Source organism: Berghia stephanieae, chromosome 1 (genome assembly GCF_034508935.2).
Source record: "Berghia stephanieae isolate SIO BIC M18660-M18661 chromosome 1, UCSD_Bste_1.3, whole genome shotgun sequence".
Classification (NCBI taxonomy): domain Eukaryota; kingdom Metazoa; phylum Mollusca; class Gastropoda; order Nudibranchia; family Aeolidiidae; genus Berghia; species Berghia stephanieae.
The window spans coordinates 75,617,267-75,689,355 of NC_088360.1; the positions used below are offsets into that span (position 1 = coordinate 75,617,267).

Sequence of the window (72,089 nt, forward strand, 5' to 3'; positions counted from 1 at the left end):
GAATCAGTGGCTCTTTGAATGTAGGGAGGTGCAATGCCAGCCAGCCGATGGAGGACTGGAACTGCAGTCGGTTTCAAGTTACTCTAATGATCCGGCAGGTGTTATTTTGACATGGCAGGATCTTACTCAGACTGGTGAGACCTATTCGGCTGATGAATAGCAGAGGGCTACTATGGTTGTCCTGACTGTTTTCGGATCTGCTCCCCATGGCGTGTAAGTTTTTGCCTCTTTTCTTAGGAAGTTGTTTCTTGTGGCCACCTTTGCTTTTGTTTTCTTTGTGTTCTGAGAAAAGGACATTGTGCGGTCTACGGTAACACCGAAGTACATGGGAAATGTGTTTTTATCCAATATGTTCCCATTCCAGATGTTCAGTTTCCTGTTTTCTTTAGGCTTGGCGGTTCTTTAAATGGAAAGCACACACTTGAGTTTTTCCTGGGTTGGCAAGTGAGTTCTTTAAATGTGGCCTCAGAGAGTGGCTCCAGGACATCCGTTAGTCTCTCCTCAATGGTCTTGAAATCAGAGGCCTGGGACACAAGACACAGATCATATAGAAACCCCTGATGTTCTCAAAATGAGGTTGGTCGTTGGTATAAACGTTGAAAAGGATATGTGCAAGTACCGATCCTTGAGGGAGTCCGTTCTTTTGTGATCTGCTTTTCTTCCCATCCATTTCCACAAAAAAGTGACGGTTTGACATAAGGAATTTTATTATTGCAACTATTTTTGTGTTACGAGTTACCCTTGCAACCTTTAGGAGCAGTTTCCTATGATTTACTGTGTCATAGGCAGCTGCCAGGTCCACGAACACAGTTCATATAATTTGTTTGTTCTCGTAGAGATGACTGATCCTACCTCAATGGCGATAGGTCTGTATACTGATTTTGGAATGGGGTTGCCGACAGTTTTTGACATATCTGGAAGACACAAATGCAAGGTCTGGGTTGTAGCCTGTTATCCAGCAAGCGCTTGGAAAGGATGCTTCATGCGTCATAGAAGAGTGTCAGATTATATTGGTCAGCCCATTCCTCAACAGTATCTCCATCTTTGTTGTTCTCATTGTATCCCCATTTGGTGCTGTGGCAGTTAAAGTCACCTATCACAATCATTGGTTTCTCACTAATGGTGGATGTAACTGGCCACTTGAATGGCGTTGGTGGAGGTTTGTTGACAGTAATATCACATTGAAGTGTCTGCTTTCAATTCTGAGAATTTCCACCTCACTTACTGTCATGTCCTGGTTGTATGTCACTATAGTTAACGCTACCGTGAATGTTGCTTTCATGTTGTTTGACTAAATGCATGCCAGGGATGTTTAGTGCCACGGTCTTGTGCGTCTCTTGTAGTTGTAGACAGTACAGAGTTGCGTCGCTGGATTACTACAACACACACAACACCAACATCTTGCAAGTATCTTTAACACTTTTTTAAATCATTAATAAACGGTGATACTGACAACAATAATAATTGTTATTGTTATTATTATTATATTGTTATTATTATTAGTAGTAATAGTAGTAGTAGTAGTAGTAGTAGTAGTAGTAGTAGTAGTAGAGGTCTTGTAGTAGAAATAGTAATAGTATCCGTTGGACCAAGTACATAAATATGAATATTTATACAGCGCATTTCTACAGATAGCCGTGAGCAATGCGCTTCAAAATGTTTCATATTTATCCCCCCACTTCAACAAGCCGTGTGGAACCATATTTCTTTGTCATACAGCCTGTTAGGCGACCCTTGTGTACTTAAACTGTCACTACACTAACCGCCATTTCTGTAGCCAGAAACTCATTCAATCGAGTGGGGTAATGTGTGTATAATTTTTCACGATTAGTCACCCATCCTATTACTGATCACACTTAGCATTGGCATTGCTCGACTTTTGTGACAAGACGAAAACCGTACCGCTAAGCCATACGGTCCATTAGTTCTAGTAGATAGTATAAAAGTCTATAGTTTTGTGGTATCAGTGGTTATAATACAGTAGTGGTAGTGCAGTTATAGTTATAGTGTAGAAGTAGTAGTTGTCTTCTGTCAAAAGGGTCATCTGAGCGAAGAGATAGGAGATAGATTCGAATTTACTCTCTTCATTACATTGACCGTATGCTTTGACTTTGATCATTTGATACGCTGTAAAAAAAAAAAGTATGGTCCGCCTTAACCAAAGACAAGCAACCATCTTCGTTTCCCTGGACATAGATATGGTTTTGTTTACGGGAGGAGGGGGAACCATGATTATGGTTTTCCTATAAAATAAAAGAAGGGGTATTTTGGCGATAAAAAATATGATCGTGGCCTCCCTAGCTATCTCAGACTCGGAGTAAACAGCTTGAATTTATTCGCGCCAACTTCAGTTTTCTGCCTTAGCAAATGTAAACAAAAAGTTGGTTGGATGCGCATGACATTACTAAAGGTCAATTGCAGCATAGTTCGGGTCATTTATAAAAAAATCTGGGTCACGTTTAATGTCAAATATCCGGTCACGTGATGTTGTTTATTTTATTGCACCTAACTTTACTGCTCTTTAGAGATCATAACAGAGGACAGTCAAACAATCGACTACTTTAATTAGTATCGAAACTGGCTTTTGAAGAAAAAATCGAAAGTAGATATCAGTGAAGTCTGAAGGTTGAATTGATGCTGTAAGTGTTAGCTAAAATGGACACAATTAGATCATGGATATTCAGTGGTAGAGATAGAGTTTCTTTTGGAGACGGTGCTGACAATGAGAACAATAAATGTGACATCACAAATTCATTAGATGACAAACAACCCCCGCAGGAACAGATGAAAGTAGATCACCAGTATCAAGTTAAAATAGATCCAAAAGTTGCGGAGTATTTCAAAGATTTCCCAGAGCCATACAAATCCAAAGCCATTACTAGATTTGTACGTATGGTTTAACGATTTATGAAATGTCGGTGTCTCATCCAAACTTTCACCAAGGTTTTAATAACTACAGCGTAACCCCCGGACAAAGACATAGCCCGGGACGGATTTTTGTTGTTGTTGATTATCTAGGGGCGGGTTTGGCTATATATATGTGTGTGTAGGGGCAGGGGGAGGGGGGGGGGGGGTGAGATCCGTTATAATATTGATGCGATGTGTGAACCAGTGCTTGTGATAAGACCCGTTCAAAGAGGGTTAGAATGTGTAGTCCTGTTTGGTTGAGAAAAGGTTTACCAGATACGCTTTCACTCTCTGATTGTAGATAGATAGTGTTTGAATGCCATTTTCCCTCTCTCATTTATCTGGGCTTGGGACCAGTATGAGAGCAGCTGTTTTGGCTGAGGCTATTCGGCCTAATGTCCTGACTTCTGTTTCTATCAGTTCCTCCCTCTACCCACTGCCCACACTGTCCTTCCTGTGTTTGTGCAAGCACTTTGAAGATTAGTCAGAATAGCCACATGAGAATATTCAGAATCCAGTCCAAATTGCTGTGTTATTGAATGGCATTAAATAATACAACGGAACACATCTTGATTCTTGATTTGTTAGCGATTGGCAATTGGTAATGACAATGTCGATAGCACCAGAATTGCCAGATGGCCAGAGGTCCTTGTGGTCAATTTTGACTTTAAAATTGGCCAAATAGAATCTCTTTGAAAAACACAACAAACATTTTGACCCCTCTTAAAAACCTCTTCGATTTTGTTTTAAAAAAATAAAATCAACTTTACTACAAAAACATTTATTATTGAAAAAAGAATTTTTTTTAAATTAAAAAATTATAACTTATAATTGAAGCATGATTCTCTGTGTGGCCATGTTTTGCCAGTGGCCATCTGGCAGCCCTAGATAGGGCCATTTTTCCATGTGTACTCGATGGCAACAGCGATAGAGTGATTTATTTGGTAAGATTTTTTTTGTATCAAGCGACGGTGCCATCTGCCAATTATCTCGGCATTGATGTCGCTAAACAGGGGTTTTACTCAAATGTATGTCTTTATTTTGTTTTTTTATATTACTAATGATATATTATGGCTAAAAAGTTGGGACCTAAGGTCGATGTTGCCATCCAGGGGTTGTCAATATCTAGAGGTTGCACTGTAAGTTTGAGCATTCAGTGATTTTGGCAATAATGGCCAATTTCCTCTTTGCCCATGTCCTTCATCAAGATCTTGCTTTCTCCCCCTCTCTCTCTCTCTCTCTCTCTCTCTCTCTCTCTCTCTCTCTCTCTCTCTCTCTCTCTCTCTCTCTCTCTCTCTCTCTCTCTCTCTCTCTCTCTCTCTCTCTCTCTTGGAGAAGACTATCACTATCAGTAATAGAAAGCAACTAAAAAGAGCATACCTAACATTTTGATTTTTTAAAACTTTCCAAATATAGAAATGTAACGAAATTTCACATAAATTATTTTTGGATCAATTCCAATATTTTAAAATAGAAATTTTGAAATACTAGATGTCTCCTGTAGAATAATACAATTATTTAAGAATATAAACATAATATAACATAATGAGACTACACAATAAAATGCTTATCTATGTGTTACCCACAGAGCTCACGAGAAGGACTTTATCAGTGGGATTTTTATAGGGTAAGTGCTTTGGTCTGGGAGTTTTTTTATTCAAACTGTAAAATAACTGATTTATTCCTGCACCCCCGCACCCCATATATATATTAAGTCTGGATTTGGAAAAGGAAGGAATTCGGTTTTAACGTGAAATTGGTCAAAATGATCAAATTTCAGTTTTTGATAGTTTCAGAAACGACAACATTTTTCGACATAAAAACAATAATTCAACATAAATATTTGCGATAAGTTGTATAAATTTCAAGTTAAAAAATGCAACTATCAGTGACACATTCAAAACGAGAGCTGACTTTCCCTCAGATAGCCGCCCTTTCCAAGGCTTAATAATACTGAGTCCTTTCCTCCACCAATAGCATGTATCATAACAAAGGGTGTGTCTTTATCTTTCTCGGAGAATGCATTACTGAATAAAAGATTCTGATTGGTCAGAGCTGATCACAGGCGCCTTACGGCCATTAAGTTGCCTGGATTTTGTGTGGTCTGGTCATGAAGGTCGGCATGGTACCAGTGCTCTATGTATCAATGCATTCATACTTTGTTAGTTTGTGTGTGTGTGTGTGTGTGTGTGTGTTTGTGAATTTTGATACACACCATGTATTGCTTAATGTTTTAGGCGAAGTACCTATCTTTCTTAATTAATGAAATCATAGCACTAGCTAAGTCTTTACGTTATTTATATTACTTTAACAAAGCCTTCAATAATCAATGAATTACCAATGAAAATACATGTAACCAATAAATGACAAACAAAGAAAAAGATAAATGTATGGATAAATAAACTGACAGAGAGACAGAGATAGCTAGATTTATGAAAACGAGAGAGAGAGAGAGAGAGAGAGAGAGAGAGAGAGAGAGAGAGAGAGAGAGAGATAGAGAGAGAGAGAGAGAGAGATAAAGTCAAGGACAGAGGGTGAAAGAGATAGGTTGAGAGGGAGATATTTTTAATAAAGAGAAAAGAGATGTTCGTTTTATTGTGTTTTCATCGAATTGTGAGGGGGGGGGGGGGGTTAAAACAATCGTCAATGTGTGCGAACCTTAGTCTCTACTTTGCTATGGTACAAGCTATAGCAAACGAGAGAGGACATTGGTGCGAATGCTAAGAAAAAGGGGAGGAGAGTTATATAGCTGACAATTGACCACAAGGGGTGATGATAATTAGTGACATGCCCTAAACAACTGGAAGATGCAGCTCAAAGAAGAAGATTCAATTACGTACATGATTTCATACTGGTCATTACACAATAAGCCCTGCCCTTTCCTCCTCAAGTTGTCAACTGACTCAAAATGAAAACACTGTAATAAATGATTTGACCAATCCAATTTTTTTCAATGGCGATCTCATTGGCCAATATGTTACAATTGGTTGACTTTGACTTCTTTTGAAACAAAGGTCTTTCTAAAACTATTCCTACCAATGCTTTGATTGGGTACAAAAAAACCCAGATTTCAAAATCCTGACTTAATACAGTTTCGAGACGGGAAATCACATGTATATTAAGTTTACATTTTTTGAACTGCTGCTGCCTTGCTGGTATGAAAAAAAACTGTTGGTAAAATTCTTCCCTTCTTGGGGTCCTGCTGTAATGATTGTGATGTATATAGATATGTAAATGATGTTGCTTTTCTACTTCATATATGCATCCATGGGTGGTTCAATTTGTTCGCATTCATGGTTGTCAATTTAGTCAGTATATCATAATTCTATGTCTTATACTTATAAGGTATCCTATGAAATGGCCTCTTCCAGCTATTTTAGGTTTCTCATCTGTTGATTTATACTTTGCAGTAAAAACAGTTATGGTTCTAGGACTTTGACTTTATTATGCAGTTAAAAAATGACATTTATGATTATAACCTATCTTATCGTTTTTATAGCCATGATGCTGATTAACTGATGTCTCTACTTTAATCTAAGGATTCACTTACTTTACAAGCTTGTCATAATTTTTTTTTTCTGCAACAGGACTATGCAATGAACAGGGAATTCCAGGCAGCTTCAAGAGGTGAATTCTTAGAGGATAAACGTGAGAGAGGCAGACAAATAGAGGACCATCAACAGACTATTCAAAATGCATTAATACTGGAAAAGAAACAAGCATATCAGACCAGAGAACAATCAACCCTTGAAAAAGCCATAAGAAGGAGAATACCTGTTCATGAAGATGAAACTTTAGGACTTAAACTTTTTCAAACGGCCAATTTCTCACTACTAGGATTTGTTTTAGTTTGGTCTGCTATTACATTGAGAAGGAGGTGAGTCTGAAGTTTGTAATTATGTAACCTTTACCGCCACTCGCTATAACACACTTCTCCACTTGTGTGGTCTTTTTGACCCAGTAGCCTACATAGAGATTTATGACTAAAACTGCTAGAATCTGTGGAATGTAAAAAGTAATGTACAAATATGAATTTAATATACCTTTTAAAAAATAACAAAAAACCAAAACAAGGAACATTTTGGGCTCGGCTAATAACAAAAACAATAAGAACATTTTGTTTTTGACTGGTGGTAGCTCAAAAGGTGATACTTTCATGAAAAACTAATAAGGACTGGTGAGAGATGGTTTTTCTTCTTGAAGACAACAAAAAATAATGCCTACAAGAGTAAACTTCTGCATCTGGAGCTGTTGAGCAGGCCCATAATCTGTAAATAAAAAGTGGTCACAGATTATGCCCCTGCCAGACTGAAAATACATCTGAACAAGGTTGAGGACAGATGTTGCCTCAAAACTGTTTCCCAACTTTGAATGGGTCCTCTTGTCAATCAATATATCATAAGAAATAACATGGAAAGGTGTTAGTGGCATCGCACACCCAAAAGATTTTAATTCCATTTTAATCCAGTTTTGACAGTATATACTGGAAAAACAGGTAATGGCCACGAAAAGGACGAATTACTTGTCCACGGATAGGGCTTCTTCTGGAATGTCGTCTTGGAGAACAAACTGGAACTTGTCCAATATGTCCCTGATATGGGCTATCAAATCCAAATAACAACTAGGGACAATCCCCCCACAACGTCAAACAGGGTTTTGAGATCCGCCATGCTCTTCTTTTAGGAGCCTGCATACAGCAAGCATCCAATGACAGCAGAGAGTTCATCCTTTGTAGTTGAATGCTAATTCTGACCCTTCACTCTTCTCTCCTTTATGATAGTGCACTTCAAAACAAAGACAAAACTTGAGCTTCTATATAGAACAATATACACTAAAGAGCTAAAAGCACTTTAGAAGAGGTCTCTAGTCAACAGCAACACTTGAACATGTATGATGAGTCATGTTAGATGATATTACCTTTTAATCGACAGATATATTGCTGTTAATGGCCAGGTACTCATTTTACCTGAGACTACCCATGAGCACTGTGAGAGAATGCGAGTAAAGAGTCTTTTCCAAGGACTCAATGATGCACTGCTCAGAGCAGGACCTTCCGACACACTCATCCATCATATGTGAATGGAAAAAAATAAATACTCACCAAAACAAAAGCTAAAAACAATGCCTGCAGTGGTTGAGGTAGATTTAATAAAACAGAAGTAATTGGAACTGAGCAGAAGCAGATAACTATAAAATAATGACTATGTCATCTCTGAAAAGGTCAAAGTTACTTAACCACAGCCCCTCTCTTTTTCGCTATCGTATCAAAATGACACTGCCTGTAGTGATCAGTATAGTGAAATATTATCTGTCTTTGCAAGTCAGCAGGTCAGGGAGTGGCGAATGGGGTCATTTTCTGTTTGCAGGTGTCCGGGTCAAAAAGACAAATGAATGGCAGATCTCGCAAATTTCATTAGATTGTGAAAACAAATTCTTAAAAAATACAAAACTAATGAAAGTTTTAAAACAGCTTAAGACACAAGAGTTTCAAGAGTGTATTTATTTATTCAAAGACACAGACACACGTTTGTGGGCCTAAAAGATCATGAGTGGTGGTAAAGGTTAAAACTTAGGTTACTAAGTGGTAGTTCCATGGAAAAATCACCACCTTGTCTTGTGTCATATTTTGACACCTGTGCTCAGTTGATGAAATTTGGTGTCCCTCCCATTTTATGACAGCCTAGACAGACTGGCGCCAAAAGACCAAAAGTGACACAAGACAATTGTTAGTCTTGGATGAGTGGACCAATATGGTCCAAAAGGAAGGCGGTGTGGCAAATGGGTCTAGATTATTTTTTCTTCTCTGTATCTGTAGCATTTATAGTATAATACAGTTGGCTATCTTTTACTTTTACGTATCAAGTGTGTATTGTTTTTTGAAATTTTATTTTTAAAATGATGTAATTCATTATAACTACCTTCTAATTGCAATTAAAATTAATTCATAAAAAGTATTTCCTCAAGAGTTTCTCTTTCTCTGTGTCAGCCAGTTTTTTGGGTGTGCCAGGTTTGGCTCCCTGACACCCTATATTTTTATTCTCTGCTTTCATCTGGCACTTCTCCGATACAAGCATTGTCAATGGTCAAGGTGAAATGTATTTTTAACCTTTACAAACATGTTTTAACGATCTTTTTTTTTTTCCCTTAAGACGACCAGCAACTCCAAAGTGGCAACATTACATGACATTGGTAGGGTCATCATATGTATGTGTATGTAAGTAATATGCTTAAATATCATGCACTTCTTTAATCTACTTTAACTTAATGCTAATGCCTTGCATATTTTCATTCCAATATGAACCGGGAAGTATTTAAATAAAAAATCTTTGCTTAGTTTTTGTTAGGAAATTAGTAAGACAGTGTTGAAATCAATCATAAGGCAAACAATTGTAAAACTGTCCTAACATTTTCACAGGCACTGCCATGTGCCATGTAGGCATTGCAAGTTTGATTCCTCCTTACTGGATTTCTATTTATATTCCCCTGTAGCTCATTTTGTAGAGTTTGCCTACCACGGATGTTATCATCTCATATTTATTTATATATGCTAAGCGTGTTCTGTCAATGTGCGTGATTGACCAATCGTGCAGTGCCTTTGTGGATCCACAGAATAAGCAACAATCCATCGATTGTTGTGTATTCTGTAGAGGAATAGGTCGATAGGTCACGCCAAACGTATACATATACGGTATATTAATTATTGTTGTTGGACTTAAATTTCTTTAGCATTCTTTTTCTCACCATCTTGGTCCAATATGGAGGAAATTATTGCAGTATGAGTGTGTTTCAGTAATAATTTCCTCAAAAATTGTTGTCTTCATATTGATATTTATTTCCATCAATCCAGATTTACAGACTGCTGCTGTCTACAGACTCATGGACTGGGGCCCTTTTGATCGTAGTGTTGACAACAGAGACGTTTTGACAAAACAATTTGAGGACGTTAAAAACTATTTATTATCTTTAAAAAATGATTTTTCTGACTCCAAGACTAATGGAAATGATGGGTCCTAAAATTGTCATGAAGCAAGAGTATGTCACTTTTTAACTTTAATTATTTCAATTCTTGATTTGAATGATAATGAATAAAGATCATAATACATGAACATCTAGGATACGAGTTAGATAATCTATGTGTGATTTTGAAAAATAAGATTTAAGACATAATTTTAAATGTATATAACCATTGACTGAGCCAGCATACTTTACCACCATGGTATGGTCAATTGCTAGCACTGTGATATGAAAATAAATGGCTTTCGCCTGTGCTGCCAGCCATTTGGCTTGATGCCTAACGCACCACTTTTTGCACATCAGAATGATGAAGATTGTCCCATTTTATTGACTTGGTTTCTTTTACGTTTAGTACAGTGCAGCTGGGATATATTGACAATGCTTATATCCACATGACACTTAATTCCCAATTATTTTGCTATCTTACACTCCATTGTCATCGAGGTGCACTGTACAAGCAGACTTGATCTGAAAAACTTTTCAATGAGCTTATCTCAGTATTTTCTTCATCAGCATATGGATTTAAAGCTGGTGTTAGATGTAATAATAAAGTTGCCAACCCATAAAGAATGCCACTGAAAGAGGATTAGGTAAGGTCAAGGGAGAAAAAAAGCCCCAAAAGCTTGAGCATTTATCTAAAAATGTTCAATCCACTTTGCAAAGGGTCCCAAGCAAACAGCAACACTTAACATTTAAGACATCACATGATGCCTGCAAGGCGATATTGGAATTATTTTCAACAAAGGCAACACAATTAACAGCCAAGTACTCATTCTGACATGGCGGTTTTTTGAAAAAAAATATCCCAAATTTTGCAAGCTAAAAACAGCAAAATTTGCAAAACTTTTCGATTAATTTTCCTAAAAACCCATAATTCGTTCATGAAAGAGAAAGGTATTTATTTGTTTTTAAGGGTTTCACGGCGCTTGCAACAAATGTAAGGTCATAGCAACGCCAGAAAATGGGATCTAGTAAAAAGTTCTAGAGTTACAATTAAAGTACCCAAGAAAAAGGAAGAACACGCTATCAGTGTACTTATTTTGAGATTATCTAAATGTTTCATCCTGACACAAACAGGTCCCCAGTGATGATAATGAAAATTTGTCAAAAAGGAGGAAAATCTACCGGCCCGTCAGTCAAACCCAAATCCATATGCAAATATAACATAGCTATTCATAGTTATTTAATATATTGTTAGTCCTAAAGCACTTCTGATCATTAGATACATCCTGGCCTTTTGCAAATATAATTTAATGAATTGTCATTTCCAATTAAACATTTTAGAGGCCTATAATGTCGCCCACTACATCAAGTGATTATGATAAACGTTTGGCCAAAAGGCCAAGGAGGTATTTGTTTTTACATAACAAACCCGGTTAGTGTCTGTATTATTGCAACCCTGTGATGATGCAGCTTATAAATAAGAATCTTTAATTAATTGCAAAACATATTCCATCAACAAATCAAATTTAAATTAGCCTTTAAACAATCATTTCTTAAATCGATCACCCTAACTTATTATCTCTCTATTACCAAATGATATCTATAAACATAATATGAAGATTGAAGGGTGGCTGAGAGAGAAATATGGATATGAGAGAGAAAGAGAGAGAGAGAGAGAGAGGGGGGGGGGGGGGAGGAATTGATGAATTTATTTTTAAAAATTGTTTTATATTTAGACACAAGTTGTATTGAATACTATTGACAAATTCAGAACAATCAAAAACAAACAAAAACAAAACAAAAAAATCAAAAAGGAAGAAAAAAAAGACAGGCTTATGAATTATAAAACTTATAAAATCGCCAAATGTACTCTGATGCTACAGCTACAAGATACATAAATATTTACAGACACCTACAGAGTTTTCTCAGAACCCCCGTTGGTAGCATATCGACGGGATCGTAACCTGAGGGATCTCCTTGTCAGAAGCCGTCTGGAACCCATACTCATGGATGGGCCTAAAGCCAGATCGTGTATGCGACCCCGATGCAAGACTTGTGGGCACCTGTGGGAGTACGACAGAGTCAGTTTTCCAGACAAGATTCGGGACATCAGGCAGCCGTTTACTTGCACTGACTGTAATCTAGTCTATGCGATTACGTGCTCCCTGTGTGGGATTGCTTACGTTGGTGAGACCGGAAAGAGGCTGGGTGACAGATTCGTGCAGCACTTGCTTGACATATCGAACTGTGCAGACACAGCAGTGGCCAGACACTTCAATCTGCTGGACCACTGCAATGTACAGTGCGTGCGTGTGTGTGTGCTTAGTTTTTCCCATTCGGACACTTCCGCCCGTCGACGTAGGGAAACTCACCTGATCAAGTCGTTGGGAACGCTGACTCCACGCGGACTCAACACCAGGATTGACCACCACTTCGTCTCCCGCTGTGCAACTACCTCTTAATCAATACTATCTTTGAGCCTATTAGATGTCAACGTCACCCATATTCATAACCACTGCTGCTCTAACTGCTGCCACTACAGCTACTGCTGCTACTACTACTACTTCTATTATTACTACTACTGCTACTACTACTTCTATCACCACTACTTCTACTACTGCTACTACTACTATTATTATTACTACTACTACTACTTCTACCACCACTACTACTGTTCATACTTACTACAACTCTACCTACCTATCTATCTATCTACTGACTATCTACCAATTCACAGTCATCTACCTTCCTAGCTATCTCTCATTGTGTCCACTCATCCACTTATTTATCCATTAATATATAGACCCAGCTGTTTACTCGCCCTCTCTAACTCCCCCCCCCCCTTTCTCTCTCTGTCCCCCTCTCTATCTCTCAATTCCCCCCTCTCTACCAGTCCGCCCCCCCCCCCCCGTGTTTTTTTGTTTTTGTTGTTGTTTTCTCTTTCTCTTCTCTCCCCTCTTTTCGATCTATCCATCTATCTATCTTTATATCTATTTGTATATTCCACTTTACTATCGCATCGCCATCCGACCGTTAGTATTTCCTTCGCTCATCCAACAAACCCACCCCCCACCACCGCGTGACTTTTTCACCTCGCCCCCTACTGTTTCACTACAGCATTCTACTACTACTACTACCACTACTTTCCCTATCAATTAGATCACCTCCCTGGGACACCCTATCCTCTACCCGCGCCACGCTAACACTTCATTCATACTGCAACCACCATTGAGCACAGACGATACAAGTTATTTTTCATTATATTTTATGTTTTCCACGTTTATTTGCCATGACAGCTCATTTTATAACAATACGATGAGAGAATGTGAGTAAAGTTTTCTCCAAGGACTCGACTTTGTACCCCTCAGACCAAAAAGCCACGCTTCATTTTGAATAAATGTATCCAAGAAACAAAATGGGGTAAACAATAATCAGTGATGATAATGGCAATTTGTCAAAAAGGAGATAAAATTATCGGTCCATCTGTCAAACTCAAAACAAAATCATATAACTAACATCATAGCTTCGTATATTACTACTACTAGACTCCTACTTGTGTATATCCATTCTTAATAGTACAGATATAATGTACTTTAGGGTAGGGTATCTAAAGTAGTTTTAATTAATTGTTCTTTCTTTAAAATTCCCTTTATTCACCCCCAAGAGGAAATTTGTCTTTAGGGTTTATTCCAAGGGAAGACTGGAATAACCCAGGCATCAGCTGCAGTGCAGCACCACATGGTGAGCTAGGGCGAGATGACTTGCTCTAGGTCACACAAAGAGGCGGGTATTCGAACTCTGTACCTTTTGGGTACGAAGCTAAGACCGTACTGCAGAGACATCACTTAACCCTCTCGTGTTCAGATTCTTTTTGGGGGAGTAGATAATGAGTTCCCTATATGGCCATGTCAATCATGTAGATATCCCTTGATGATATAAGCCTACTCTTTGATATCTGTAGTCGCCTTTTCGTTTTCTACTGTCACTCATGGCTAAACTCCGCCCAGAAACGATTTCATAGGTCCGTCCATCACCAAATTTCAAACTTTTGTTCTCGTGAGTTCATAAGTTTTTTGACCGAAGAACGATTGGCTACTGAGCATCTTGACCCTTCAACGATTGGTCGTTCTGGCAGCTCACGTGTCAACAATGAATTGAATCATCGTTGAGGCAGTGGAAGACGGCCATGGAATAGTTGCGTCACATCGCCACGTTGTTGAATAAATTATCCAGGCATGGTTGATAGGTAAAAAAGCCAAATTATGTTCATTTGAAACAAACAAAGTATATCTGTCATCTGCATTTTTTGCCAAATTGGGACCTAAAATTTGCCAAAATTTGCCAAGAAAAACCCAAAAATTTGCCAAAAAGACCAAAATTTGTCGAAAAATTTGCCGAGGAGAACTAAGTGTTTCAGTAAAAATTAACACGCGATACAGAAAAATATATATATAAAAGACAATTTATTACATTTATTTGACTTGAGAAATGAAATGACTGTGAATTGCGCTGTTACAAAGATTTTAAAGGATCATTATCCATAGAGAGTAGCTTCCCTTGGTTTGGGCCCAGGCAAAGCTGCAACATTTCTCAAGTTTCGCACTTTTTTTTCGTTATTTTGTTTTCGCTTCTTTTTTTCCCCAGAATTTGCCACGTGATTTGCCAATTTTCCCAAAATTTGCCACGATTTGCCAATTTTGGGAAATTTGCCAAAATTTGCGGATCACCCTGATATTTGCGGCCGCAAAAAATGCAGATGACAGGTATATCACTGATCTCGTCTCTTTGAGATACATATAAAGAATGATATAAAAATCAAGAAAATCGGCCGATAAATAAAAAAGTTGCTAAAAAAAGCTAAAATAAACAAAAGCAATTTTAAAAATCAAATTTGTTCGTAAAACAGTTGGCTTTCAACCGATTTTTATGAAACAAAGACCAATGTACTTCTTTTTTCAAGCTGGTTTCAGCAATGTGACTTTCAAATTCCTCAGAATTATATTTTTTACTTTTAGATTTTAGCTTTTAGGCCTACTCAATAAGGTGTTATATTCCTTGCATAACAATAGTGTAATACATCGACGGGGAGAAGCGTCTTTGTTTCGGCCAGCTGGATAGATAGCCTGTGATTGGTCGAAGACTTTGAGACGCTTGATTCACAATTCTACACGAACGGACCCCGGTGTAACAAATTTATTTACCGACCCCGGCGGTCTATCAAAGAGGTGTAACAAATTTATTTACCGACTATTTTTCTTGGTGCTAAAATTACAAAGTAATAATTTCGCATCAGAAAAAATAACTCTGAAGTTCCTATCTCTTTATTACAATAAAATTGATACCTTGAATGACAAAATCGACCCACAAATAAGGGCAAGGGAGTTATAAATTATTCATGATATTTTAAAAAGTTTACAATAATTGTCTTCAAAGTCATTTTTCATCACCAAAGTCGTAATTTTTTACCGATTTTTACCAAACAAAGTGCAATTTCAATGATTTTCACCCGTAAATAAAATAGGATATAAATCGCAATTTCTGAAACGTATTTTCTTTTCTGTCGGCAAATTTATAAAAATCAAAGCTGAAAACACCCTGCGGCAGTGACAGGGCCTATCATTTCCTTTACAACGATTGGATTTTACTTACTGAGGCCAGTCTTGACTACCCCGCCCATGAATATTTGGCCGTTGTCGGTTTTTGTCGGGTTGAATCTTAAAGAGTTAATAATATTAAAAATTACAAGAAAAATAAAACAAAATCCATTTTTAACAACGTTCAACGCATTTTAATTTCACATGTGTTCAATGATAAGAATAAAGAATCAAAATACAATATCATGATAATGAGATTTATAAATAAAGTCCTTCAGGAGTGCCTTCATTTTTACGATACAGAACATTCTCTTTGGCTTTCTTGAAGTCTTCATTTGTGACTTTCATACGCCTTTCACGCAATGCCAACAAACCTGCTTCTGTGCAGATTGCCTGGAAATGAAAGAAATAGGATTATACAAATTACCAATAGCCACAAATTTGTTTAAATATTTGCATTAAAAAAAAGTATGGTACATATTTATAATGCTCGTCATCCATATTTTGAAATGTCACATACAGCTGTTAGCTAAGTAGTTCAATTCTCACTCACATAATATACACATGTTGTTTTGACCTTTTTGGAAATCGCTGTTTACAAGAGGCTTGTAGTACAAATTTTTTTACATTTGCTGTCTTGCTTGATTCCTTCCAACTTAAAAAACTTCTTAAATCACTTATTCCAACATTCATGACAATGCCAAGATCTAGAATCTCATGGTCGTGTGATTGGCACATTGGAGCTGATGCCAAGGTTAGTAAAATACCAAGACCATTCAATTATACCAGATGGACTGTTTACTTATTGGTCTCAGGTGGTTTCTGTCTGAGTGACTAGGCGATGTTCCAAAGACCTGTCTTCTTGAAACTGCATAATTTTAAGGAGATAAAAACTCTGGTCGCCATAGTTAACTTTGAATTTTACCTTCACAGTGATTGAATAATACTTCAAAATCCTTAAAAGTATGCAGTATGCATCTACTTTCATTTTCAGTAAGTTTTGGTAACTTCGAGATGCTCTGAAATTGGAGCCAAAATTTCATACTTTTACTAATTTTTTGTAATGATAGACAGGTCTGTTTCCATCAATGATTACACAGTCCAACAGGTAAAATTGACATGAATTGCCAATACAGTAACAGAAGTGCCTGCTCCCAGGTGCCAAACAACACAACCATGTGCCTCTAGAGTTGTTAGGAGTCAAAAAAAAAACATGTAAATTTTTTTTCCCCTACCAGCTTCACGTTACCGATGGGCTCCAAAAAGGTTAAAACTGCACGTGTATATCATGGAAAAGGAGAATAGAGGTAAAAACAATAATCCTGAAGATAATTTCATAATAAATAATATCATAAACAACTCATGTGACCGACAGTTTAAATGTGCAGACTATTCTTCAATTACGAGTATATTAATTGGTAATGAGATATTAAATAGAGAAAGTTAGTTGTGCTTACAAGCACCAAGGACAATTCTAGACAAGGAAAAGAAATTAATTAGCTAAGCCAAATCGCGCTATTTTGCCCTCAGCGGGACTTTTTTCTGAGTCTTTTAAAACTGTTGGCATTTTCTTCATAATTGAACTAGAACCATATTTCTATCACAGTTGAAAGTGCTCTTATTCTTCTTTGATTGATAAGTGTTGGAAATATAGGTTAATTGATTCACCCAAGACTCTCATAAAAAATTACGATGTTTTGATAACAACTATGTTATGCATTGAAATTGGAACCAATGGCAAAGTGATAAGAATAAGCAGAGATGTATTGGTGATGCAAAATGACGATGAGGTGTATGTTGGTGCAACAGAAACGCAAAATACTCACATACGTAACTGTCAAATTAAACCATCATTAATTGCATACAAAAAAAATAAGTTATTAACTGATTTTTAAAAGTGACGGCTGATTGAAATTAATTCGAGAAAACTGTGTTTGGGGTCAAAATTAGTTTGAGGAAGGAATGGAATAACAAAGAGTAATAAGAATAAAATTAGGGACATTCGTACTCAAATGTATATATATATATATGAGCCAAGGTCAAAAGGTGCCCGCCTGATACCAGTGTTAAGAAAATTTGATTTTTACTTAATTATGGGCTGGTTTCATTGGGTTAATACTTGTAATCAATCGATAATATGAAGAAGAGATAAAATGAGATAGCTCAACATACTCTGTTTTACAGAATATGAAATAAACAACTTGAAAGTGAAATTTGAATGCTGTTTGGCATGTGCTTAAAACGAGGTCAACGCATCACCTTTTTAGAAATCATGTAGAAATTAAATGTGATGTTTTACCCCCCTTGATTGAAATTTGACTAATAGTATAATGTCAAAATTTACTTTTAAACGCAATTGCAGTATATTACATATCTGATTAAGTTTCATATAGTGTTCTTAAAAAGTTGGTGTTGCTTGTGACCTTTGGTGTCATCAAACACAGCACAATACTAAGACTCGACACGAAACTTTAAAGCTCATATTTAATGTTTATAAAATGTTTTATTATGAGAACAAAGCATAGATTTACTATCTGAACTCAAATCTTGGAGTAACTGTATACCGTTTTGCCGATATTGAGGCTTATTGGTTTTGGTGTCATTTGTCACAAGCAACACGGCATGCGTGAACACGTGGAAGTTTGTTTCGTTAAATGGCGATTCGCAATTTTGATCCACCCTTCTTACCAGTCTTTGAAGTGCAGCACTTTCATTTGCCTTTCCAGCGTGGCTCCAGGCAGAAAAGGTAAGTTGAACTTTGGTGTCATTGCTATTTTACATTGTCACAAGCAACACTTGATATTGGATATTACAAAGTGCCACCAAAAAATATGTTTTCAGCTGTTATTCTATTTACAAATATGATATTATGACATCTCACATAAGACTGTGATTTTGACACAATTACTTATTTCCTTGTAATTCTAATTTTTTATGTTTCAGGGTTGTATCAATCAAGAAAAAGACAAAACTCAAGCTTTTGACGAATCCAGATAAAAGAAGGGTTGTCAAGAAATTTGATTTGATTTACTATTAACACACTAAATTACTACAAACTAGCAGATTTGAGCAGTAGGGTGATGGTTACCGTATGGTTACATGAATTCATTACCATGGCTGATATTTATCTAGTGTTTGTGTGACTTCTGGTACTTTTTGTGACCATTGGTGTCATCGGTTAAAATGTCACAGGTGACACTTAAGTTTGAAGTTTCTAATGTATTTCTGTTTTCATGTTCTTCAAAGCTTGAAATGTCATTGAATTACATTTTAACAGGCTATATATATTACATGTGTTCAGTTGCTATTCTTGATTTATTGAGGCAAAATTGCGTTCTAGTGCCGATTTTGACCAAAGTAATAGCAACAATGGTATTACTAATTTCTAAGTATATTTCCAATTTGAAAGTATTTAGTTTCCTAAAATATTATTGAATTTCATTTTAGAGTAGGTTATTGTGCTTTTTTGACTGAAAATAATGATATATTATGGACGAAAGTGTGATTTGGTGTTGCTTGTGACATAAGTAATGGTGTCACCAGTCTTATGTCACAAGTCACATTCAGATGCTCTAATTTCCATGTATATTTCTATTTTTGAAGTCTTTGATTTCTGAAATATTATTAAATTTCATATTTAACTGTGATTATTACACTGGTTTGACTGAAATTAATGATATATTGTCGAAATTGCAATTTTGTATTGCTTGTGACATAAGTAATGGTGTCATCGGTCTAATGTCACAAGTGACACAATGCGGCTAAATAAGATATGCTTTGGTCACATTATTTCCCAACATTTTATTCCAAAACTTTCTGGACATTGCTGGTAATAAACATATGCAATATTGTTGTTTTTGTTAATGTACACACATTTTTATGAAATAATATATTTGCATTCTATGTTGCTTGTGACCGATGACACCAAAAAGAAACATTTTCTCCAATAGTTGGTAATATTATTGTACGATGATTGTTTTGATTGTGTCTTTTTGTCTATAACTTACTAAATAAAGTTTGATACTCAACAAAAATCATTTGGTTATAGAGTTTTTTGTCTCATTTTGGTGTCACCGGTCACAGGTGACACCGACAACCTATAGGTATTGTTGACGAAATTATGCTGCGTTAGACCTTAAAGTTATTTAAAGGGCCTTTGATTCATGAAGTACAGGGTTTTTGCTACACATATAGAAAAATGAATGGACTATTATGTCACTTTTATTTCGAGGAAAAAAATTGGCACCTTTTGACCTTGGCTCATATATATATATATATATATTATATATATATATATAATATATATATATATATATATATATATATATATATATATATATATATATTATATATATATATAATATGAGCCAAGGTCAAAAGGTGCCCGCCTGATACCAGTGTTAAGAAAATTTGATTTTTACTTAATTATGGGCTGTTTTCATTGGGTTAATGCTTGTAATCAATTGATAATATGAAGAAGAGATAAAATGAGATAGCTCAACATACTCTGTTCAACAGAACATGAAATAAACAACTTGAAAGTCAAATTTGAATGCTGTTTGGCATGTGCTTAAAACGAGGTCAACGCATCACCTTTTTAGAAATCATGTAGAAATTAAATGTGATGTTTTAGCTCACGTGATTGAAATTTGACTAATAGTATAAAGTCAAAATTTACTTTTAAACACAATTGCAGTATATTACATATCTGATTAAGTTTCATATAGAGTTCTTAAAAAGTTGGTGTTGCTTGTGACCTTTGGTGTCATCAAACACAGCACAATACTAAGACTCGACACGAAACTTTAAAGCTCATGTTTAATGTTTATAAAATGTTTTATTATGAGAAAAAAGCATAGATTTACTATCTGAATTCAAATCTTGGAGTAAATGTATACCGTTTTGCCGATATTGAGGTTTATTGGTTTTGGTGTCATTTGTCACAAGCAACACGGCATGCGTGAACACGTGGAAGTTTGTTTCGTTAAATGGCGATTCGCAATTTTGATCCACCCTTCTAACCAGTCTTTGAAGTGCAGCACTTTCATTTGCCTTTCCAGCGTGGCTCCAGGCAGAAAAGGTAAGTTGAACTTTGGTGTCATCGCTATTTTACATTGTCACAAGCAACACTTGATATTGGATATTACAAAGTGCCACCAAAAAAAATTGTTTTCAGCTGTTATTCTATTTACAAATATGATATTATGACATCTCACATAAGACTGTGATTTTGACACAGTTAATTATTTCCTTGTACTTCTAATTTTTTATGTTTCAGGGTTGTATCAATCAAGAAAAAGACAAAACTCAAGCTTTTGACGAATTCAGATAAAAGAAGGGTTGTCAAGAAATTTGATTTGATTTACTATTAACACACTAAATTACTACAAACTAGCAGATTTGAGCAGTAGGGCGGATGTTACGGTATGGTTACATGAATTCATTACCATGGCTGATATTTATCTAGTGTTTGTATGACTTCTGGTACTTTTTGTGACCATTGGTGTCATTGGTTAAAATGTCACAGGTGACACTTAAGTTTGAAGTTTCTAATGTATTTCTGTTTTCATGTTCTTCAAAGCTTGAAATGTCATTGAATTACATTTTAACAGGCTATATTACATGTGTTCAGTTGCTATTCTTGATTTATTGAGGCAAAATTGCGTTCTAGTGCCGATATTGACCAAAGTAATAGCAACAATGGTATTACTAATTTCTAAGTATATTTCCAATTTGAAAGTATTTAGTTTCTTACAATATTATTGAATTTCATTTTAGAGTAGGTTATTGTGCTTTTTTGACTGAAAATAATGATATATTATGGACGAAAGTGTGATTTGGTGTTGCTTGTGACATAAGTAATGGTGTCACCGGTCTTATGTCACAAGTCACATTCAGATGCTCTAATCTCCATGTATATTTCTATTTTTGAAGTCTTTGGTTTCTGAAATATTATTAAATTCCATATTTAACTTTGGTTATTACACTGGTTTGACTGAAATTAATGATATATTGTCGAAATTGCAATTTGGCATTGCTTGTGACATAAGTAATGGTGCCATCGGTCTAATGTCACAAGTGACACAATGTCGCTAAATAAGATATGCTTTGGTCACATTATTTCCCAACATTTTATTCCAAAAGTTTCTGAACATAGCTGGTAATAAGCATATGCAATATTGTTGTTGTTGTTAATGCACAAACATTTTTATGAAATAATATATTTGCATTCTATGTTGCTTGTGACCGATGACACCAAAAAGCAACATTTTCTCCAATAGTTGGTAATATTATTGTACTATGATTGTTGTTGATTGTGTCTTTTTGTCTATAACTTACTAAATAAAGTTTGATACTCAACAAAAATCATTTGGTTATTGAGTTTTTTGTCTCATTTTGGTGTCACCGGTCACAGGTGACACCAGCAACCTATAGGTATTGTTGACGATATTATGCTGCGTTAGACCTTAAAGTTATCTAAAGGGCCTTTGATTCATGAAGTACAGGGTTTTTGCTACACATATAGAAACATGAATGGACTATTATGTCACTTTTATTTTGAGAAAAAAATTGGCACCTTTTGACCTTGGCTCATATATATTCATTATATGTTCTATATATAGAGAACATATATAATGAATATGCACATTACAGACAACAGATACCGACAGACTAATCACTTTCCCTGCCATAACTGTTGACAGCAACTGATTAATGGTAAAGAACCAATAGCAAACTAGATAAATACCTTGATATCAGCTCCAGAGAGATCATCCTTTGACATGACATAATCTTCCACTGTAACATCATCTGCAAGTGTCATACGACAGGTATGGATGGTAAAAATACGACGTTTTGTTCTTTCATCGGGAAGAGGGAACTCAATCTTTCTGTCTATTCTACCAGGACGGATAAGAGCTGGGTCCAATGTCTCAATTCTATTTGTAGCCATAACAATCTGGGGAAAAGATTAAACTTGAATGTCGAGCTTAAGACAAGACATGGAAATCATGAAACCCAAGGAACAACCAGAGATTCCAAAATTTATAATTTTCTCAAAGTAATAATAATATTCCAAAATCACTATTTTATTTATAGATTTATAGCAGGCTAACAAGTCAAAAAAATACTCCTTCCTTTTCAGCTATTCCTACTGAAAAATCTAAATATCATATCCTTTTCACAACTATCACTTCATCCAGAGAGACAAGAAGGATGAATTTAATACACGACTCTCACACTCAGTGGATGATTTGACACTAGTAATGATAATTGTCTGCTTCTGTTAATTGCTGCAAGGTTACTTCCTCCAATCAATGGCCAACATTAAGTTATATTTAATGATCACTAGAACTGTGTCAACCAGTGAATACTTGGGGTTTTTTTTTCCATTCTAAGATATTTACATAATTTTTTATACAAATTTCTATTATATCAAATGAAAAATAATGCAAAATAATTAAAATAAATAACAAAAATCAAATTTGAGATCAATAATAAAAGAAAGGGATTAGAAATAAGAAGCAATGTTGTGATTTATCAAGAATTCGTAGATTCTGCTCATTTAGAAAAAAACATTTTCAGATAAGAAGATTTCAGGAGAGAAATTTTGTCCAGTACAACTTCTCATTAATTTTTTTTTACTGTATCAATCAGCAATATCAGAGCCATTAGTCCATTTTATGAGTTAAGTTCTGAGTGAACTGATTGAATAAAAGTATCACTTCTACATGTTACAATCAGGTTCTTCCTTACTACATTTCTAATAAAAACCTGATTACTTGACATATCCTTTGTCTTTCAATAAATATGCACAGCAGCCAATTTTTCAAAGAGTTAAAATGGGACACCCTAACGCACACAACTGTCATGACCCAGAACAGCAACATGTTTGGACTATAATATAATTATAATCTAAAATTCTTTTTTTAATCCTTGTTTTAATTTTCTAGTGAAAAAAAACATCATATTCCTGGGACATGCAGAGGCCGTTTCCACACACACAAAGCTTTTTTTACCCCCCTTTTAAAGTATCACCAGATTGACAAATCGGGACAGTCCCGATTTCATCAAAATGGTTGACCACTATGAGTACGGTATGAAAAATCAAATCCCCCCCCCCCTCCAGATTATCATATCCTAACGTATGATGGGATACTTTGTCTTACCTATATTTTTACAACCCCTGATGAAAATTTGATATTTTAAAAAACCCCATTAAACCAAAGCCTCAGGAACTTTTCACTTTGATTGTAAGTGATAATCTAAAAAGGAAACCAATTCACCTTAACATCACCCCTGTGATCAAATCCATCCAGTTGATTTAGAAGTTCCAACATGGTTCTCTGAATTTCTCTTTCTCCACCAGAATTGGACTCGTACCTGATAATTATATGAGTGTAAAATAAAATAAATGAAGAGCTGAAGATTTGAAATCATCTACCTTACTTAGAATTATTGAAAATCGATCATACATGAAAGAACATCAAATCATACAGTGCAATATTTTTATTTTCTCTTGTATTTATTTTCCACCTTACATTACATTGCAAAAATAGAGAACCAGTGTAGCCAATCTTTAAGGGTAATCCTAGAGTTAATGCCAAAGATTCTGTAACTCACTATAACTATTATAACATTTTTTTAAATAGCAGTTAAATGTTTAAAAAACGGGTACACTTTTCACCATGGATAAGATTTTTTTACACTTGCATTTCAATGATGTGGGTCTTAAAATTGAGATTTATTGCAAATTTTCATTATGCACTTTTTGTTAATTGTTAAGTTTTACTGGTTCGTGATAAAATGAAAGGCAGATATCCATAATAATATAATGCATGTAGGTGGTCAGACTGGAAGTGTAAAAGACAACATGAAGACATTCCCCACAACAAGATTACCTCTTTGTTCCCACTGCATCAATTTCATCAATGAACACAATTGAAGGTGCATGTTCTTCAGCAACACGGAACAACTCTCTGACAAGTTTAGGCCCATCTCCCTGATTTAGGTTAACATGAAAATAAACAAATAAATATATATGTAAATAGATAGATGACGATACTTTCATTTTCATTGAGTAATGGTTAAAGTATTAAAAAAAAAAAAATGAAAATAATGACAACGAAAAACACACAACAAATAATTCACATATCTAATCTTGAAAGAGAAAAAAAGGGAAAAAGGTGGCGGGGAGCGATTAATTGTTAATTAAATTTCACGTTAGCTTACTTAAATCATCTATTTCAACTTATGGTGCCTAAAAGGTTCCTGCTATGCATATAAAGAAACAGAATAAACTAAATGCCATCAAGGATATTTGAGCTCTATACTCAAATGATGTCTTGACGGAATGATCTTATAATGGCATGTCAGTGGATTTTATTAAAATATTTAAGAATTAAGAAAAAAACAGCATGTCGATGGCCGTGGTTTGCTATGGTAATGGTATAATCTGCTTGATCATGAAGTGTTAATTAGAAAAACAGCAACCAGTTGGGTGGGTTGCATCAGGATTTTTCACTTACACATATGGACAAAACACGATTTTCCCCCCATAAGAGTGGATTTAATTTCTTATGGCATTGGGAAATGCAAATACAGGCATCAGTGTCTGTTTCTATGTGAGATAGAAAATTGTTTTGACATTTTCGCTCGTAACAAGAGGGAGGAGTGGGAGAGAATACAAAACAAATACATACCAAATATTTTTGAATAAGTTCTGACCCAACAACACGTAGGAAGGTTGCAGAAGTTTGATTTGCCACAGCCTTAGCTAGCAATGTCTTTCCTGCAAAGATACAATTGAATAAATTGTTATTAAACAAAAATTAAATTCTCTCCATATTTCTAACACTTTTCTTTAATCATTAAAAAATGTTCTAATGATAATATAATGGTGGAAAAGTTGCTTAAAGATTTTATATGATTCATAATACTAATGAGAAATGAAGTGATTGAAACAAAATTTCTTCATCTAAATAACATAAATGGTGAACTCAATTTTAGTAATAGGAGAATATGCATATGTTCAACCAACCTGTGCCGGGAGGCCCATAGAGAATGACACCTTTTGGTGGCTTGATTCCCATTTCTTCATAATATTCAGGATGGGTGAGAGGAAGTTCAACAGATTCCTATTAAATTTTTTTTTAAGGAAATTAAGAAAAAGTCAAATAATCATTACATACAATAAATATATAGTGTTGAAAACACCTCCTACATGAAAATATACCATTGGGGCAAAAAGATCCCATTCTGTGACAATATAATGACCATGGGATTTTCCTCTATTAAAAGTGAAACTAAAACATATAAGTGCAAAAAAGAAAAATTTCTCATTGATCACTATCAAAGGTAAAATATAACTGTTATTTCTTGTCAATTAATAATGGATTATCATGTTTTATTTTTTAATGAAGACGACTTACGCCTTTGTTTAATTCACATAAATGAATAATGAGGTTCCCCATTTGTCAATAGTGATAAATCCAACATAAATACTTGGATGGACAGTTTTTACTTCTTTAAATAATAAAGACACAGACCAATCAATAAAAAATCAATTTACCATACCTTTATTTCTTGAATCTGAGAGTCGAGACCACCTATATCAGCATATGTCTCCTGTGGAGCTTTCTCCAGCTTCATAACTGTCACCATTGGATCAGTATCATCACCTAGCACACCAACCACTGCATGCACCTGAAAATTGATAAATCTCACTATGAATTCAATGGTCAGATCCTTGCAATAATCGAAAATGAAATTGTTGGGTTGACAACAGCTTTGAGAATCCTGGGGTACCAGAAGATTATCTATCTGAAATGGTATTACTTCTGAGAATGTATTTTGAGCTGCTAACAACAAAATGAATATAGTACAAGTTTTCTCACTTACGAAAGCGTACTTAGATCCCCTAAAATTGAAAAAAAAAACAAAAACAAAAAAAAAAATCCCCGACTACCAAAACACCATGAAAACGAAACTATGATTTTGAACAATTTCAGATTTGCAAAAATCATGCAGTAAAGAGAATTTACCTTATGATTCAATAAAACAGAACAGCCAGGCTCAAGCTGATCTTTATCAACGAAAGACAAGATGCTGACATAGTGCTCACTACCAACTGATGTTGATACAATGGCATGATTGTCATCAATGATTTCTTCAAGGTTACCCACAGACATGGGGGACCCTCTAAGTTCATCTACTTTACTGCGTTCCTCCTGTGAAAAGATAAACATTTTTAAAAAATTAAAAATTCTGACGAATATTTCTGGGCTAAATGGAAAATACAACAGGTATTAAAAAAATATAAAAAAATATGTTAATATCTTAATGACTAAAAAAATGACGCTGTAAAAAAAAAAAATCAAATATTAACAATTTAATTGGACATAGCTCTATACTTTCATGAACCACAATGCTATATGAGGTGATTTGACAAATCTATCTGTTTTCTGACATTATTTCTATCATACCCTAGCTTATATATATAAACTAGTGTATTCAATTATATTCTCAGGTTAAAAAACTAAAACCACAGCATTTTAATAGTATGAGGAAATAAAACGAAATCTAGTTTCTATTCATTTAAAGTTGAATCGAGGGCTCTCTGCAGCTACAATTCAACTCATTAAGAAAAGAGAGATTACATTTGGACATTCGTGTGACCCAAGATTATTGACTGATAGCTCCCACAAACTTATGAGTTGTCTCATTTAACTGTTGAGATGATCAGACATTCCATAAAACCACCCACAGAAGCTAGGACATTTCAGCATAGTTTCTCAAGAAAATCAGATAGTCCCCATTGCATAACAAAATCTTGCACAAATAGCTATGACCTTCAGCTTAAAACAAAATGCTTGCAAACAATTTTCATTCAAGAAATAGGGTATCAAACTGCAGCATTAGCAGTGATTATACAAATTCTATTCAATATAACCAAAAAAATAAAAATAAATGAGATATACTTGTACTTACAATTTACAACTAGTCTTGTGCCAGTTTTGATGATTTTAGAATTCATAAAAATTAAATAGAAATATGCCATAAACAACTTTGAAAGACCCAGGTCGGTCAAATTATTTGTAAAAATAACTAATACTCAGCAAAATCAGACGAAATTCTTTTTAAAAAAACAAAAAAAAACAACAAAACTTGATCATCAATTTTTATGAACCTGCATATACTTCAAAATCAAACGGAAAATAGGAGTTGGCAACTCTGTAATATATTATTAGCATTGTTGCAGCATAAAGAAAAAAAATTACTTTCAAATACCTCATTTTTCTCTTCCTGTGGTTTGAGCCTTTCTTGATTCTTTATAAACTCTTCTTCCATGAGCAGGAAATCCTTTATTCTCTCAAGCTTCAGCATCTTTAGACGACATCTTGCATATGGAGTCACTGTCGGAATATTAGTACAAATAAAGTAATCATGTTTTACTTTTATACAAGATGCTGTGTAATAGGGGCCATAGAGCAGATAAAACTTTTATACTAATCTCAAAGAAAGTAAGTACCACCACACAAAAACAATGCAAAGTTAAAATAACATCTTTTCAAATGCAATACAACTCCAAATCCTTATTCAAAAATTATTATTACATTTGGGTGTTAGTTATACAACAGCTTTGTGGATATTAGTATTAGACTTTCTCATTAAAAGGCTACAATTTGAATCAAATATATTAATATTGAACAGTGCTGGAACAGTTTGATAACATCGACATAAATATCCACATATCCATTTAATCAACAAAGGATTCATTATTCTGTTTCCCCTTTAGTTAATCATGAGAACATAAAATAACTATATACTCATCATTACCAATTATGGAACAATGTGATACACTGTAATTTCCTTTGTTGGATTAATAAAGTTCTTTTTATCTTAAATATTTTATTTTATCTTTTTTTTAATGGGAGGGAAATTGACAAACCTTGAGGAAGCTTTGTTGCTGCATCAGGTCCTCTCGTCCTTTTCTTCTTCTTCCCAACACGAGTAGGTACAGGAGGTTCATACTTTCTCTTCTTCTCCTGAAATGCGATTTAAATTATTAGTGATTAAGTTTTTAGGCCACAAATATCATTATAAAGAACTATATACTCTATCAATTACTTTTCTTGACAACTCTCTCTCTCTTATATTTCCTCTTTGTCACGGACCATGCCAGTTGTTAAACCATCAACTATTTACTTTTAACTGCAATAGCCTGATGTTATTGCCACAAATCTGTTACGTGAATTGTTGCCCCATTATGACGATGTGCAGTATATTTTCCTTTAAGACAAATGAAATCCTACTTTTTAAAAAAAATCTATCGGGCATACTAATACTTGACAGGGATACGCCAGTTCGTTCTTCTGTTTGTTTTCCCCACTGAATCTGAAGTGTGGATCAGAAAACAATAGTAATTTTTCTTTAGATATGATTTAAACTTGTCTTTGAATTCCTGAAATGACTTATAAATATTAAAAACAAATGCTGACGAGTGTAGACTGGGACCTTTCCACAACGAATTAATGAATGATTGGAAAATGACAAGATTCCAGATTCGTATACATGCACAAATCAAGGCTCAACTAAAACCAGCGCATGCACCTGAAGAGTTTGAATTTTAATCCTTGGTGGTTGATGAACCGCCAACTACCAAGGACTCACTATGTGGCAATTGACTAATTGACATACAAAAACAAAAACGTAATTCTGCGGAAGATCATCATCAGTGATACATAAATCCTCAGCATAAGGTTTGAATTTACCCATAAACGGATAAATCTTACTCTTTTCACCAAAAGAACACCAATTGAATCTCGAATCACGTCACTATTACTGCTCATTGGTGAAAATAATTAAATCTGGAGTTTTAGCTAAATGAATGGTAATTGGAAAAAACATGGCCCATCTCTAGTTAGGTTAAATCTGCTCTTCATCAGACTTACCTTTTCATCTCCCTTATCATTCCCCCCTCCACCACTGCCTCCTGATTGACGTTGACCCTGTAAAAACAATATCATGACATTATTCAGTTTTATAACTCAAAGATTTAATAATAACAAGATAGCTCAGATAAAAGACATAACTTATATTATAAGGACGCATTTTCAATTCAGTACATTTAAATAATGAATGCATTGAATTCATAGCAATCATTTGACTGACTACTTATTTATATTGAATGATTTATTTATTTATTTGCCCTCCTTAATTTTCATTTATGATATTAAAAATACATACAAGAAAGATAATGATAACGCATTGCATTTTCTTCATGATGGAAAAGATTTTGTTAAAAAGTTTTTGCTCAAAACTGGATTAGCCCCTACATCATTTCAATATGTTTTCCACATACACAAGAACACCAGAGGGATTAAATGACTGGAGTGAAAGGATTAGCGTGGTGTGATAGATAATATTGATTTGCGGTGAAGACCACAGTGTCCTTTTGCATCTTATCTTTTATCCCTAAGCACTCCAACAAATCCCCAGAGCTCAAGGAGAAGACGTCCTCTAGGATATAATATTTTCGTTTTGTCACCTGTCAATCATAGTGAAAACTAAACATGGCTCAACACTTTTGGTAGTCCATCCCCTACCACCACTTATGTTTTATAACAACTTTACTTTAAAAATTCCCCAGGTCTCGTAGCTACTTTGGTAAATGCCCATTTGGCACTCCGACAGAGAGCTGTTAAATGGCCTAGTGACTGTGAAGCAGTTTTTAGGACTTTTGAGAGATAAGTCCATAGCGGCCAACCTTTCAAAGAGCTAAAACGGGCACACTAATGCACAATACCGACATGACCCAAAACAGCTATATGTTTGGACTATTATATAATATAATACAGATTTAGAGCCTTTTCTGTTCCTTGTTCTAATTTTCTGGTCAAAAAAGCACAATCCTGGGACATGCAAGGGTCATTTCCATACACACAAACAGGCCAATTTTCATTAATTTATTTTATTCTCAGATTGACATATTGGGCAGTCCTGATTTTATCACAAAAAATTTCATGTACCACTTTTTTGTTTGGATGGATTTTAAAGATTTGTCTTATTTTCTTCAGTAGGAAGCATCCTATCGTTTGGTGCTGTTTATGTTAAATCAAAGCCAATATTGTATCTCTTTTGATCGTGAAGAAAATAGGGTATAATTTAGCTTTGAATAATAACAAAATCAGAGATTGGTAAATCAAAAATCCTGTTAGGCACATAATTTAACATCTTTCTTAACTTTTTAAAATCTGTCAGTAAACAAAAAAGGCAAATAGAACATTTGGGAGGCCTTCCGAAAGCTCCTACATCCCCAGTATTCTTTTTAAAAATAATGTTCTAGTAGGAGTAGGGCAGGGGGTTTGGGAGGGGGAAAACTTTTTTTATAATGTTCTAGTAGGGGGTTTGGGAGGGGGGAAACTTAAAAAAATTTTTTTTTAAAAGTCCCCCCCCCCCTTCCAAACCCCCTACTTGTACTAGAACATTATTTTTAAAAAAAGAATCGTAGTGCTTTTATACACCTCCGTTGACGGTGTATCTTAACGGATCGTTTTTATACACCTCCGTCACGCATGCGCATTCCACCCAATTTCATTAGCGATATTGTGTTTCTGTATTTGGACATGGCGAAAGTTATATTGTGACATCTGTAGGATGTTTTTGTTAATAAATTTATATAAAAATATTAATAATTTAAAAAATCGAAATATAAAACCAGAAAATAGAAGTTGCACTGAAGGTAAAATAATGTTTTAGAAAGACCTTATTAAATGTGATGGACAGTCAGGTGGCTCCGTAGCGCAGTGGACAAGCTGTCAGACTCCAACCTTGAAAGTACCGGGTTCGATTCCCATTGTTGACATTTTTAAATTTACGTTGTTTTTGTTTGCTGTTTTTCTTTCTTTTTTTTTTTTTTTTCAAAAAACTTTGATTTTAATTTTCTAAAATTATTTATTTATTTGAGATCAGTATTTGATTTTTTAAAATTATTGTTATTATTCTTTAATTTATTATATAATTTTACATCGGTAATCACTAAGCAGCGTGCTAAACTACAACAATCTAAAACTATTTAAACCTCATGGACGTCGTATGCAGCAACATTTTCATTAATTTACCATCACCGCTAACGGAGGTGCATAAAAACGGTGCATTTTTGTACACCTCCAATGGAGGTGTATAAAAACGCCACCAAAAAGAATACTGGGGATGTAAGGAGTAGGAGCTTTCACTTTCGGAAGGCCTCCCCAACATTTTTCAGCCTGCCTATATTTACCAATTTACGGCATTTCCTTTTGAACCGTGTAAACAACAAAATTTCGTTTTCATTCGACTCAACGGGTCAGATTGGCCGGCATTTTTTAACGAACTAAAGTTCTGAAAAATCAAAATGTTTCTTAGAAAGTTGAAAGATGCTAGTTTTTGAAACAGAGGTAGGTTTTAAAAAAAAATCTTTATATTTTACGTGAATGCATGCTCAAGGCACCCAAGGCGAGTTGGACGTTCAGCGGAGGTTGGTAGGCCAAGCCTTGGCCCAAGGCCCACCTCTCTAACCATAACTTATCTTCTGCTTATCTGATTTTCACAATGTACATTAGAATCGTGTTGAAAAGCAATCTATAATGACATAGGTTTCATTGAGCTCAACCAATTGCATTTTTAAAAAAACCAAAGTACCTAACTCCATTGGTTCACATTGACTTTGACTACAGACCATCATTGGCATTGGGCCATTGTTGAGCCTGAGCCTCCCTTTTTATGTAGTAGTAGTAGTAGGGGGGAATCCAGTTTTGAGCAAAAACTTTTAACAAAATCTTACATATACATGTTTGAAATAGAAGCGCATTTAGTTTATGAGGGGAAAATTGTGTAATATTAACATAGTCACAATAATAATCAGCAACATACCATGACAAGCAAAAATTAGAAAGGAAAGTGGCAACATAAAGAGTTGCCCACGGAAGTTGTAGCGGCGTTGTCTTGCGCAGTATTGATATCATGAATAATCCTAATTTCTTCATAGAGGAGAGCTTCAAAACATCCCATTTGCAGCAACGTGAAAAAAACAGAGAGATAAAAATATTGAGTCAAGATATGCAAGTCCGGCTATTAAACAATGACTTCAACATTGATCTGCCATAACTCCCAACTTTCAATTCTTGTCCATGGAAAATTTAAAGGTGATTACACGCTTTTTCCGGGTGTAGAATTCAAAGTCTAAGATCTTGTGTCTAACCTCTAACTTAGTCTCTAGTCTAACCAACTCAACATTATCTTCACTTCACTTTTCAGACTTTTCATTTTCATCATTCACTCCACTCAATCACCCACTCAGTTATTATTTAAATTAATGTTGCATGATATTCATTCTTCAGGATGAAATCTTTAGGAATTTTTATGATAAAAAAGATTCGTTTTCAGTCAGAATCAGAGGCAGTGAAAGTGAAATATGAATATGATTGAAAATGATAATGATAATATGAATGCCAATTTCAATTATCCAGTGCCATTGCCATTGTTCATTATTATTACTCTATCATAAGGATTTCACTGAATGGACTCGTTTACATGACTCATAACTTCATTAACCGATAATAATTCCTAACACTAACAGCTCAAAGAAGAAAAGTTCAATTATTACTCCGAAGTTAAGAAACACAAATTGCGTGGCATTTTGATGTAGTAATTACGGAGTTATTGCCCTTGACTATTTCCATAGTTATTTTGTAATAAATAAAGAAATTATTTCAGTTTTGTCACAAAAGTATAAAATATTTCTAATCACTCACAGAAGCAAAGTTGTTATATTATGTTCTCAAGTTCGGGAAAACACATTTTGTTAAGATCAGTCCATCCATCACGGAGTTATGGCCCTTGACCTCATTCCATGATTACCCAAATTTGCCACAAGACTATAAAAAAATTCTGATTACTGAAAGAAGCAAAGTTGTTTTACTAATGCTCTCAAGTTAGAAAATACTCATTTTGTAACGATCGGCCCCTTTGCCTCATCTCATGATTATGACATGAACGGAATATACTGACTACTCAAATTTGCCGCACAATTATTTTTAAAAATGTCATCACACAAAAGAAACAAAGTTGTAACATACTCTAAAATTTGAAAATACCCATTTTGTAACAATCAATCCAGTCATTACAGAGTTATGGCCCTAAGCCTCATTCCATGATTACGTGATGAATGGAACAAGCTAACAACCTAGATTTGCCACAAATTAAAAAAGTTTCAAATCACTCAAAGAAGCAAAGTTATTACAATAATGCTCGCAAGTAAAGATGAGCAAAGAAGTGAATTGAGTGAAGACAAGAGCGTCTACACGAGTCTCCTTTCATCTGGTTTCTATGTTTGGACCGGAAAGGATGAGAACTATTTATGTCAACTCAAATCTCGAATAAAGGAGAAATAAAAAACGTTACGAACAAGAAAGCTTAATACATATTTCTTTCAGTAAAAGATATTTTTCCTTTATATAAAAACGAAATCATCTTAAAATGCCCCAAATTCATTATTTATCAATATTATACCGATTAAATATTAACTTGTTAACTTTCATCTTGCTATTTCGGACAAGAATTCAGGATTTGAAAATAAACGTCAATATAAACAATAAACTGAAATAAATCTAATGGAAAAATGATATGCCAAATAATAATTAGGAAACATCTAATTGTAACTAAAATACATTTTACCATCTGAAAAATCGAGAGCAACATCTTTGTTTGACACAAAAATGTATGTGAAGTTGACATGAAAATAACAACGAAATTATCGATTTTAAGGAAAGCAGCAGCTTATAATAGTAAAATACAATAATTTGAAAGTTCCATGTATTTTTGTTTATCTTTACGTAAAACCTGACCAATTGTATTAATTTTATCACATTTATGAGAGTAAAAATCACACCATTCAATGATAGATTTTACCGTCCAAATCCTGGCCTATTTTATGACTTTAATTTACATTATCAAAATAAAACATTAGGAACAAACAAAAAATTTAGGGTCACAGTAGGGCAGAAATCCTAAGATTTTATGTGTGTTAATGGTTAATGTTATGAGCAAAATTTACTGTTCATTCTTATCCCAAAATGGTGCGGGACACATTGTTTTTTCATTATTTGGCAATGACTCATATATGTATGTATTCATTAAAAAAAAAAATTTTTTGTCAACAGGTGAGGTAAATGAGTCAGTATTACCAAGTGTAGATTCTTTCTTAGAGGGTAAATATGAACGCATTCTTGAATCCACTGCGGCCTCAGCAGAACTCTTCAGATTTCCCTCAGATGACAGCAACTTGTGCCTTGTGAACTATGTGAAGAAAAATATTGAAAGGCTTGCTCAGAGTGCCTGTGAATACCCTGAGGACAGGTAAACACAACTATATTTGATATTTACTCTGTTGTTGAGATACCATAATTTTCACTTATTTCAATCATTTACATAGTGATTATTTCAAGAGAAAAGAGTTTAGGCTCATTTATTATCTTACCTTCTTCTTTTATCCTATATTTTTAGCCAGGAATGAAACAAGCCATTATACTTTTATTGTGTTGTGTATTTAAGTTTACTTGTTATTTGTCCAATGTTTTTGCTACAACTTCCCACAATCAACATCTCATATTATTTATTGTACTTTGTACTTGCTTGACAGTTATGCATATATTTTTTCCTCAGAAATTTTGAAATCTTGTTGGTTGGTGCTTCATGTCTTCACCTATACATCCAAAATAATTGGATTGGTCCCCAAACTGAAAAAGATCCTCTTTCTTTTTGTCATGCTCATTTCAAACATAAGGAAGCTGTGAGTATGACTTGTGGCTGTGACAAAAACCTTATTTGATTTGCATATCGTGTATTGATTTTATTTAATTCATTTTTCCTATTCTTTTAAGAATTCTTTTATTGCTTTGTTTTTTTTAAGTTAACATGCTCTAGACTTTATCAAAATTGATTTATGATTACAGACCTTAACTATAAATCCTCCAACTATAATCATTGTTTCGAATCACCAGCATTGATCAACAATCGGATCTACCAGCCTTGAAAGTTGTTTTTTTTTTCTATTTTAAAAAGTGCTATTTTTAGTGTGTGCATCCATCCTTCCACATCTGTGAAGCATTGTTGGTAAGCAATCTTCCCTTTTAATAGCTTCCCTCGCAGCAATTGAGCCAGTGAGTCAAAGAAAGTCTGGGGTCTTTTTAGCTTTCTACAAAAGCTTGCGTCACCATTTTCTCGACCATGAAATAGTTGATATAATTATATTTTGATAAATGGAACTGCAGTTGTAACAAGCCAAAGAAATTGGGAGAGCTTTTGTTGATATTTTCAGAGTCATTTAAATTTACCGCTGACATTTTCTTTGAAATCTTAATCTCTTTTGCCTCAATTTCAAAGAACCAAAAGATTTTGTTGATCTAAAAGCTATTGAAAGTTGCGTAAAAATCATATTTGAGTTTGAAAAAAGTTCAGACAATTCTGGTTTCTGGTATTTACAGGTTGGTTTGTGATTAGGATAATAACTCACAATCACAATTCCATTCTATCCCTGGCATTCATAATTTGGTCATGTTTGTTGTATACCATGAACAGTTCAAATTATTTGAAGTGGTTGAATGATATGTAACATTGTAAAAGCCAAGAAAGCCTGAAAATATAAATATTTGTTTTTATTTGTTGTTGTTGTTTTTTTTGTTTGTTTTTTGTTGGGTTTTTTTTTTATCTACCTCAGTAACCCAACCACTCATACATTTTATCTATTTAGGAAATTTTATCTGAAGCCCTTGATGAACTCAGCATTGATGGAGAAGAAGCGTACACAAAATCACAACATGTTATCTACTTATATCTGGCCAGATTGATATTTTTAGAGGGAAAATCATTTTTTTCACAATTGCAGGTATGGTGTTCTCAATTTGATTTAATAAACTAAAAAAAAAAAAGAGAAGAGAAAGAACACAAAGCAGACTTTCTTCAATTCCTTTTAAAAAATTAGTTTTTGTCAATTTTGTAGTATAAATTTGACGTACAGTTTCACAATCTTGTAATTCAATTTATATCTTGTCTTTCCTCTAATATCACATAGCTTGGCATTTGAGAAGCAACTATTTATCCTGTCCATAAATTCTATGTTATATTGATAGTTTGACACAAGGCCTTTCTTGCTATAATTATAAAATCAATTTCAATAAGTTAGGTAAATAGAAATGGTAACACAAAACAAAACTTGTTTTAAGCCTGTCTTTATCTTGTGCTCTTACCTTATGTTTTTAATTTTAAATATCATGAAATGCTATGCAAAGTTATTGAATTTGTAATGCAGTCACACAACCTCTCACAGTTTTATTAAATACATTTTAACATGGATCACCATCTTGATGTTGGTGGAGGTGCTCAAATGCATACCTAGCAGCAAAAGGCTACCCAGTTGACCATCACTAAATCATTCTGGAAGGCCAGCTGTTTGCGGGCACCTCACGATGGCCTGGCATGGTATGCATGAACTGATGGTGATCCAGTCAGGTGCCCGAATGGGGGCTCAACACCCCTACCACTTACCGGATACCCATAAAAAAAATTTGAAAATTTGAAAAGGGCAAGGTTGCTATACTTTTTCAGAACTGTTGTGTATATCAGGATTATTTTGTAAAATGACAATTTTGCTGCACAGCAAAATGCTTTTCACTCTGCGTTAATTCCCTCTTCCCCCCCATCTCTCCCTTTTTTTTTATAGACTTGGGATTGGTGGTTGATGAGATGTTTAGTCCTGCAACAGTCTTTGCTTTCTGAAAGATCTCCATCTCTCAAGGCAACGATCATGGAAATCATTGACAATGGTCAGTCTTCTGCTGCCCAAATACTTAAATTTTAAAAACGAAATGTGTAAATAATGATCTAAGAAAGGAACAATGTAGCATAGCTAGAAATGGACAAATGTGATCATTGATATAAAATGACATGCAAATTAAAAAAAAAAATTTTGGGAGGGGGGGGGGGGGGGTTGTTGTTTTGGGGATTTAATTTAAAAAGACATTTACTTTTTTTTTGTCTTACAAATTTACAATCGGTGATTCTACAATTTCTCAATAGTTGAGTGATCTAGTTGAGTGCCTTAGAACAAAATTAAGATATGACTTGAAATTAGGGTGAAGCAGAATCTTGACTTTCTTTGCTAAACCTTACACAATTTGACTATTGTTGATAAAGCTGCTGTCCTTATAAGAGCCAAGAAAGATGATTGCTAATCTCTGATAATTTCATTAAATTTTTTCTCCTAATTGAGGTGGTAAATACATTATCCTCACCAAGTTAAGCAATTCCTTTTCTTGAGTGATTGGCATTGTTTCTAGGTGGTCTTTACATTTTTGTGTGGTGGAAAGAAGAAAAATGTTTAGCCGTCAAATTAAAAGGAATGGGATCATTTTTAAGTATTTGTTGTTCATTTTTAAGCTCTATTTTATAGTAATGTAGGAAGAATGATAACGCCATATTTGAGGTGCAATTGTTTCAGGGTTTTTTTTCCCAGTCTACCTTAATGCTGTCTATCAGCAAATGCCTTACCTGGGTGCTTCATAATTAACGATAATGTTTAATCATATTGATAATGATAATTATCATTCAGGGATGTCATTTTTCTGGCTTAAGCCTGAAAAACGGCTTTTTAAAAATTTTCCGGCTGACCTTGTTTGGTATTGATTAGTTGATTTTTAAAGATGAAAACATTGGTTGTTTAAATGCAACAGTTCAGGGGAAGCTTATATATCCTGTTATATGATTTAAGGTTGATATCATTTGATGAAGAGAAGCTTTGCCCAAAATCTTTTCATATGTTTCATATTTTCTTTACAAGAAAAATTTCCGGCTTTTTTTTATTTTAGCAAAGGGCATCCCTGATCATTATAAAAGAAATAATAATAGTAATAATAATGAAAATAAAAATAATGCTAATAACATTAATGATGATGATAATAATAATAATATTTATGATGATGATGATAATGATAATAATAATAATAATAATATAATTTTGTAAAATCATGTAAAAAGAAAGAATGATAATGAACTCCATTTTTGAGGTGCAATTTTTTTTTCTGTCTCACTTAATGCTACATATTGATTTTTACACATCTTTGAATACTATGAGTCAAAATTAACAATTATAGACTCCTGAAAATGTTGAGGACTATTTATGATTAAATAAATTACAAGTGTACTAAGCTCATAGTATAACTATAATTTATATTTTATTAAATCATCATTGTCATCATCACTATCATCCACAATCATAAGTTAATTATTTAATTCTTGTTTGTTTACAATAGTATTACAGTGGGGGTTTTTAATGATTATTAATTACTTATAATTTGAATTCATATGATACCTGTTTATCCACAATTATTGTACTCTGCAGTGATTTTGGTCAGAATGAATTCAATCACTACTCATTTCCCAACATGTCTAGGGGACCGAGATGAGCTGTTGAGATTTCGAGTATTCAGAGGAACCAAAACTGATGATCAAACGGTTAAGGTTTGTTTCAGAATAGCAGTTTAATGTTATCACATGGAGATATTGAAATTACATAATTTTTCATTGTTTTTCTCTCACAGTGACAAACAGGGAACTTCTTATGACAGATAATTCCTACAGGTTTGTAAATTGCATATTTTTTCTTAAACTTTCATTACTAAGACCAATGACAGATGTACTGGACAGTACAATTTTTATTTCTTACTTTGAAAAACAAAATATGAAGGCTATACTTGATCATCTTCACTTGTAACTTGCTCTTCTCATTTTACAATTTTCAAATTTATACAGTGAAGTATCAGTAATGGAAATCTATTCAAGGATCAATTCCCTATTAGGACTGAGCTTTGGTGACTAACCCTGTAGCAATGACTGTCAGACTGGATAAATCTTTCTTCTGTTCAGAAAGCTTAGTAAATAAAAAAGCTTGGTACAGCTGTTTTTTTAATTTTAATTCGGAGGTTTGTTTTTTTAAATTCGGACCCCAAAGTGTATCAAGTTAGACTCATCGTGGTGTAAGACACCTTGTCCTAGCTCACCTTGTGAGCACTGTGGCTGACAACGGTGTCATTTCAGTTTTCCCTTGGAATAGAGCTTAAAGACATGTTTCCCCATGGGTATGAATAGAGGGAGTTCATTGGAAATAAAACCTAGGCTCTCACTTGTATGGATACAATAATAGTAGATTGTGCGGGGTTAAATTTCAACTTGAGCCAAAGAGTATGAAATTAGGAAAAAAATGATAAGAAAAAAGTAGAAGTTATAAACACATCATTTATTTTAAAAGATTTGCTAGATGCAGTTTACGGGTTGTAAGGATATTAATTTAAAATTGGATAACAGAGGTCAGACTTATCAGCATGGTGTAGACAATGAGAAACTATGCATGCAGGTGATGAGCTGTGGGTGACCAAACAAGCGAACTGAGAATTAAATTGTGATATCATTAACAACATACTTTATTGTTTCGATTTTTGTTTTGTTGTATTGTAAATTATCCATTATTTTCTATTGAATCAGCGCTATTTGTATATTTCTCTCTATTAGAGACATCCAGATTATGTTCCATCTTGAAGCAGGGTACTCATGCCATGATTACCTGGAATACAAAAAAGCTGCTGAACATTTCAAAACAGCAAGAAAGATTTCTGGACTTGACATATCTCTTACAGGTACAGTCTTTATGGTTTTGCAGACTTGACAACCCGGATTCTATATTTTAATTCTAACTGGAAAATATCATGACAATAAGATCATAAATAAAAGATGAAGATATATGACTTTCATTTGTAGAACAAATATTTTTCGATAGTGTATGGAAGTGCAATAAAGTAACTATTCCTGTACTTCATTAATAATCTTCTAACATCTCTTGTATATTTCTGTGAAAAAAAACCCCAACAACTGTCATTAATTATTTTAGGTGCAATGGGAAAGAGAACACATTTTCAAGTCGATGATAAAGCTCAGCTTGTGCTTAAAGTTTCAAGGCAGGATGATGAAGACCATGTTGATTGCAGATTTGAATTTCCTTCAGAAGTGCCCAATGTAATGATTTTCTTGTATTCTTAATGACAAAATGGGAAAATGAGGTTAAAAATATTTCTCTCTCTTTCTCTCCCACACTCTCTCTCTCTCTCTCTCTCTCTCTCTCTTACTCTCTCTCTCTCTTTCTCTCACACTCCCTCTCTCTCTCTCTCTCTCTCTCTCTCTCTCTCTTTCTCTCTCTCTCTCTCTCTCTCTCTCTCTCTCTCTCTCTCTCTCTACTCACTTTCTCTCTATATATCTACTCTCTTTCTTTCACTCGCTCTCTATTTGTTTCATCTTTCGTTCTTTCTTTTTCAAAACATAATGGGGCGGAGAGAGACCATTAATATGTTTTGAAAAAGAAAGAATGGAAGACTTGCTGTGTCCCTAATCTCCCTTTATTTTATTTTTTTTGATCTTTCCAAATTGCTCACTCTCTCTCTCATTGTACTAGATTGAGAGTGTCGCGCAGTTTTTGCCTGGTTCTGGCATGGACACGTAGCTTAGAAGGAAATAGTCAAATGTAAAGATCCTTTTTTATTTTTTTTTGGAGAGATGATATTAATGTTATTTAATGTACTATTTTAATTTGTTGTTCTAAGTATATTATATATATTTTTTTGTATTTGAGTGTATCAGTCTAAGCGGGCTCCTTTGCTTGTGTTGGAATGCGACTTTTAGGTAATTCCAAAATAGGCAGATTGATGGATCTGATTCTGTCCCCTTTTTGTTTTACTTTTTCTTTGGTGCTTTGAACGTCACATCAAGATCCTTTTCCTCGTCGTCTTCCTTTTTGCTGGCGCTGTAATGACTTAAAAAGTGTTGCACAGCTTAAAAACCCCTTAAAAAAACAACAAACAAAACATATTAATGGATGTATGTCAAATGCAAACAGCTATCATAATAATGTGTTGGTTTTTCTTTTTTGTGTGTGTTTTAATTCAAACCACTTTATCATTTGCGATATCACATTATTACCATTTAAAATGAAAATATCCCTTTTACCTTTTAAGGTATTGCCTCTGGGAGATGACACAGTTATGGAAAGTATCAAATTCACAGACGAAGATGTAACATCTACTCCAGATTTGTCCCCCATTGAACATACATTAGTATTGGGATTGATGTAAGTATCGATGATTTTATTTTTGTATCCATATTTTTAAAAGTTGCTACTTAAAGCTTGGAAAGTTAAAATTAATTTAAAAAGCAAGGATAAAGCATAGTGCATTCTTCCCATTTGCAGCTTCTCAGCTCGCCTGAAGGAATTCCATTTTATTCTCACTCTAATGGTCAAATTAAATTTGATAAAAGGATAAGAAAGAAAGAAAGAACATTCAAAACGAGATTGGAAATTCATGGTTGCTTGAATTTGCAACATATCTCACATTGGATGATCGTGATCTATAGAAAATTTGTTTACATTGCTTTATTGTACATGCTTGGGAATTTGAAATGTCTTACGCAACAGAAGAAATCACTGACGCACACTCAGTACTCTTAAACTTCCTTTTTAATATCAGAACTTCAAGGAAAAATATATATCAAACAAAAATACAAGATCTTTAATCTTGATGAAATAAAGTAAGGAAAAAAATCGGAATCTGATCACATTTAGCTACCCAAAAATCTGTATGTATCAATTAAATCTGTACAAGTGGCTGGTTTGAAAAAGGTGATAAATTGATAACAATAGATGATTCCAGTGTTGGACTATTTTGAGTAATCTCAGACAAGACACACAAATAAATTGCTTTTGGGATTTTCTAACATTCTTTCTTTGAACTGATCCTTTACTTTCTCTTAGATTCCTGTAAAGCAGAAACTCTTTATCATTATTCCTTTTCCAAGCTATTGTTATGTATGATTTAAGTGTCTGATATGCTGGGTTTTTTTGGGGGGTTCGGGTGGGGGGGGGGGGGTTGATGCCAAATATGAATAAAATATAATTTTTTGTCCAATTCACACAGGGAGAGTTACCGCCGTAGTATGGCTCATGAAAGACTGACAGTGGAAGAAATTCAGACCTATTTAGATGTAAGTCAGGTTTTGTTATGCATTTTCTTGTTTGCCATTTCAGTTTGATTTGATGATCAAATGGCATTTTTAGGGAGTGTAAAATCCTCTGTTCGTTTTTAAAAAATTCTATATTATTATTATTTATAAAAAAATATTTCTTGATTGATTGAGTGATTTATTTATTTATTCATTTGTATATTAATTTAATTACACCCCACTGTCTCTTAGCTCAAAGCAAAGTTTATTTAGACTTCCCTCTTATAATTTAGGTATTTATGTAACAATGATACTAATGACATTCTTTTTCTCCTCTGTACTTAGTATATCCTGCATCATTCAAAAAACTGGTGTGTGACTGCAACAGCTCTTCATTTACGGTCCAAGCTAGAGAAAGACAGTACACGTCGAGTGGAGAGGTGCATGATGCAATTAGAGGTAGGGAAACAGTTGCCTCATTTAGTTATAGATATCTGGTTGGGATATGTTTTTTGTTTTTTTTTTTGCTTTCTTTTAAAAAAAAAAAAATTAGTTATAATTTTTATGTTGATATTGTTACCCACAGCTAAGTTTTTCTGTTTATATGGAGAGGATGGAAATGCCATGAAATAAAACAGTTTATTAAAGATCTATTTTCCCTTCTCACGAAATTCTTTATCAGAGCTATTTAATTTTCTTAATCTTAACCTTGCAGTTGCTGTCCAAAATGACCACAGCTTCCACAATGTCCGCTGATGTTAGCATGAGGGCACCATTGTTTTTTGCATCTCATATATCTCCATCTTGGGCCATCAAGGTACAGACTTTGTATTTAATGAGTTAACCCATAAAATAGAATCTAGAAACTCTCATGCTTTATTGCAATCATGCAAACCAGATCAGTTGAATATTAAGTGTGTGTGTGGGTTATTGTATGGATATAGTGGTTTTACTAAGAATAAGAAATAAAATACGACCTGAAATTGGGGAGATGCAATTTGGTTTTGTTGAGGACAAGGGTACCAGAAATGGAATATTCACATTATCAATGCTGATGGAAAGATGTATTGAAGTAAATAAAGATCTGTATATGTGTTTCATCGACTATTCAAAAGCCTTTGATAAAGTACAACACGAAAAACTATTCAAAATTCTATCATCCTTGGACATTGATGGTAAAGATTTAAGAATATTACGGAATTTGTACTGGGAACAAGAAGCAGCAATGCGTGTTGACAACGAGCTAAGCAGTTTTACACCTATTAGAAGAGGAGTTAGGCAGGGGTGTGTTTTGTCTCCAGATTTATTCAACCTCTATAGTGAAATGATATTAAGAGATATCGAACATAAGAAGGGGGTGTGTATTGGAGGAAAGAATGTAACAAATCTGAGGTATGCAGATGATACGGTTCTACTGGCAGAATCTGAACATGAACTACAAGAATTACTGGATGTTGTAGTCAGGAGTAGTGAAAATATGGGAGTGGAACTGAATATATCTAAAACAGAATGTATGACGGTATCTAAAAATAATAACCCACCAGCCTGTGTAATAACAAGCAGAGGACAAACAATACAACAAGTTGAATGTTTCAAATATTTAGGCTTCAATGTAACATCCAATGGAAAATCAGATTGTGAAATAAAGAAAAGAATAGGTATGGCGAAGAATGCATTCAACCAGCTGCATACAATAATGAAAAACAGGAATATTAGCATGAAAACAAAAATCAAAGTCCTGGATTGCTATGTACTGTCTGTGCTGCTATATGGTTGTGAGAGCTGGACCATAAACAAGACCATGGTTAAAAGACTGGAGGCAGTGGAAATGTGGTTTTACAGAAGAATGATGAGGGTGTCATGGATGGAAAGGAAAAGAAATGAAGAAATTTTAGAAATGGCAAACAGAAAAAGATCACTGATAACAAAAATCATCAAACGCCAAATGGAATTTTTAGGACACATTATCCGCCACCCTGGTTTGGAAATACTCGCCTTGACTGGAAAGATAATGGAAAAAGAATAAGATGAAGAATAAGATAAGTATTTGAAAGGGATAGAGACTTGGACAGATGAAGCTGAGAAAGGTGGCGCTGCTTTAATAGAATTGGCAAGAGATAGATCAGCTTGGCGGAAGATGACCTCCGACGTCTGCTTCAGATATGGAACTACATGAGATGAGATGAGATAGTGGTTTTGTGTGTGTGAGATAGAGAGAGAGAGAGAGAGAGAGAGAGAGAGAGAGAGAGAGAGAGAGAGAGAGAGAGAGAGAGAGAGAGAGAGAGAGAGAGAGAGAGAGAGAGAGAGAGAGAGAGAGAGAGAGGAGAGAGGAGAGAGAGAGAGAGAGAGAGGAGAGAGAGAGAGAGAGAGAGAGAGAGAGAGAGAGAGAGAGAGAGAGAGAGAGAGAGAGAGAGAGAGAGAGAGAGAAGAGAGAGAGAGAGAGAGAGAGAGAGAGAGAGAGAGAGAGAGAGAGAGAGAGAGAGAGAGAGAGAGAGAGGAGAGAGAGAGAGAGAGAGAGAGAGAGAGAGAGAGAGAGAGAGAGAGAGAGAGAGAAGAGAGAGAGAGAGAGAGAGAGAGAGAGAGAGAGAGAGGGAGAGAGAGAGGAGAGAGAGAGAGAGAGAGAGAGAGAGAGAGAGAGAGAGAGAGAGAGAGAGAGAGAGAGAGAGAGAGAGAGAGAGAGAGAGAGAGAGAGAGAGAGAGAGAGAGGAGAGAGAGAGAGAAGAGAGAGAGAGAGAGAGAGAGAGAGAGAGAGAGAGAGAGAGGAGAGAGAGAGAGAGAGAGAGAGAGAGAGAGAGAGAGAGAGAGAGGAGAGAGGGAGAGAAGAGAGAGAGGAGAGAGAGAGAGAGAGAGGAAGAGAGAGAGAGAGAGGAGAGAGAGAGGAGAGAGGAGAGAGAGAGAGAAGGAGAGAGAGAGAGAGAGAGAGAGAGAGAGAGAGAGAGAGAGAGAGAGAGAGAGAAGAGAGAGAGAGAGAGAGAGAGAGAGAGAGAGAGAGAGAGAGAGAGAGAGAGAGAGAGAGAGAACGAACACACTTGGCATTGAAATTTATCCAATATTTCCTTATAATTACAATGTTGTTTTTCTTCTTTTCACCTGTTCATCAGAATGCTGGTATATCATTTGTTTCTTTTCAATTATGCAGAGAGATTTTGCAACAATTCTGGTGTCAATTGGTGTGTTTGGGGAAGCTCTGGATGTGTTTGAGTCTCTGGAGATGTGGGAAGATGTCATATCATGTTACCAAAGACTTCGAAAGACAGAAAAGGTCATTTAGATGTAATTTGTAATGATATTAATTTCTATATACAGGTGCTCTTTTTGTTTGTTTTGTGTGTGTATGCATGTGAGTTATAAATGTGAGAAATAAATCTAGTACATCATGGTCTTAAGTACAAGTTACAAATAGGGCAGAGAAGTCGTGATGTCATACCTCATCTGGTTCAAAACTCTTTGGAAGTGTTATATAACCAGTCCTTATGAGGACTTATAATGAATAGGTTACACATTGAATCATTAGGTGGGATAACTATTTTAGTAGCAGTATGTATAGGCTGATTCTTAAGATTATGGAACATAAGAGAGTGAGGATGGATGATCTTTATTGACAACCGGCATATATTTAGACTTGAAAATGAGATGCCATCACTCTGAAACCAGAAGATCAATTACATAAGGTATGTATCCAGTCCTCTGAAAGAGAGTTATTATACTTCCACTGAGATTGGGACCATTTTTTTTACATTGGATCCCTATTGATGAAATCCTGAAAATTTTTAATAACATTGTGAAAAACTCCAGGAAATGAAATTACACAACCGTATGACTAGTGTTTCTTTTTTTCAATGCCATTTTTAGCATTGCCGTATTGGTGTCTTGTGGAATGTAAATTGTAATGTTGTAAATATTGTAAATTCTCATAGAATATAAAGCTGATGAATAGATACAGTCAACATTTTGAAATTTTTGTCACACAGTTCAGTTTATCTCTTTGTTGTTGTTTTTATGACATCATTTGTAACAAAAAATGTTGTTAATACAGCTGCATAAACTCTCCGCTTTTCTTGCCTATTCTCTAACTTGTATCTAGTGGATGGTGTGTCTGATAAGAGCCATGTCTCTGTTTGTAAAATAATTAAAGCACCGCGAGTCTTTATTGTAATTAGTAAGTTAGTACATTTTATCTGTCTTATTGTTGTGTGACCATACCTTTCCCGTGATAACACTTGGAAGAAATGGGCAATTTTTACAACAATCACGCCTGGCCTTTATACTTCCTTTTATCCTATTTTTCTGATTTTTATTCTTGGTGGGGTTCCTTACCTCCCATAGTGGATAGGGATGCACTTACTGTGTCTTATATCCCCCTATATCTGTTTTCCAACATGCTTTCTGTCTTTGTCTTGGAATGAGATTACTTGGTTTTGTCCAGGTCCTGGCCAGATATCATAGCTGGGAGGGACACAGTCAAATGTATAGTTAGAGTTTTAGGAGATGATATTTTTTGTCTTGTAAATCATCTTTCTGTTCTGCACTGTATTGTTTTGTTTAATATGTTTGAGTGTATCCCTCTTAGTTGGGACCTGTGCTTGTGTCTGTGAGGCTTTTAGGTGATCTCAAACTAAGTACTTTGATAGTGGCTCTTGGAATCTACATCTGTTTCCTATTTGACCAAATTCCCCTTTGTCTTATACCTTTTCTTGGGTGGTTTAATTGTAGTTCTATAACTTTTTACTATCCCATTTTCTTCCTTTTTACTGGCGCTGATATCTTAATGTGTCGCAAGCGCCATAAAACACCAAAAAAACAAAACAAACGTCTGATGTTTATTGATATTGGCATCCAGTGTTGTTTGTTGTGAAGAGTTCATAACTACTGATGCAAGGACACTTGTAATTACTAATATTCCTATTTGAATGTAGTTTAAAGGCTAATCTGAATTTCATATATGAAAATGTAATGCACTTTTGGCTTGCTGAAAAATTTGGTTTTTACATCGAATTCTTTTTATTTTGTTGTTGTACTTTTTTTTTTTAATGGCAGCTCTGATATCTCATCATGTTTAAGTCAGAAATTACAAATAAAAGTTTTATACTGGTGACAAATAATATGTTTGTTTTTTTCTCTCTCGAATTTACATTGTTATTCTCTTTTTATATCACAGGCTGAATCTCTCATTAGAGAACGTTTGGCTGTTAAAGAGACTCCAACTTTGTTGTGTTTCCTTGGTGATGTAACAAGCAACATTGAGGAATATCAGAGGGCCTGGGAATTGTCCAACCACAGAAGTTCAAGGGCTCAGCGTTGTATTGGCTATCTCCATTTCAATCAACATCGGGTAAGTTTTTGTTTTTGTGAATAATAACCAAGAAATTATTACTTTGAATTCGATAACTACAATAATGTTATTTTATTTAAATTGTTTAATTTCAAAATTTTTCTTGCAACTCAATTAGATTTAGTTTTTAAATTGTAATATCATTTTTAAAAGAAATTTTTTTAATGTAAACTTATTTTAGTTTTTATTTATTTTGCTCTTCCTTTTTTTTTCCAAGTTTGAGGAAGCAATAGACTGCTTCACAAAATCACTGGACATTAATCCCTTGCAAGTGAGTACATTTTCTTTTGAAATCTATACTACTATCCAGTGATGCTACATCTTTATTTAAAGTTATGCTGGGAAAAATAGTGCTTTAAGACATTTGTAGGTTATCTGTTTCTGGGCTTGAATTGTATCTTTGTGTGCGCAAAATATGAAATGCGTTTTTAAGACATGGAGGGTCCCAAGAGCTCAGTTGGTAGAACACTCACTTGACACGCAAAGGGACCAGGATTGATCTCAGGTGAAATAGAGATTTTTTTCTTGACCCATTTGTCCACCCAGCAGTGATTGGATAGGTGGGTCTTTTAGATCTGGTGGAAAGTATATTATGATAGACTGATGTAGGCAGAGGGTCAAGTTAGGCAAGCTTTATTTGGCGAGGAGAGAATACAGCTAAGTTACTGGGTGGGGTTTCTGACCTCCCATAGTGGGCAGGGAGATACATACTGTGTCTTCTATCCCCCTATGTCTGTTTTCCAACATGCTTTCTGTCTTTGTCTTGGAATGATATTACTTGGTTTTGTCTTGCCCTGGCTGGGAGGGAAACAGTCAAATGTATAGTTAGTTTTGGGAGATGATATTTTTTCCCCTTGTAAATCATCTCTCTGTTATGCACTGTATTACGTTTTGTTTATGTATTATATATGATTTGTAAACATTTGAGTGTATTCCTCTCAGTGGAGACCTGTGCTTGTGTATGGATGAGACTCTCAAACTAAGTACTTTGATAGTGTGCTCTTGGAATCTACATTTTTTTCCTATTTGAACCAATTCCACTTTGTCTTACCTTTTCTAGGGTGCTTTAATTGTAATTCTAGAACTGTTCACTGTCCCATTTTCTTCCTTTTTACTGACGCTGATATGACCTTAATGTGTTGCAAACGCTGTAAAACCCTTCAAAACAAACAAACAGCTAAATTAGACTAGTGTCCTCACCAAAGGGAAGCAGGTAATTGCTATGGTCCATTTATTGTTATAGAAACTGGACAAACTCTGGTTCCATAGGTATTATGGCCCTGAAGGACTTTTTTTTTTAAAGACCCATAAAACAGGTGCTTACTTTGGATTATGTAGCGTAAACAACAGTTAATATAACAATTACTAACTACCCTTTGGATAGTTAACTATTCTATTGGAAAAAATGAAAACCTCCAAAAATCTTAACGATTTGAAATCAGTCCTTTTGCTTGTCATTCAACTGGGAGGCCACTTCAGCTATCTGGACTCATCTAAAGTGAAAACAATATAGTTGGATTATTTAAAACACAGCAGTTTTATTTTCCACTCTCAATATTTAGCTTAATTACTCTTATAAGTGGGCAACACTTTATTATTATTAATATCGTTCATTAACAGCCTTTTTTTTCTGTGTTGCTGTGTTAATTCAATGTACATAATTTTGTCCTGATGTATCGTATGTGTTGGTTTCGATGCATCTTTTATTACTAAACTCTTTTGTATATCAATTCATCAATAGATATTGTATCTGCTCATCCCAGCCAATTCACTTGTTCAATGTTAATTATTTTGTCCACTTCTGCAATGATTTCACAGATTCCTTTGTGGTTTACTCATGGATGTGCTGCAATGGCTTGTGAAAAGTTTGACCTTGCTGCAAAAGCTTTTAGAAGATGTGTTTCAATTGATTATGATGTGAGTGTCTAACAAGTTTTGATATTTATTTTAGTTCAAGTTTAAGTTGATGTCATGAAATATATATATGAATTTAATCTAATGCATAGGCTTTAGGTGCTAATAATCTTGGAAATTAGCAAAACGTTTTTCATCTGAACAAGAATAGATACTTTCCAAAGATGTATATTCCTTGCTTACACTGTATATACTTATCTAAATTTTCAAAATATATTGACTTTTTTTTCTTCATTCCTTTTACTACAGAACTTTGAAGCATGGAGTAATCTGGCAACATGTTTTGTTCGTTTGAAAGAGAAGTAAGGTTTTCATTTTTATTATTTAAAAAAAAATCTTCACTTGTCCCTTACCTTCTAATTCCTCATCTGCCTCTACCTACTCATCCCATTCTCCCCGATATCCATCCGTTCCCCCCCCCCCCCCCTATAACACTTCATCTTTTTTCCTCTTTATACCCCTCCTCTATCTTCTCAACTATCTTTTGAGAAACTCAAGAGATATGTTGTTTTCTCATGGAACTGAAAGGGACAGGACTAGCTAGTTCTACTATGTATACACCACCACCACATCATGATCTCTATCACCAGTACTGTATCTACCACCACCACATAATTCCAAGTCTTGAGTGGTGTCTGAAATTCCTGCGAAACACAATTTGGGCTGGCATCTCTGTAAATTGATATTAAATGCATTTTAAAAGTTATTGTGGCAGAATGACTCGTGATTTTGCGCTAAAACGTAGGAAAAAAATGTCCTCCTTTTTGTGACCAGTCATTCTCACCACTGGCTGTGTTAATTCCAGGCCATTTGACTTGATTAATCAAGGAGTTGTGAAGTTTTGCAAGCAGTTTGGTAACTACTAAGTATTGCCTCTTGTCCTATTGTTACCATGTTATGCTTTTGATATATTATATTAGACATTTTATTGTCTTTTAAGGCTTTACTATTGCCCAACATATTATTCCTAAATTTGAAATTGAGGGTAAGCATGCCTTAAGTCGTATTTGTAATTTAGAAAGGAATGGATGCAAATTATTTATACAAAATATAAAAGTTCATTGAAAATTTATTTAAGAGGTAAAATATGATAGTTTGAAGTCTGTAAGCCATGTATAAAACAAAGATTCATGTCTTTTTTTTTTCAGAAAGAAGGCTTTCTCAGTGCTTCAAGATGCTCTTAAATGTAGCTATGATAATTGGCAGTTATGGGAGAACTCTTTAGTCGTAAGATATTTTGAATACTTCTTTGATAGGTATCTATGTAATCATTTGATTATATCCCTTTTGCCATTCCTGTGGCAGATGGACTTTTGTTTTAAAACCAGTTACAAGGAAATTATTGCTCTTGGATCTTCTTCTTTTCTGCCGAACTTGTCTTCTTTGATTTACTTTTTTCATAGGTGTAATGATTGACTTTTATTTTTAGAATTGTTGTATGAATGATCAAAGGAAGATAGTCATATTTTATTTTCATTTTCACTTAATACTTATCAGCTTGATCTGAATATTATGACTGCTCAATTAATTTCCTTTTTACTAGGGCTAAAATGCAAGCACTGCAAAACCCTTAATGAAATGCAAAAATCAAACAAATATAGTTTAAAATGGCATCCTGTCGTTTCCTCCCTCTATTTCACTCACTTACTTAAAAATATTCTCTTTGAAAAAAACAAAGAATAGGAAATTTATTTTTCACAAGAGATCCTCAAGCCGAAATTGAGGTTCCCCTCTCGTGCAGTTTTCAATTATTTTATAATCATTAAAAAAAATATATATATATATATATTGATAGGCCTATAAAGCAAGAAGAAAAAAAAGTTAAGTTTCTGATGATGATGATGATGGTGGTTATTATTATCACTAGTTGAGAACCCACAATATTTGCGAAGAAATAAAAGCTGTTATGAACAGGTCCCTTTCTATATAAATTATTATACTTCTGTATTAAGAAAATTGACATATATCTAGAGAAATCTTTTGAGCCATCAACAATAAAATCGGTTCAGTAATAATGTCTGTAGACAGGGTCGCCAGATGGCGATTCACAAAGCCAAGGTCAAATTTAGGACTGATCATAAGTCATATGTCTTAGCAGAAATTCTAAAAAACCATTTGTATCAACGGGTGATCTAATGACCCTTAATTGAAGAAAGGTTTGCAAGTTACAGGTATATCAATCTGTAAAAAAATAGTTTTTTGATTTTTAAATTTCCCAGTAATTCTGTGCTCGTTGGTAAAAAATTGTCATGGGCTGTACAGAACAATGTTAACCCCCAGTCTTTTTTTTTGTTTTTAAAGAATAGATTATTACTATTATTATTATTATTATTATTATTATTATTATTATTATTATTATTATTATTATTATTATATATTATTGTTGTTGTTATTGTTATTGTTGATATTATTATTATTATTATTATTATTATTATTATATTATTATTATTATTATTATTATTATTATTATTATTATTTTCCAGATTGCTGTAGATGTTGGTGAGTTCAATCATGTAATTCAATCCTATCATCGCCTACTGGATCTGAAAAGCAAATGGACTGATAATGAGGTATATTGATTTAATCTTTCACATTTTTTAAGCCACATTTTAAGTTAATTTTTGGTATTCCAATATATTGCTCACCTCAAATTCACAGGAACTGATATCAATCCCGGGAACATTTAAAAAATAATTTTATCCTCCATCCACCCATAGTGATTGCTTAGCTTGGTCAATTAGATCTTGTGGAGAATACTTTCTGAAAGACTAATGATTATATCCAAATGGTATCAAGCAAATTATATCCAAAGGGTATCAGTAACCTTCACCTCTGTTTATTTCTATGGAAGCTGGGATAAATGGCCCACTCCATGGGCTGTGTAGCTCTGAAGGACTACTTTTATTTACTGTTAATGTCTAACCACATTGATCCTTTGAAGAAATCCTTTGCAGTTTATTTTTTTGTGGGTTTGGGTCCTCTTTAAAAAAACAAACTTATAGGAATGGAAAATATGATTGGAATAACACAATACATATTTGCTTGTTGCCCTCTTATAAGTTCTTATTAGAGATATATTTGATTTCTCTTCATTTTGGAATATTTATTCAACTCTGATATAGGTTCTCAACATCCTGACCAAAGCTGTCATAGAGAAAACTCCCGATGCCAAAGGAAATCCAGCTGACCATCTTTATGGAAAGGTTATGGAGCTCTTCGGGAGAATTACATCCAAGGTAATTTTCATCAAGGTTATTAAGATGTCCAATGATGAAATTAGCATAATAGCAAATAGCAATGAAGTGGAGCACCGATATAAAGAACAAGCCTGGGCAGAAAAAAATTGGTTATATTGGTAGTTATTTATAGATAGAATGCGCTTGGCCAAGGAGTTCACAACATTGCCATCCGGAAGTATAACGGACCAACACACAAACTCTGTGTAACCATGTACTTTTATAGTCTTGTTAATACAGTTTATTGAGAACAACTCACAAACGCGGATGGCAAAAACAATAACAAAGGCCTGAGTGACGTCATCTGCATACTATCTATATCAGTAATTCTTTGCTTTAACCTTTTCTTTTCTTTTCTTTTTAAAATATATTTATTCACTTCATCCATTGTTTTGAAATTAAGCCAATGCTGGTTTTATTTTTACAATGCATTGTTCATTAAGTTAATTGTAATTTTTGTATTTTGATTAATAATATCAAATCAACAAGAAGATTTTTTGAGTACTTCTTGAATGAAACGCTTCATGAGATATCAAAATCGAGAGAGGTTATAGTACCACCTTCAGACAACTCATTATAATATTTCATAACCAGGTGACTGGAGAGGGTGACATTTGGTCCAACTATGCCAAACTTTCCATGATGAAAGTGGGAGACAAAGAACCTGATATTGATAAGGTAGGTTAATGTGCATACTCCATCCAGAAAGTAAACCGTTGCACGAAGTCATATTTGATGGAGAATGTTAAATTTTATCCTTATGATAATTCTTTGTCAATCTAACAACCTTTTTCCTAGCTTACTGAGGTTCGTGAAATTTTGTATATTGCTTAATAATTCTTAAACCTTTGACAAAGGTTTTATTTTATTTTTTAATGACTCTACCTATAAAATTTCTATGACATTTCTACATTTTCTTCATGTTGTGTAGTTATTTGAATTTCATGTTTAGAGATAAAGTCTTCTAGCAATATCACATATTTTTTCATGTCACACTTTTGTGGTTGGCATGTCGATGAAATGTCTTGTCTTTCCCTGCCAACTTATTCCAACAGACACCAGAATGTTTTCTTGGTAAACCTATTACTTACATGGTAAAGTCTATTCAGTTAAATTTTGTTTGACCGGGGGCATTGATGAGCATTCACTTCGATTTTTATCACATAAGTCAATATTTGTTTTATGTTCCTTGGAGATCTCAAACTGTGTCCACTATAATTATTTTCAATAGAAGCTCTTGAGATTGTTTGACAATAATAATGTCGAGACGAATCTATTATTTCTATCAAGTATATTATTTCTATTGTTTTTCAGGCTTTGCAATATCTTAACAATGCTTACCGTAGTTACAGTCAAAAAGTTGATTGGGAGAAAGATTTTGATTCCTGTAACAGTGTTGCCAACCATGCTATCACTGTTGCTGAAAGTAAGTTGCTTGTTTTGGGGATTTTTTAATCCAATAATTTTAAAAATCTTTTCATTCTTCTTCTTTTTCTTCTTCTTGTTCTTCTTCTTCTTCTTCTTCTTCTTCTTCTTCTTCTTCTTCTTCTTCTTCTTCTTCTTCTTCTTCTTCTTCTTCTTCTTCTTCTTTTCTTCTTCTTCTTCTTTCTTTCTTCTTCTTCTTCTTCTTCTTCTTTCTTCTTCTTCTTCTTCTTCTTCTTCTTCTTCTTCTTTTCTTCTTCTTCTTCTTCTTCTTCTTCTTCTTCTTCTTCTTCTTCTTCTTCTTCTTCTTTTTCTTCTTCTTCTTCTTCAGAGAGTGAGTTATTTTGGCTTTAAGGTTTTGTTTTTTTAAATTTCAGCTCATGTTCAGTGCTCAGAGGGCAAAACTCAGCAAGAAGCCATACGCTTATTGTCATCAGCTAAACTCATGTTGAGAGGGGCCTTAGTTAAAGTACAGGTCTGTATCTAGGTTTTAGTTTTTGATATTGATGAAAAATAAATATATTTATGTTTCATTCCAAGACTAAAGAAATTAAAAAGCTTCTTGAATAATGGTTGGTGTTTTTAAGAAGATCGTATAGAGAGAAAATTAATTGGAAAAAAATGGAATTTCACTTAAGCTGAAATGTGTTTTATACACATTAATGTGTGTGGTATATTTTGAGAAAGATTGGAAAAAGTATTGTATGTGACCTACAGCCTCGATCTGGTATTATGTTGGGGTGTCCCAAACGCCAGAAATGATCAGATATTCAAAACATTTGATTCCTGGCAGGTCAGAAATTTTGTGCATTCTCCTCAGTTGGGTGTAAATTTTACTAAAGTTTCATATTTTTTACTAATGGATTCATTTACAGGTTTCTACAAGATAGTTTTGATGCAATGAGTCAAGTATTTAGATACATTTTAAATTATTGTATTGGTATTAGTTTGTTTCTTTTTTTTTTTCTTGGAGGGTGGAGGGTTGTTTTTTGATCTGTTTTTTTGGGGGGGGGGGGTTGTATCTTCTAAAATTCCACTCACACAAAATGTTTTGGAAAAGTGTTAAAATCTCACGTCACCACCATTATATCATCGTCATTGTTATTGTTATCCTCATCTTGTGTAGTCTTGTGGTATGACACTCTCCTTCTGATTGGAAAGTCCTCCTGGGTTCGAGTCCTAAGTGGTGCATAGTTGAGTCCTTGGAAATGGCTCTTTACTCACATTCTCTCACCATACTCAGGTGTAAAATGAGTAACTGGCCGTTAACCGCTTTGTCTCTCTCCGAAAAAAAAATTGTAATATCGACGAACAGGTGTCGTGTCTCGCCCTTCATGTTAAGTGTTGCTGTTGACTAGCGACCCTTATAAAGTGCATTGTGCATGTTTAGTGGATATTGCGTTATTTAAAAGCTCAATTTAATTTTGCCGTTGTCATATTTGTCATCATCATTATCATCAAAGTCATTATCATTGTCATCAATATCATCTCTATTTCTTTAATGGAATTGTCAATTATTTTTTTTTCTTATGTTACAAAAAATTCAACCAGAAACAACACACAGACCCAAGCACACAAGGATTAGCTTCACAAGTCAGTGAAATATGCAGTAAAATGGACAGCTTGCTTCAAGATATCATATCCAAAATTGATGCTTTGAAATAGTCACATTTTAATAAAATAAACTTGATCTTTTCAAGAACATATTGAATTAACTTGGTGTATCTTGTTCAATGAAAAATAAAAAGGGATGCTGAAAGTTGGGCTCAAATTATTTCCTGTGGTTGACACTGACATTACATGATCATTTCACCTTCTAAAAAGGACTTAAATGATATATGTATAAACATGAAGAGTTTGTTTCCAAAGTGCAACATACACCATTCTCAGAGATCAGGAGAGGTGGCTCAGACTCAGGTTAGTGATGATAGATTTCCACTAATAGGCAGAATTATGCAATTTCAACTTTTCCTCCAATTGAGATCCTCCATTTTGGGATTTCTTTGGATTTCACTGTGGGTTCCACTTTCTTGATGCCGTTTGACCAAAAAAATATGTGGAACCACACCTAACTGCAACTGGATTCCTCTTTCTCAAGGCCTTTGACTGTGAAAGTCTACTGAACCCTGCCCAACCTGTTAGTAATTTCTGTTGAGATAGGCCTTTTATTTATTATAGACTATATTGTTTGCCGCAATTATTTTGCACTGTGTTGAGTAATTTTCCTCCATTTTGCCTTTTTGCCACTATCATCGCTGATTGGTAAAAGAGCTTTGTCTTATTAAAAAATATTTAAAATAAATAAATAATTGAGCTTTTGTATAGCGCAATATCCACTAAACGTGCTCAAAGCGCTTTACAAGGGGTCCCTGGGCAACTGCAACATTTAACATGTAAGACATGACGCCTGTTAGGAGATATTGCAGTTTTTTTTTCGGACAGAGACAGCACTGTTAACGGCCAGTTACTCATTTTACACCTGAGTACGGTGAGAGAATGTGAGTAAAGAGCCTTTTCCAAGGACTCAGCTATGCGTCAAGTGAGGCTCGAACCCAGGACCTTCCGATCCAAAAGCAAGTGTCATACCACAAGACCACATAGCCGCATTTCCATTAATCTCGTGACATATCCTCAGTTAAATGAGTTATTTAATTCTACTTTTTTTTTTCCAAAATGAGACATAAGACTGCAGTATTTTATTCCAAAACGAGACATAACCTAAGCCAATCAAGGACTGAGAATGGAGGTAATATTTACCAATTGTAAATTCATATGTATGTATTTTGCAAATATTATGGTTGCTCTGTAAAAACAAAACAAAAAAAAACAAAAAACAACTAAGCATTGATTTTTAGTGAATCCATGAAATTGCAACCTTTATGTTTCAAATATAATTTTTCTTCAAATGGTTATGGCATAACTTTTTTTAAGGAATTATCTTTTTTGAGTTATTTACTCATTATCTTATTACTGCATTATGCAATAGAAATTGTTTATTTTGAAGAGAAGACAACATACATTAATTATATACATAATTTGAAGTTCCCATGCAGATGAAATGGCTGGGAATGTTATTATGTTTTCAGTCAAACAATTTCCATTGCATTCAACTACCAGTAATATTGCTTTTGTACACTCCCAACACAGCTATATTGAAAAGCCGGGGAAATAGTCATTTCTTTTGCTGTACAGCATCATCATTTATTTCTAGAAAATTATGCTACTTTTTATATAATAGGTAGAGGAAACTCAAGACTGCTACATTGTGAGGCCAATTTTGGTGTTACTTCTATCGATTTTTTCCTAAAGCTATATATAAGAGTATTTAAGAGGATTGTCATACATGGAAAGTCTTCGACTTTGAACCAGTAATATCTCAATTTGGAGAAAACGTGAATATATAAATCTTAATGTACACTTTTTGAAAAGTTAAATTTATTAAAAATATCATTTTATTATGTTTTTAACAAGAGGAAAACTATTTCAGTTAATCAAATGTTTTAATCTGCATTGTCTGAAAGTCAACATTTTTAATGTGAGCTATCTCAGAGCAAGAAATTGATTTCACTTTGGAAACAAACTCATACACGAGTGAGAGAGAGAAATAAATAGAAAAAGAGAGAGAAAGAGAAAGAGAGAGGGAGATTTGTGGTACTTTTTTTTTTGGGCTGTATTTCTCTGTACAGTATCAATAAAAGTTCCTTCTTTTTATTCAATGCTTAGTTTTTACGTTAACATTCATTTTTCTTCATTTTCTTTGTTGGAATTTGAGAGTGGTACCTACATAGATATGGGATAGGTTCAAGGTGCATATATTTGCAGGTCTGATAACCAAGCGCAATTATGGGCCTGATTTAACAGTGTAGTTATGGACACTACCTTGCGTTGGTTTGAGAGTATTTCCATTACAGCAATGAGACCATAACAATTTGTGTTTATCAGACCTGCTCGTCGGATAGGTTCTTTTGATCTCCCATGGTGTGGCGGGGAGGTCACTCTCACTGTGACCCCCCCCCCCCCCCTTACCCCATCCTCCGAAATTGTCTTTACCATTCAATCTTTATGTCATTGTCCAGGAATGAGATAATTGAGTTTTGCTCAAGGCCTGACTCATCCAAGTTCTTGGGTTGATGGAGTCTATCGATCCTTGCTATCTTACTTTTCCCCTAAAACTTTGTCCTTTCCCCAAGACCTTGTGATCTTGCTTTGGATTGAGACTATATAGATTTGCCTAGATTCTTTTTCTGGGAGGAAAACACTTTAATAAGTAATCTTTTTCTGAGATTAGCTTTTTAAAAGTGCAAATAATATCTCCATAATGTATTAATTGTCATTAAAACACTGACGGTATTCCTTTTGGGCGAGATCCTGTAGTAGGGTCAGTGTAGGACTTATGATGGATAAGTGGTTTCAGACTAGCTGCAATAATATATTGTTTTTGGATCTATTTGTTGAACTAGTCTCCTTTGTTTCTTGACAGCTAGATCTAAACCTTTTAACTATTCTATCTTTCTTTTTACTGCTGCTGAAATGACCTAAAAGCTTCGTAAGGCTCGTAAAATCTGAACAGTCGAATGTATAGTTCCTTTTTGGGGGGAGGCTTTTTTTCCTGTTTTGATTCATGGACTAATGCAGTTTCTTAAAGAGGGATAAAGCCATGAGTCTACATTCTTTTAACCTCACTCCCGATGGCACCCCTGGTCTATTTTTAATTGCCATGCCACTGTGCATGTTTTGTGAAAATATGTCACAAAAACTTCCTGAATCATCTACAGTGGAACCCCAGTATAACAGTGATGGTGGGACCAGCCTTGAACCCCTGTTATAACCGATTTCTGTTATAGCCGAATTTCAAGAGAAACAACCCAAATTAATGGCCTCAATCATCATTTCTCTCTCTCTCTCTCTCTCTCTCTCTCTCTCTCTCTCTCTCTCTCTCTCTCTCTCTCTCTCTCTCTCTCTCTCTCTCTCTCTCTCTCACACACACACACACATACACACCGCAACAAGGCCCATGTTATACTGAAAATGATGTATAGCAGTAATAAGCCTCCACACACAAACAACACAGTATTCATGAACTAGGCCAAGCTTAGCTCTCCGTTGCCCTCAGCTGAAAGTTTACCTGAGTGTAAAGGTAGGCTAATGTATCGAGTGAGGTTCTGCACTCCTGTTTAACCGATTATGCTGTAAAAGTCCCTGCTATAGCCGATGCATTTTACTATAGGCAAACGAGAGAAATAGCGGGGATCTTAAAAAACCTTGTTATAACCAAGTCCCCGTTGTACTGAGGTTCAATAGAAGTTTTTTCCCCTACAAATAGCACCAAAACTTGACCTGACAAATTATTGGAAATTAGATTTTATAGTGAGTTGACGCTAAGATGAGTGTGATATGAGTATAAACCATTGATGCCAGAAAAAAAAACAAACAATAAAATATTTTTAATTTCTAGGTCGTAAATTTTGTTTCAAGGTCGTAAATTTGACTCTAATTTTTTTCTGGAAACCCTGAATGTAATTTTTACCGATGAGATTTCATTGCATCTCCATTCTCATATATTGGGGCTTTTGTATAAATCACTACATCGTCTGCTTTAGGAATATTCGAACCATCTCTACTACCCAACACTATTGCTAAATATATTGCACAGAACTAATATTTGAAACTCCATTAGGCTAAAATGTAGTGATCCCATTAACCCTCTCACTCTTAGTACGAGTATTACCTCTTTAGCTTTCAATATTTTACTTCTTCTTCTTCTTCTTCTTCTTCTTCTTCTTCTTCTTCTTCTTCTTCTTCTTCTTCTTCTTCTTCTTCTTCTTCTTCTTCTTCTTCTTCTTCTTCTTCTTCTTCTTAATCTTTCAGCTTACCCTGCATTTTGCAGGGTTGCCATAATGAATGCCACATCTCCATGCATCTCGGTTCATAGCATCCTCTTCCTCTAGGCTTTCAATGCTTTATTAGTTTCTGAAATGTAACTCCCGAAGAAGTGCTTACCTGTATTATCACCTCCCCAAACAACTCTTGCCTTCTTGACCCTATGCCTACATTCATTGTGTCTATTAAAAGACTGTCTAGATAAAAAAAAAAGGCTGTCTATATTTGCCCATTGATCCAATTACAGATATGTATCATTAACCATTCTCTTTCGTGCGCGGACGTACCAAACTGCCTAAAATCAATTATTACCTCATTTTTTTTTAAAGCACATGAAAACTTTCAGACCAGTCTCAGATTTAATTTTCTTATTAAAAATATTGAAAAACCTTTTAACGTCCTGCCAAGCTGGTAATGTCTCTGTTCTTACTCTATTGGACTTCTCTGCGACATTTGACACCACTTATCTTATGAAGCATACGGTCTCAATACGTAGGACAGAACTGTTCTGAGTTTGTTTGGTCCTTATCTAAATGAACGTTCCCATAAAGTAGTAACAATGGACACTATTCTGACGTTATTATGGTCACTCATGGTGTACCACAAGGCTCAGTCCTTGGCCCCATTCTCTTCACCTTACAGATCATATTCCCTTGTTATAAATTCTCAAGACTTATATAACCGAATAGAGGCTAATGATAGCTTTACAAATATTGTGTTCTTAAAGATCTTCCTTTTTTTTAGTAAACAAAATTCGTTCATTAAAATATGGATAGGATCAAACAGATTCGGAACTAAATGAAGATAAAATAAGTTATTGTATATTCCTATAGCATCAAGTTAAAATCTGTTGACCGTTGTAGAAGGTAATAATAATAATAATAATAATAATAATGCTGAAAATTTATATAGCGCTATAACTCCGAGACACCAGACTCTAAGCGCTTGGTACAACAGTTTTAAGATGAAATTTTGCACAAACACACATACAAAAATATTGGTGTATATATTGACCAGGTTTTCAATAAACAAACCAAATCGATAACATGGTACTGGTACAAACGACGGATTTTGAATTAAGACGAATTGGATTCAATAGTCTGATGTCACGTCGCCCAGCAACGGCGGCCGTCGTGGTTCTAAAAGAAAAAAAAGAAGAAAATCTGTACTTTTTATTCTCCATGCTGGCATATGTCTTGTGATCAGAATGTGTAAAAGTCAAAACATGATCAGATTTATAATGTTTTTTTCCCCTCTGGATACGCTTTAATGCTCGTCGGAGAAACATAAGGGTGTCCAGTTACTAAGTTATCATGCGTCATTACGAGGGAAGTGACGTTACGACTGTTGAAGCGTATTGCCAATAGAAACAATTCAAAAAGACGTTTTAATAATATTATAAAGCAATCAATTGTAGTATTCACAGGGAAAACAGTGATCGTTTAGGGTTCAAATGTGGCTCTTAAACTTTGTTGGAACAATGAAACATTTTCAACTGATAAAATGAGAACACTCGACCATTGATAATTGCTCATAATTGAAACGGCTGTCACACATAATATCATGGCTACTACCATTCGCAGGGGCCACTTAGCCGATTGCACTACATTTCAATGTACTTAAATAGTAACTGACTACAACTATACTCAATACGATACATTTTGTCCACGTCTAGAGGTATCTCTTGGTCTTCAGTTCATATTTTTGCCAAAAGGAAAGAATTTATATGACATAATATTGTGTTGTTTTTTGGAAATGGTTGTATGTATTTTGATGCTTTTGTTTGATGGTCTTTTTGCGACCTAAATGACTGCTGATCGGTTGATGACGGATTTCTTAAATATTTTATGGGTCATCTTTACGTCTGTTCTTGAAGTGCCTCGAATGGCAAATGTTGTACATTCCGGTTCAAAATGTTGACGGTATTAAAACTTTTTTTCTAGTACATCATCAAACTTTTGAATTGTAAACTTCAATTTATTGGACGAAGACAGATACTGTGGACGTTTCGGGTTTCCCCTTTATAAAAAACACGTTGAATAAAACACTAAGGACGAATGAGATATGTGTGAATTTAAGTAGTTGGTGAATAAACAAACAAACAAAAAATTCATCGTGTTTTGTTGATAAAGGGGTAACCCGAAATGTCCACAGTATATGTCTTCCTTTAATAAATTGAAGCTTACAATTCACCACTTATCGTTATTTTTTCCTTCGAGCTTCAATCAGCAACCTTTTCATTATTCCAATATAAAAATTAAAACGCCAAATGTCAAAAGCACGAACATTAGCTTAGTAAATATTCGAACAAGTTTTTAGACGGGGGATCAAAACAAACATGGATGACTGTATGGCGATTGCATGACCAATGTAACAATTTTGCACAATCAATGATCAATCAACCTGTTTCACCCATCTGTTGATCATTAGGGAGTGTGTCTAATCACCCATTCAACTTGGATAAATTTGTTTAGAATTTTCATTAATTGTGCTCAAAATGAAAGGAAGATTTAGTTCCATTGATATAGCAGTTGTCGTCCAGGAATTGAAAAGGTGAATGATTTTGATTTGTTGTTTTATCTGATTGAAGTTGAAGTATGATTGAAGTTACGTGCTTAATTTGTCATGACTATGACCAATGGGTATGAGTCAATGAATTCGCCACGGACCAAGGAATGTAGAGTGAAGAATCAGTGGCCGTAGTAACTATCAAATCGTCTGCTATGATAAGAGTAAGATGAAGTTCCCGTGATGTCTCTTCTAATTCTAACATAAGTAAGAGTAAGAAGACTTATTGATAAGTCATAATCAGACACTGATTAGGCTAACTTTGTAGACTTCGGTTTTCTATTTCTTCTCACTTCAAAGATAAATAAATCTTTTTGCAAAAACCTATCTCTTTCAAAAACTAAAACTTACATGTTTCAGTTTAAACTTTCTTTGCAACTTTTTCACTCTTCACAAATTTTCTTCACTTCACTAAGAAAATTAGGGGTTTTGAGCTGTTTGATTCGGCTCCCGTCTGCCATTTCTTGTTGACTAAGCTTTCTGATATTCTTAACTTTAGCTGTAACTGTAACCATTAACGTAAAGGAATTTCTATATCTATGGCTGTAACTGACTTTGGTATCTAGCAAAAAATATCCAAAGCGAGCATGGAGATAATTGTCATCACTAGAAACTAAACTAATGCACAATGATTGTTATGGCATGGGACAGAAAAAAAGCCACAACATCACAGGTCCACGTATTTCCCCCCCCCCCCCCCCGACAAATCAGATTGCATTGTAAATGTGTGCAGCAATGTTCGCACTTCATAGAGATGAAAGGCAATATAGCTAGTTTGACACAACTCACTCTCACTTATAATTGTTGACACCTGTGGTACATCTTTGTTACATTACATGCGCATACTTTGCTTTGATGTTGCAACAAAATTTGATGAGGGGTTCATTTTTTGTTTGCTTTGTTCATATGACATTTTATCACGATGAATTAGGGAAGGTTGTTATTTATAATATTGTTTACATATATGGATGTCGTTCAGAAAATATTCCTTGATTAGCTGAGGACACTGTCCTGATTTTAGGAGTACAATATGACGGATACATTTTGTTCACTATAATATAATATATGGCCCTGATTTGCCAGATTTTCTGATTAGAGAGGTTCTGGATTTTGATGGTCCGCTGACCACTATCATGTTTTATTGAATTTTTAAAAAATCATTTAATTGAATTGATTAATTTTTGTTTACAGATTCCTTGGGATGAGAGTCGTCAATGTTTATGACATAGACAACAAAACTTATCTCATCAAAGTAGGAAAGTAAGTGTAAATATGAATTTTGTAAAACGCATGAATGGACAGTCCAATTAACAGCATTGTCAATTAAATGCCCACGTATATCATGAAATGCCCATTCACAGGTGGCAAAACAAATGCACATATGAAACACTTGGGATGGTTATTTCATCATGAGCCATGGGCTAAGGAAAAAGATTATATTTTATTATTTTATTTAATTTCAACTGTATAAAAAAATGAAATGTCCCTATAGAAATAACCAGAAGATCAATACCAAATGAAGTCAAGTAAAATACAAACTAGACAGTCAGGGGGTATCAAATTTTTAATATTCCTCAAATGTAATGTTGACAGTCATCTTTACTCATTTTTACCAAATATGTTCAAATTATGGAGCAACCTCCCTGTAAGTATCAAGCTTTTGAGTAATGTCGAGACCTTTTTAGATGACCTACAGACTACCAGGAATGTAGTATAATCTTTATTTTTTGGATATGCATCGACAGTAATGTTCAGTTGGCTTATATGATGGAGGATAAGATAGAGAGACAGATGGATAGATAGATAGTACTTTTTTATAATTTAATGCTTTTCTGTTAATTTCACAAAAATAGACCAGACGAAAAGACATTCATTTTGATTGAATCAGGCATCAGACTACACAGCACAGAATTTGATTGGCCAAAGAACCCAGCACCTTCCAATTTTTCTATGAAGGTAAAAAGTTCTGTTTTTAGTTTACAGTTGTTGCTTTTTATGTTTTGTTATGTTCTATTTTATTCATATACATGTTTTTGTTTGTTTATTAAAATATAATATAAAATATATTAAAAAAAAAAGTTTTCATTGTTTTAATGATCCAAATAAAATTGAGAGCAATATTGCCCAAATAGTTGCAAGGTTATATTTGCAATGTGGACAGAATAGGTAATTATATAACCAATGTGGCTAAATTATAGCCTCAGGATTATTTTGGCAATGTTATTAGAAGATTATTATAATGTAAAATAACCATACCCCCTCCCCACAACAACAACAAACAAGCAAAGCAAACAAAAAAAGGCAAACCAAAAAAGTCAAACGAACAAACCCCCTCCACCCCCCCCCACCCCCCCAAAAAAATAACCCCAGCAAAACAAATACTGATAATAATGATGATGATGCGTGAATTGAAAAAAAAAAAAGTAAAAAGAATGAGGATTTAAAACAAAGAAAATAAGCAAACTGAGTGGTAAGGGAATACTGATATAAACAATTACTTGACTTACTGCCCATCGCATCCTAATCATTTGTCTGGGATGCTTTGGCAGCATCTCTGATTTGTTTAGTGAGTTTTTTCCACTTAATGTGATATCAATTCACTATAAATAAGAGAGGCTCTAGACAAAATACTGAAGCTCAGTGCCAACAGGTGTCAACCATATTGACCGGCAGATATAAGAACAATGCATTGCTACAATATTTTTTCTTTAAATTGACCTCCTCGAAGTTTGAACCCTGGTCATCTAGATTAGAAGTCTTACACACAGATTTCACTGCACCACATGGATGTTTGCTTTATGACAATATAAAAATTAAGCCATTCTTTGTTTTCAGTTTATGAATGACATTTTTTTCTTCTTTTTATTTTCTGGTTTTAAATGTTGGTTACAATTATTTTATATTTAATTTTGATTATCAAAATCATCATAGATATATGTTACTCTGTGGTTTAACTTGAGTGACCCTATTTCATTTGTCATAGAGATGACTAGATCGGAAAACAAAACCGACCGAAGCAGCTCTCCCATAAGTTGAAATTTTCACATTGCCCAAATAGCCAGAACAACGTCTTGGAATTATAAGCAATATTGTCCAAATAATTACATACATCAAAATTTACTTCAGTAATTATACATGACACCCTTTAAATATTTTAGAAAAAGTTCTAAAGTTAAAATATATTTTTACCCTTTTCAGCTTAGAAAGCATGTAAAAGGTCGTCGATTGGAAAGTGTTCGCCAGCTTGGTATTGACAGGATTGTTGACTTTCAGTTTGGTTCCAATGAAGCAGCTTACCATATAATTGCTGAACTGTATGACAAGGTAAGGTGCCATATTTTATTTAAAATGGGTCTAAATTAAATTTCATCTATGACACTGATTTCTGATTTGTTTAAAGTCAGACCTTGCAAAGTATTAAGGTGGGTTGGACGGAGGCTCATAAATTACTTTTGGCATGGTCATCTGTATAATAGTCTCTTGTTTCAGATGTGAGGTATCCTAGGTAAAATTGAAACCAATCTCATTTTGAATGACTTTATTATTATTATTATTATGATTATTATTATTATTATTATTATTATTATTATTATTATTATTATTATTATTATTATTATTATTATTATTATTATTTTATTATTTTTATTATTATTATTATTATTATTATTATTATTATTATTATTATTATTATTATTATTATTATTATTATTATTATTATTATTATTAATATTATTATTATTTTCTTTTTGTAAACTATTTATCAAAATCAATTGAATTCTTTATATTTTTTTAATTGATTGATGTGACATTCAAATTTGAACGATTGTTGCACATAATGACAATGAATTATGGTGTGTCTTAATTTTTCAGGGAAATATTGTATTAACAGACCATGAGTATACAATCCTAAATATTTTAAGGCCCCGAACAGACAACAGTCAGGATGTTCGATTTGCTGTCAGGGAGACCTATCCAGTTGAGAATTTTAAGACTCACCAACGTCCGACAGAAGAAAGGTCAATAGCAGTACTTTGTATATGTTTAAATAGGCTTTTCAATAATTTGAGATCCTTTGGATAATCTTCCAATATGCAGCAATATGTGGCCTCAAATTATACATAGTAGCCCTTTATTGTGAAAAGTTATAATTCTTTAACTAAAGCAGGCAACTAGTTTTAGTAGTATTTCTTGCTTGTAAGTGATTCAGATAGCTCTAATAACATTCTTAATGAAGTCATCTTTTAGATATTCGTTTTGATAGAAGTAAAAACATCTAGAGGTAATTGTCAATTCCAGTTAATTCCTTTTGTCCTCGATCTTATGAACTATCATATGATTCATTATTTTAAATGATAAATACTTATTGTGCTTTAACTTAGTTTTAAAAAGCATAACTTCTTTAATTATTTTGTTAAAAGGTGGATGTCTTAACTATATGTAACTAAGAATTTTGAAACTTTTGATAGATATGATTACATTATTTACTTTCACAATTTATCACAGACTCAAGGAGATTTTACAAAATGGAAAAGAAGGAGATGTCTTGAAAAAATTTCTTGTACCAAACTTAGGTAAAGTAATAGTATGATTGAAGTATGTATCAATGACGATCGGAATAGCACTTATATACTGCATTAAAAAATTAAAAAAAAAAAATTGCTTCTCTTTTATATAAAAAAAAGTTGAGCTTTTATACAACGCAATATCCACTAAACATGCTCAAAACGGTTTACAAGGAGTCCATGACCAACAGCAACACTTAACATGTAGAACGAGACATGACGCAGATATTGTAATTTTTCCAATAGAGACGATGTTGTTAACTTATTTTACTCCTGAGTACAGTGAGAGAATGTGAGTAAAGAGCCTTTTCCAAGGACTCAACTATGTGCCGAATTGAGGGTCGAACCCAGGACCTTCTGATCTGAATGCGAGTGTCATACCACAAGACCACATAGCCACATATATATTTTTTTTATCAAATAGATCAAACTGTAGATTACTGGAACAAAGAGAATCGCTCTAGATGAAACACATATTTATACAGGAGAAATTCACTTCAGAAAAGCTTGGTATTATTGAGATCTGGACAAAGGAATCCGTGAGGGTGAGGAATTCTGTTGATAATGAATGCAAGATGACTTCTGATGTTATTAAAAATATTTCTGCTATATATATGTATGCTATTGTTCAGATGCTACAGTACTGAGAGAAAAGCTTTTAGATTGAAGCTGTATTGGATTAACGTTTGCAAATTTCAACTACATCATTTAAATTTATTTTGTTATTGCAGATTATGGTCCTGCTGTCATAGACCATGTACTGGTGTCTGCAGGATTTCCTGAGAATGTCAAGATTGGTGGAGGTTTCCAAGTCGATGCAGGTCTGTCAGTCTCAAATATACATTGCTTCTAAAATATTCATATTTTCAGCCAATACTTAAAACCAATGACAATAAAGTCATCACTTCCTTGATCAACAAAATAAATGGCTAGGTCCAAGTGAAGCATCAAGAAAAATTAATATCTTGGTGTTAACCCTTAAGGGGCATAACTCTGATTTACTTACGGACCAGTTTAGAAAAATCCACTGTTAAACCATATTGAAATGGATGATGGGGATAAGACTGAGAATTTTATGTAACATTTATTCTGAAAGTACACTGATATTTTGAAATAAACATGTCCAGTTGGCTAATTATGAATAGGAATGGAACTTGGTATTTTAATAAGGAAAAAAAATTCTCCTGCTTGCAATTGAATTCTTTTTCTAGGTATTATTTTTTTAGGGAGTTGTTCATTAGATATTCATAGAAAGGATGTTAATTAATTTCATTTATGGTTGGAATTAGATAACTCAATTATTTTGACTCATTTAGTGCCAGGTTGTAGCTTTTCCTTCAATAAACACCACACTATAACGGACATTGTTTGCACTATAGCATGATGATTGCCCTTCAGTCTGTTGATTGGAGAAGATATGGATACTAGAGTGAATGAGACACCTCGCCGAATATTGATTGGTGCTGCTAAAATTATTTAAAAATTTGATTCTTAATCAATTACTGACCAGGCTCCTATGGCTCCCTTGCCACTCCAGACTTTTCATAGACTGCGCATAGTATATATATTTATACTAATAATACTATGACAGGGTTAGATGCCATGTTTTCATCACAAAACTGCTCTAATTTGATGTAAGTTTGAAGATAAATTTTATTTATTCTATAACTTCCTGAACACTCCAAAAGTATTTTTTAAAATTCATTCAGGAAGCTTCACTTTTTTATTTTCTTTATCTTTGCTTATTTTTAAATTCTACTATAACCTGCCCCTTAAACATATTATTTGGTATAAACAAATTGCGCCAAATTCAGATTTTTTTCCTCCAAATGTTTAGTTTTGAAAGCCAAATGTTAGAGGAAAATAGATGTTTTGCTCAAAAATTAAATTGGCCTACGCTACATAAATTCTATAGCATTTTACTGTAGCAATTAGCAGAAATAAGCCTGGAAATCAAACAGTTTGAGTTGAAACATATTTTCCTCATCATATTTGGACTTTCCCCATCATGACAAACTTTTATATGTTTGTTTCGTACTTTCCTTTTCATTTTAGATATGTCAAGGTTGATGTCTGCCATAGATGAAGCTGAAATTTTGTTGTCTAAGTTCCTGTCAGACCCTTGCAAGGTTTGGATTTATTTTATACAGATATTGTCAGTAGTTTGAATCACCCTATTTTGAAGTTTATAAATGGAATATAAAAATTAAGAGCAATTTGTAGTATTATCAAGTTTTTAGCTGCTGTTGAGCACTTTATTGATAAATAGTGAGAGTGATGTCAACAATAGAAAGAATTTGCACCATGATAAAGGACCATATCTGTATAAGAAGAAATTCTTCCTTTCAAAATATTAGAATAAGAATAATCTAAAGCAGACGTGAGCTGAAATATCGGTGTGTGCCAATGTGACAGTTCTCTCTTTAAATTTCCATATAAAATCATTCTCTTCTCGACATATACAATGCAAATAAAGCTTGCCGTGATATAACAGAATCAAATGATTGTAATGAAATTCAAGTCACTAGACGTTTACATTCAGTTATGAAATGAAATTGTGTCTTTCAAAAATTGCAAAAAGAAAACAGTCCATCGCAGATGTAATTTACAAACTGAGGAAAATTGGTTAGCTTTTTACTTACCCTGAAAAATAATTGATTGTGTGACGCCATGTTCATTCCTTTAATTGATGTTAATTATATCTTTTTGCTTACCTTATTCTTCAAGTTATATTCTTCTCACTTTCAGGGATATATTCTTCAAAAGAAAGACAAGAAATCAAATCTGCAAGACGGAGAGCCAGAAGAAATTGTTATGTAAGTATTTTTTTAGATTAGTTTGGGTGGGAGTTTTAAAACTTTTACAAAGTAACATTTTGTTATGAATGTTGATATTTTATGAGGATATTTGAATACCATTTTATTATAAAGGAAATGTATGGGTTGAATTGATCCTGGAGAAAAACTTTTGTTCTATCCATACCTTGGGAGCCCAGTTGTTCTAGTACACAGCGTACACAACGACAACAGTTTAGTTGAGACGGGATCCCGTTCCTGACACCTGCTGACCCGGTCACGGTGAGCGGTCAATCACCGAGAGGAATTTACCTAACGGGGATTGCCGTTTCACTCAATTTAACAATGTTTTGTTTTATTGTCTGTTAGACACCCATATTGAATGAGTTGAAATATCACTACTTGGTATAAAAGTTTATATTTTCTACTTTTACTGTGTGTTTTTTATTTTTTCATAGTATTACTAGATTTCTCAATATAAGTTATCAATGAACGGTAACAAATTACACAAAAAATATAGCGGGTGCAACATTTCAAAAATTAGAGAAAAAAAAACGTTGCTATGGATTTGTCTGAATTTTATGTATTATAAAGAGAAGATGTAAATACTTCTCCTCACAAAAAACGTATTTTTCCTCAACACAAATATATCCGCTACGAGCATTCAAACTCGTCAGTGTAGTTTGGGGCTGGTCTTTAACTGAATTGCGTTGATGACAAATCGCATTTTATTCATATCATTGATAATGCCGGATGCTCTTTTTTTTTCCAATTTTGCTGTTGTTTGGTGACAGGTCTCTGTGCCTTGTTCTCCAAGAAGTCTAAGTCCAAACTTATATTGAGTGATGTGTGGTATGCACTGGTACTCAAGGAGGTGTTGTTTTGGGATTATTTTGTTTGGAAAATATTTTCTGTATGTAACCGTGTAATGTTTTATTGCACTTTGAATATATTGGATCGTGTCTGCTTTGATCGATTTTGTGTGTGAAATAAAGTTGTGCACATGACTATAGGCCTTGTTTATATTGTCGAAAATTAATCCAATACTGCAAGCGTCGTCAATGATGAGTGGGTCGTGGGTGCAGTTCTTTGTTTGTTGGATAATTGTAAGTGTAGACTTTTTCTTGTTAGTATTTGTGGCAGTGGTTGCCAATGAATGATCTGCTGTGGTAAGCCTGTTGTGTAATGCGGTATTCTGTCCAATTCAGAGGCAATAAGACCATCCCTGAGGGTGAGTGGCTCGTGCATGAGATTTGAAAGTCTCTCCTGCGTTTTGGAGTTTGTTGTTATATTCTACTCTGTCGATATCAAACATGCAAGTGCAACCCGTTTCAAGGTTGATTTATTTATTATTAGCGTCTTGGCAATGAGAAAATACAAAGAAGCTAATGAGTCGTGTGTTCAATGTGCTTTATAATGTGTACTTTTTACACATAAATTATGAGTGTGCTCCTTGCTTGTCCAATGCCGTGTCAGTCCCATAGACTACTAAAAGAATGTTATTAGAATAATTTGAACATTTAAATGGTTTCTTGCGGGCACGTTTCTATTTCTGTGTTAAACAAAGCATACCATGACATGTCCTACATAATGAATTCACTGCTTGGTTATGACTTGCAATTGTGTGGTCCATGCTGTAAGAGAAAATTCAAAATTGACTGAGCGATGTAAGCAATGATATAGTGAATTAATGAATAAAATGAGTTTTAAAACACTCTGTATTACTTCTCATATCCATGCATACATAACAGCGTACATAAAATTTGGAAAAAGAAAAACCAAATACTTCACCCAATTTGGTGAAAGAAAGGGGGGGGGGGGGGGCAGGAAAATTCTAACAAGCAGTT

General features: G+C 34.2%; 4 protein-coding genes across 4 annotated transcripts in view; 3 read left to right on the top strand and 1 right to left on the bottom strand.

Annotated features, from left to right (window-relative positions):
• The first annotated feature begins 2,537 nt into the window (after nucleotides 1–2,537).
• Nucleotides 2,538–10,019, top strand: LOC144957216 (uncharacterized). Its single transcript, XM_078888275.1, has 5 exons — nucleotides 2,538–2,886; nucleotides 4,496–4,534; nucleotides 6,495–6,784; nucleotides 9,057–9,121; nucleotides 9,755–10,019. Exons 1-5 carry the CDS (start codon nucleotides 2,656–2,658, stop codon nucleotides 9,919–9,921), a joined length of 792 nt encoding a protein of 263 aa, XP_078744401.1. The 5' UTR covers nucleotides 2,538–2,655; the 3' UTR covers nucleotides 9,922–10,019.
• A 5,610-nt stretch (nucleotides 10,020–15,629) lies between these two features.
• LOC144957242 (26S proteasome regulatory subunit 4) lies at nucleotides 15,630–32,465 on the bottom strand. The gene is made up of 12 exons (XM_078888321.1): nucleotides 32,370–32,465; nucleotides 29,411–29,467; nucleotides 28,408–28,504; nucleotides 27,747–27,871; nucleotides 26,501–26,686; nucleotides 26,034–26,162; nucleotides 25,498–25,594; nucleotides 25,160–25,248; nucleotides 24,359–24,459; nucleotides 23,744–23,840; nucleotides 22,207–22,416; nucleotides 15,630–15,851 (listed from the first exon to the last, which is right to left on the bottom strand). The coding sequence occupies exons 1-12, from the start codon at nucleotides 32,370–32,372 to the stop codon at nucleotides 15,717–15,719; spliced, it is 1,326 nt and encodes a 441-aa protein (XP_078744447.1). The 5' UTR covers nucleotides 32,373–32,465; the 3' UTR covers nucleotides 15,630–15,716.
• On the top strand, nucleotides 32,457–56,139 carry LOC144957233 (tetratricopeptide repeat protein 27-like). The gene is made up of 24 exons (XM_078888309.1): nucleotides 32,457–32,641; nucleotides 34,658–34,853; nucleotides 35,160–35,286; nucleotides 36,247–36,381; nucleotides 37,216–37,318; nucleotides 39,092–39,131; nucleotides 40,059–40,183; nucleotides 40,435–40,559; nucleotides 41,552–41,664; nucleotides 42,509–42,575; nucleotides 42,879–42,992; nucleotides 43,249–43,350; nucleotides 45,673–45,795; nucleotides 47,692–47,865; nucleotides 48,083–48,136; nucleotides 49,684–49,782; nucleotides 50,029–50,081; nucleotides 50,928–51,006; nucleotides 52,263–52,349; nucleotides 52,902–53,015; nucleotides 53,610–53,693; nucleotides 54,330–54,441; nucleotides 54,815–54,912; nucleotides 55,989–56,139. The coding sequence occupies exons 1-24, from the start codon at nucleotides 32,578–32,580 to the stop codon at nucleotides 56,100–56,102; spliced, it is 2,502 nt and encodes an 833-aa protein (XP_078744435.1). The 5' UTR covers nucleotides 32,457–32,577; the 3' UTR covers nucleotides 56,103–56,139.
• A 6,489-nt stretch (nucleotides 56,140–62,628) lies between these two features.
• Nucleotides 62,629–72,089, top strand: part of LOC144957248 (ribosome quality control complex subunit NEMF-like) — a 39,479-nt gene continuing 30,018 nt past the window's right edge. Inside the window, exons 1-9 of the mRNA XM_078888333.1 lie at nucleotides 62,629–62,870; nucleotides 64,077–64,145; nucleotides 64,739–64,841; nucleotides 66,084–66,209; nucleotides 66,756–66,901; nucleotides 67,389–67,456; nucleotides 68,179–68,268; nucleotides 69,503–69,576; nucleotides 70,196–70,263. Coding sequence (XP_078744459.1) covers nucleotides 62,815–62,870; nucleotides 64,077–64,145; nucleotides 64,739–64,841; nucleotides 66,084–66,209; nucleotides 66,756–66,901; nucleotides 67,389–67,456; nucleotides 68,179–68,268; nucleotides 69,503–69,576; nucleotides 70,196–70,263 — 800 coding nt within the window. The 5' untranslated portion in view covers nucleotides 62,629–62,814. The remainder of the gene's footprint in view (nucleotides 62,871–64,076; nucleotides 64,146–64,738; nucleotides 64,842–66,083; nucleotides 66,210–66,755; nucleotides 66,902–67,388; nucleotides 67,457–68,178; nucleotides 68,269–69,502; nucleotides 69,577–70,195; nucleotides 70,264–72,089) is intronic.

What these genes read in the sequence shown, in the direction of transcription:
- LOC144957216 (XM_078888275.1), top strand. Translation starts at nt 2,656, where the DNA reads ATGGACACAATTAGATCATGGATATTCAGTGGTAGAGATAGAGTTTCT. An exon ending in CCAAAGCCATTACTAGATTT is followed by an intron (nt 2,887 to 4,495) that starts GTACGTATGGTT and finishes TGTTACCCACAG; the next exon opens with AGCTCACGAGAAGGACTTTA. An exon ending in GTCATCATATGTATGTGTAT is followed by an intron (nt 9,122 to 9,754) that starts GTAAGTAATATG and finishes CCATCAATCCAG; the next exon opens with ATTTACAGACTGCTGCTGTC.
- LOC144957242 (XM_078888321.1), bottom strand. An exon ending in CTGTTTTATTGAATCATAAG is followed by an intron (nt 26,163 to 26,500) that starts GTAAATTCTCTT and finishes ATCAATTTTCAG; the next exon opens with GTGCATGCAGTGGTTGGTGT. An exon ending in CTCAGATTCAAGAAATAAAG is followed by an intron (nt 25,595 to 26,033) that starts GTATGGTAAATT and finishes AAAATTTAATAG; the next exon opens with GAATCTGTTGAACTTCCTCT.
- LOC144957233 (XM_078888309.1), top strand. Translation starts at nt 32,578, where the DNA reads ATGACTTCAACATTGATCTGCCATAACTCCCAACTTTCAATTCTTGTC. An exon ending in AAATTCAGACCTATTTAGAT is followed by an intron (nt 42,576 to 42,878) that starts GTAAGTCAGGTT and finishes CTCTGTACTTAG; the next exon opens with TATATCCTGCATCATTCAAA. An exon ending in TTTGTTCGTTTGAAAGAGAA is followed by an intron (nt 50,082 to 50,927) that starts GTAAGGTTTTCA and finishes TTTTTTTTTCAG; the next exon opens with AAAGAAGGCTTTCTCAGTGC.